The sequence below is a fragment of the Lactuca serriola genome, chromosome 2 (genome assembly GCF_051521515.1).
Source record: "Lactuca serriola cultivar US96UC23 chromosome 2, Lser_US96UC23_V15, whole genome shotgun sequence".
Taxonomy (NCBI): domain Eukaryota; kingdom Viridiplantae; phylum Streptophyta; class Magnoliopsida; order Asterales; family Asteraceae; genus Lactuca; species Lactuca serriola.
In genome coordinates this window covers 65814345-65886433 of record NC_136409.1, presented here as the reverse complement: position 1 = coordinate 65886433, position 72089 = coordinate 65814345, and the positions used below count along the sequence as shown (strand labels likewise).

General features: G+C 35.1%; 1 protein-coding gene across 1 annotated transcript; it reads left to right on the top strand.

Moving 5' to 3' along the window:
* Window positions 1-42907: 42907 nt before the first annotated feature.
* LOC145090318 (palmitoyl-monogalactosyldiacylglycerol delta-7 desaturase, chloroplastic-like) lies at window positions 42908-45875 on the top strand. Its single transcript, XM_079028599.1, has 5 exons — window positions 42908-43282; window positions 44744-44884; window positions 44962-45102; window positions 45238-45344; window positions 45424-45875. Exons 1-5 carry the CDS (start codon window positions 42935-42937, stop codon window positions 45635-45637), a joined length of 951 nt encoding a protein of 316 aa, XP_078884725.1. The 5' UTR covers window positions 42908-42934; the 3' UTR covers window positions 45638-45875.
* Window positions 45876-72089: the final 26214 nt, after the last annotated feature.

Here is a 72089-nt window from a genome sequence, read left to right as displayed (position 1 = left end):
AGAATCAATTTTTGGGTTTTGTGTGTGTGTGTGTGGTGGATGGTGGTCAAAAAAAGAAGAGGACAGGAGGGTAATTGGTAGGCGGTTCTTCTTCACCATTGAACAATGCCGATAGCGACTGTTTGTGATATGGGATTGCTTCAGCTGGCAACGGTAGTGATCAGGAGGTGGTTGGGATGTCTTGCCATCGAAATAAAGGGGATAAAGGGGGTGGAATCGAGGGAGGCAGCAACTATGGTTGACGTTGTGTTTTTCTGGTGATCGAGAGAGAGAGAGAGAGGTAGGCTCCTTTATATTTTTTTAGTTGTTAAAATAAATAAATAAATATTAAATTTTAAGAGGAATAAAAGAAAATTGAAAAATAAATACCCCAGGGGTATTATAGTCATTTTAATTTTCGGAGGGACCATTTTCACATATAAACCACTCCAAAAGGACTATAAATTCACAAAACTCAGGGTTTGGACTAAAACCCCAAAATTTGTATACTACAGGGACCATTTTTGCAATTTTGTCTATTTTGAAATATGTAGCTTTCATATGTGACATTTCTCTCTCTCTCTCTCTCTATATATATATATATATATATATATATATATATATATATATATATATATATATATATAATATGAGGCCATCATATTTTTTGAGACATGGGGATAGAATCGTAGCCATTCATTTTAGAGATAAAAAAAAATATATTTTTAAAATGTAATATAAATGAAATTTTTCGAAAAAAAAATTAAATATTATTTTCATCATTTTTTTATCCAAAGAAAATAAAACAAAATACTGTTTTTTTAAATATGTGAAATATTCTAATAGAATATTATACTGTAAATATTCAAATATAATTTTTAGAATATTACAGTATTCTACTAGAATATTAAACTATAAATATTCAAAAAATTCGAATAAAATATTACAATATTCTAGAAAAATCTAAAAATTCAAGTACAATATTAGAATATTTTAACATATCCACCAATTTTTGTAGAATACTAGAATATTCTAACATTCTATAAATTCGATATAATTATTCACAGTATAACATTCTATTAGAATATTTCATTCATTTTTCGAAGAAAAAGGTGATTTTTTTAGTTTTTTTTATTTTTTGTTTTTTTCAATAAATTAAATAACAAAAATAATATTTAAGAAAAAGAATTTTTGGATTTTTCATATTATTTTGCATTTTATAATTTTTTTATTTTTTTATCTCCAAGATGAGTGGCTAGGATCACATCCCCTTGTCTCACAAAATTAGCATGGTATCAAATAAATAAATATATATATATATATATATATATATATATATATATATATATATATATATATATATATATATATATATATATATATATATATATATATATAAGATACTTTCTACAAAATGATATTATGATTATTTGGCATCTTGTTCACAACATCGATGAAAAAGTAATATTTTTTTTTTTGAACTGTAGAAAATTTTATTAAAAACTAATAAGAGGATAGAAAAAACACATTACAAGAAAATTGAAGCTAAAACAAGATTTTGAAGCCAAATGGTCCAAACAAACTTAGCGTTACTATACCTATTGAAAATAAAAAAATTAAAAATTAAAAATTAAAAAAAAAAAAAAAAAACTCGATTTCAACAATATCATTGAAAATAAGAGATTTTCTTGGTAATGTCGTTCAAAAGACAATGGAGTTTCAAAAGTTCCAAGGACACCAAAAATCCAATAACACTACTACATCGAAAGATTTACGTCGACCGTCTCTCAAATGAACATAATCAGACCAAGAGATTAGATCTGAAACAGAAATATGCTCATTAAATTAAACATCCCACCAAATAGCAATCCGACTCCAAATATCTTTCAGCTCCCTGAATCCTGCAAAAAGATGATCAATAGTCTCAACAACCAAGTGGCACACCAGGCACATAATTGAATGCACCTCAATCCCACGATACGATAATATCTCCCTAATAGGCATACGCTTCCATATAATCCTCCAAGTAAGAATATTGAGCTTGATAAGAACTCAATTATTCCACACGGTCTCGACACCACTAACCAGGAGTGTGACAACTGTCACCTTCTGGTCAAGTCAAAGTCAAAGAAAGTCAATGAAAGTTAAGTTGGTCAACTCAACTAGTGCTAATATGTAGGGATTTCTTTATGTTTATCAATGTATGACTCGAAGTCTTAATGCAAAGTAACACTTGAAAGTTTCAAATGTTCAAAAATTCTAAACCCTAATCAGTCTGAGGGAAATAACAACTTTATAAAACACTATTATGTACCCTTCAGGGGTGTATAACACTCAAAATAGGATGTAACTAAGCCAACAACCTTCGATCTACGAAGAAAAACATTTATAAGGGCCTAGGACAAGGTCTATTTCAATCTCTCCAAGTATGTGAAATCTCTCCCAGGCCTTTCTCGAAAACCTCTCTTAACTTTTCATAATCAACCAGGGCATCTCGACCCTTAATTCAATCAAAAACCATTCAAAACGGGAAGTTGCTTAAGGAACAGCCTTATTAGGATCGGAACCATCTTTCGGTCCGGAACCATCTTTTGGTCCGGAACCATCTTTCGGCCCATAACCATCTTTCGCTCTGGAACCCTCTTTCGGTCTGGAATCATTCTTTCAGTCCGGATCCACTTTCAAATCGAGATTCCTTGCCCAATTTTCCTCAACCACACGACTCTAAACTAGGAGAAAAACCCCGTAAAACAAAAGAGCCTTCATGATCCGAAGCCATCTGAGTCCGAAATATGATGAATCTGAAATCAAGTGACTCCACGCACCCCGGAATCTTCGCAACGACTCCGAAACTGGCTATTCGACTCCAAATGTAGCAATTTGACTCCGGATTGGGCATATCGACTCCGGACTCACCTCTGTAGTCAGCTAGAATGTAACAACGCAAATTTTCAAATAAATTTTTCATTTAAAATAAAATGATTTTACTCAACCAATAACATTTATTCCATGTTTCACATCAAATACATATATAAAAAAAATCCCCAAGATCTCAAATAGCAGCAGTGTGTATGCATCATGCCTGCGCCTTCCCACGGTCCTCGCTAGTACCTGAAACACATACATAACAACTTGTAAGCATAAATGCTTAGTGAGTTCCCCAGTATACGACTTACACATATACGCCTTTCCAGGCCCTGACCTTCCGGTCCACAATACATTGCCTTCCGGCCCGTAACATAATCGCCTTCCGGCCCATAACATATTGCCTTCCGGCCCGTAACATATTGCCTTCCGGCCCATAACATATTGCCTTCCGGCCCGTAACATATTGCCTTCCGGCCCATAACATATTGCCTTCCAGCCCATAACATTTACGACACATAATACATTTAATCTAGCACACATAGCACATATATCATACATCATACCTGACCTTTCTATCACATAACATATCGCCTTCCGGCCCGTGTAAACATACATATCATGAATAGCAACTACCTTTCTATTTATAGCATAAATAACACATATCATATTCGACCTTCCGGTCTCACAGTCAACCCTTCCGGGTGTAGTATAGTGAGAAGACTCACCTCGTGGTAATGAAAACTATCAACTCTTGAAACCACTCGCACTCGATCCGCCGATCCGCAGACTCCCTATAATACCATATACCCTTATTAATACTCTTATCATCCAAGACAACTGACCCTAAGAAATTACATGCAGGTCAACTCTGGTCAACGGTCAACTTGACAGGACTCGTCGAGTGCAAGGGCGACTCGACGAGTCTAGACGTCCTCCCCAACTTTCCCTGTTGTTCCCTTTCTACTCGTCGAGTATCCCCCTTGACTCGACGAGATCCACGTGGAAGAATCGCGGGGCCACCCCGACTCCACTCGCTGAGTCTGAAGAATAACTCGGCGAGTCCCAATAAATCTTCAAGCCACTCGCCGAGTCTGTTCATTGGACTCGGCGAGTCCATGCCATGCAGTCAATCAAACTGCTTCCTGAAATACGTATGGTCCCGAAATGCACAATCATGGGACCTTCTGGACCTCTAAACATCCTATTACTGGGTTACAAACGTTTGGATAACAATATAATAATCCATCTAATCACCAAATGGGTTTCATAAACCCTAAATTCGTGCACACATCAATATAGAAGAAATGATCCGAAATATTACCTGGATAACACCCTCTCTGTGTCCCCAAACCTCAGAACTCGATCCCCTTGATATTCCTTTGGCCAAAACTCTTGTTCTTCCTGCCTAACAAATTCTTCAAGGTCCCAATAGCCTTCACTCCTGTTCTAGAAGTCCATAGACGCTTAGGGTTCTTCTCAATCGGCCAAAAGACGGACAATGACGGCATATGGGACGTTATATACGATCCAAAACCAAACGGCTAGGGTTTCTGCTGAACAGCGTAGACTCGCCGAGTCCATATCTGGACTCGTCGAGTCCAGTCGCGAACCCGCGACCAAGTCTGGGGCCCTACTCGGCGAGTCTGGCTCCAACTCGCCGAGTCCCTTCCTAAAATGCCCCAAAATAATATTAAAGCAATACCTGAAATTCTGGGCTGTTACAACTCTCCCCCACTAGAACTAGACTTCGCCCTCGAAGTCACACTCTGCGAATAACTCCGGATGTTGCTCCCGCATCTCACGCTCCGGCTCCCAAGTCATCTCTGATCCTTTCCGGTGTTGCCACTGAACCAACACCAGAGGTACCTCCGTGTTCCGCAGAACCTTGATCTTCCGATCCCTGATAGCTACTGGTCTCTCGGCGTAATTCAGGCTCGTATCCACCTGAATATCCTCTAACGGAACCACTGCCGATTCATCGGCTATACACTTCCTCAACTGTGATACGTGAAAGGTATTGTGAATCTGTCCCAACTCTGCTGGCAACTCTAACCGATAAGCTACCCGACCTACCCTTGCAATCACACGGAATGGACCTATGAACCGGGGCCCCAACTTGCCCCTCTTTCTGAACCGGATCACTCCTTTCCAAGGAGAAACCTTCAGGAGAACGAAGTCGCCAACCTGGAATTCAAGCTCGGACTGGCGCCTGTCCGCATAACTCTTCTGTCGGCTCTGGGCGGTCAATAACCTCTGCATCAACACTGCACCCAGTCCCGAAATCGATGCGTCGCAATATACAACAAAATCTTCCATCCCTTCCGGGAGGGCTAATACCGGGGCTTCACACAATCTCTGGCGTAGTGTCTCGAAGGAAGTCTGTTGCTCGGGTCCCCATGAGAATGTAACACCCTTTCGGGTCAATCTGGTGAGCGGTACTGCGATCTTGGAGAAGTCCCTAATAAACCTCCGATAGTACCCCGCCAACCCAAGGAAACTCCTGATCTCGGAAGGTGACTTCGGTGCTTCCCAACTCATCACTGCTTCCACCTTGGCCGGATCGACCAATATCCCTGACTGATTAACAACATGTCCAAGAAATTGGACCTCCCGCAACCAGAAGTCACATTTGGAGAATTTTGCATATAGCTTCTCCGACCTCAGTACCTCGAGGACCTCTCTCAAATGTCCCTCATGCTGCTCTCTAGTTCGCGAATACACTAGGATGTCGTCGATAAATATAATCACAGACCGATCCAGCATCGGCCTGCATACCCTGTTCATGAGGTCCATGAACACTGCCGGGGCATTGGTGAGCCCGAAAGGCATCACCACGAACTCATAATGCCCATACCGCGTCCTGAATGTTGTCTTCTGAACGTCCTCATCCCGTACTCTTACCTGATGGTACCCTGATCTCAAATCGATCTTGGAAAACCAAGATGCCCCTTGCAACTGATCAAATAGATCGTTGACCCTCGGTAACGGATAGCGGTTCTTGACCGTCACCTTGTTCAACTCCCGGTAATCAATACACATCCGGTGTGAACCGTCCTTCTTCTTGACGAACATAATCGGTGCTCCCCACGGCGAGCTACTCGGCCGAATAAATCCCTTCCCCAGCAACTCCTGGAGTTGCGAGGACAACTCTTGCATCTCTGGAGGTGCAAGACGATAAGGCACCTTCGCAATAGGCGCAGCCCCCGGAATCAGATCGATACCAAACTCCACTTGCCTCGCAGGAGGTACTCCCAGCAACTCCTCGGGAAAAACATCTGGAAACTCACGCACCACTGGAACCTCCTTCACTGTCCTCGGTCTCTCGGAAGCCTCCCGCGTATCCATCACATACGCCACAAAACCTTTACATCCCTGCTGTAGGCATTGCCTCGCCCTAGCGGCCGAACAAAAAGCTGATCCTGAACGGGTACCCTCGCCGTATACCGTAAGAACTCCCCCACTAGGGTCTCGTATAGTCACCAGCTGGCGCTCACAGTCGATGACAGCGCTGAATCGGCTCAACCAGTCCATGCCCACGATGACACAGACATCCCCCATCGCAATAGGAATTAGGTCAATCGGAAACGCAACCCCGAAAATCTCTAGTACGCATCCCCGAAGAACCTCCGTGGCACAAACCACCCTCTCGGCCGCTATAGAAATGCTCAGAGGCCGACTTAACGGCTCACGACTAATGCTGATATGCTGACTAAAAGCTAAAGATACAAAGGATCTACTCGCACCCGAATCAAATAACACTAGGGCAGGCATAGAGTTCACAAGAAAAGTACCTACACATACATTAACATAAGCATAACATTTCGACTTTAAAGTAAATACGTGAATTACAGCATACCTACCACAACATCGGGCACAGCGCGGACCTCCTCTGCAGTCAGCTGAGAGGCTCTCCCACGAGCCCTCGGGGCCTCGACCTTCGTCGGTCGGGTCTCAGTAGTCCTGGTAGTCGGTGTAGATCCCTGACGAAGCTGCGGGCACTCGGCCTTCCGATGGCCTGTCTGGTTGCAGTGAAAGCAAACCATAAACCCCTTAGGGCAATCTCTGGCAATGTGTCCCTCCTTACCACACTTGTAACAACCACCAGCTCGACACGCCCCCTCATGACTCTTGCCGCACTTTCCGCAAGTGCGGCCCTTCGGACCTCCCATCCTCGAATCAGCGGACTTGATCCGCTTGGCTGCCGGCTGAGACTGAGTCGGCCGCCGATCCACCTGCCGAGACTCGGCCTCCTCCCTGGCCTGGGTCTCCAACTCGATCTCGCGCTTCCTGGCGTTCGCCTGAAGCTCAGTGAAAGTACGATAGGTGGAGTTTGACACAAACTCCCGGATATCCCTCCTCAGAACGCCTAAATACCGGCTCATCCGTGACTGCTCCGAAGACACCAGCTCTGGGCAGAACATCGCCCTCTCGTGAAACTTCCGTGTGACCACTGCAACGGAATCAGTACCCTGCTTAAGGGTCAAGAACTCCTTAATCAACCGTTCCCTCTCCACTGGGGGAACATACTCGTCCCTGAACATCTCAGTAAACCTCTCCCATGTCACCGCTGTAATCTCCGCCAGAGTGAAGTTCGCCGTCACGAACTTCCACCAATCCTTCGCTCCCAGACGGAGCTGGTTCAAGGCGAACCGTACCCTCAGATGCTCCGGGCATGAGCAAGTGTAGAAGCATCCCTCAATGTCGGCGATCCACCTCATCGCAGCAATCGGGTCCTGCGTCCCATCGAACTCAGGGGGTTTCGTGTTGCTGAATTCCCGGAACAACAACGAATCGCCCCCCTTGCGGCCTGGCAGCGGCCACAGCTGCGGTAGCGACAGCGGCTACAGCATCAGTCAGTGCGGCGTACCGCTCCTCGAACGTCTCCATCAATGTGGTCTTAATAGACCCAAACATCTCCGGGATCTCGGCCCGGATCGCTGCAGCTACCTCCTCCTGGATCATCTGACGAATATCCTCGTCACTCACGGTGCTCGAACTCGCCCCATGACGTGTGATAACCATGATGTCTCTGAAATACAGCATAAAATTATCAGAGACTCCATCAAGTACTATTGTACTCGATAACGCAACCCTACTCAGTCTCCGATATCCAGGGATTCTTACTTGGGTCTTCCACCGACCCGGTGCCTTCGGTAGTACGGGCCCAATACTACCGACCACAACGTATCAGTATTTGTCCCCAAATCTTCCTCCCCAAACCCCGAATAATGAGTACTCTACTTCTAGTATGCACTATCTACTTGCACGCTACCGAATATCTCATATAAGTAACCTCCCTAGACTAAGGCATCACAAAACAGGCCATTCTAGTCCTATCATGTATACCTAGTCTTCTAGCATGCATAACAATTCATAATTCAGTGCATAACAAAACATTGTAAGGTATTCTGGGGATCTTTACCGTTCGGGCGCTGGCTGATCGTACACACTGCTCCGTTCTTGTTTACCACTTTACCATTTATAAAAAATTTATGTCTTTATTATTTATTTATTTTTTTAAAAGATTTTTCCTCAAATCCTCGGTTTGAGTTCAGTTACACCCGAAGGTACACCCGAATCCCTCAAACGAAGGCTCTGATACCAATTGTAACAACGCAAATTTTCAAATAAATTTTTCATTTAAAATAAAATGATTTTACTCAACCAATAACATTTATTCCATGTTTCACATCAAATACATATATAAAAAAAATCCCCAAGATCTCAAATAGCAGCAGTGTGTATGCATCATGTCGACGCCTTCCCACGGTCCTCGCTAGTACCTGAAACACATACATAACAACTTGTAAGCATAAATGCTTAGTGAGTTCCCCAGTATACGACTTACACATATACGCCTTTCCAGGCCCTGACCTTCCGGTCCACAATACATTGCCTTCCGACCCGTAACATAATCGCCTTCCGGCCCATAACATATTACCTTCCGGCCCGTAACATATTGCCTTCCGGCCCATAACATATTGCCTTCCGGCCCGTAACATATTGCCTTCCGGCCCATAACATATTGCCTTCCGGCCCATAACATTTACGACACATAATACATTTAATCTAGCACACATAGCACATATATCATACATCATACCTGACCTTTCTATCACATAACATATCGCCTTCCGGCCCGTGTAAACATACATATCATGAATAGCAACTACCTTTCTATTTATAGCATAAACAACACATATCATATTCGACCTTCCGGTCTCACAGTCAACCCTTCCGGGTGTAGTATAGTGAGAAGACTCACCTCGTGGTAATGAAAACTATCAACTCTTGAAACCACTCGCACTCGATCCGCCGATCCGCAGACTCCCTATAATACCATATACCCTTATTAATACTCTTATCATCCAAGACAACTGACCCTAAGAAATTACATGCAGGTCAACTCTGGTCAACGGTCAACTTGACAGGACTCGTCGAGTGCAAGGGCGACTCGACGAGTCTAGACGTCCTCCCCAACTTTCCCCGTTGTTCCCTTTCTACTCGTCGAGTATCCCCCTTGACTCGACGAGATCCACGTGGAAGAATTGCGGGGCCACCCTGACTCCACTCGCCGAGTCTGAAGAACAACTCGGCGAGTCCCAATAAATCTTCAAGCCACTCGCCGAGTCTGTTCATTGGACTCGGCGAGTCCATGCCATGCAGTCGATCAAACTGCTTCCTGAAATACGTATGGTCCCGAAATGCACAATCATGGGACCTTCTGGACCTCTAAACATCCTATTACTGGGTTACAAACGTTTGAATAACAATATAATAATCCATCTAATCACCAAATGGGTTTCATAAACCCTAAATTCGTGCACACATCAATATAGAAGAAATGATCCGAAATATTACCTGGATAACACCCTCTCTATGTCCCCAAACCTCAGAACTCGATCCCCTTGATATTCCTTTGGCCAAAACTCTTCTTCTTCTTGCCTAACAAATTCTTCAAGGTCCCAATAGCCTTCACTCCTGTTCTAGAAGTCCACAGACGCTTAGGGTTCTTCTCAATCGGCCAAAAGACGGACAATGACGGCATATGGGACGTTATATACGATCCAAAACCAAACGGCTAGGGTTTCTGCTGAACAGCGTAGACTCGCCGAGTCCATATCTGGACTCGTCGAGTCCAGTCGCGAACCCGCGACCAAGTCTGGGGCCCTACTCGGCGAGTCTGGCTCCAACTCGCCGAGTCCCTTCCTAAAATGCCCCAAAATAATATTAAAGCAATACCTGAAATTATGGGCTGTTACATAGAGTCAAGTCACGCCACAATAAGCGAGGGCTTACCCTCTTAAATCATGACCAGAGAAAAATATCACTTCACATCGTATCTTTTGTACAAAACTTTATCCAAAGGACGGTTGACTTACTAAAAAGCTATGACACACCCTATTTCCCATAACCACTCTATGACAACTTATTGGCATTAGTTCTCCAATTACCTAGGCAAATTAACACTCCATCAGATTATATTTCTCAAATCTAATCATTTGGATTTCCAACCTTCACTATAAAACCCAAGTGCAGACCCCAACATACATTTTTCCGTTTTCTCTTATCTCTCTAGAACTCGGCCAAGCCCCAGGAAGAAATTTCATGCACATTCACCTTGGTAAGTCTTTCATCAATCATCTTGAATATTAATCACTCAATGAGTTCTCAACCAGGATTCTTACTCGAAAATCATCATGTTGTCCAAAGATTCCTTAAACTCCTAAGCTTTCCCCAAGTATTCTGGACTTGGAGCTTCACCTTCTTCATCGTCCACTACAAATAAATCACACAAGGTTAGTTCATACCCCTACATTTTCATGTTTTCTTCAAGTTTTAGGGGGGGGGGGAATACAAGTTAACACTCCTTAATATCACTCAAACTCATACATCATCTTTTCACAGAAAAGTTGAGTCCTATTCACGGACTGTTTTGACTATCATAAACCTAATATCTTTAAAAAATGTTTCATATGCAAGTATTTTAGGTTTTTACCTTTAAAATGACTACTTGAACATCTCCATACGAATTTTCCACGATTTATTGTGATTTTTACAAAACTGCCTATCATTTCAGAAATGAATCCAGACCAGTCTGTGAATATGAACGTTTTTACACAAGTTAGGAACTTCTGAAAATCATAATAAAATTTGTGAACAAACTAGACACATTTCCTAAACTCTTAGAGTTTACGAATTTGGTTTTCGATTTCGAATGATTTTTCTAAAATAGTGCAGAAGGGTTAAAAACTAGTTCGCAGCTTACAACTTTTATAACACTTTGTAACATGTTGAGCAAAGTGTTCGTCTTTGATGACTTCATATTTTACATACGTTTTCTGTTAAGTTACAATTTAATAACAAAATGTACTATGTCTATGGTAAGAATCCTTTAGCATTACAAACATACAAGATGGAACATAAGGAGCATAGTTATACATTAGTAAACATACTACACGTAAACTCGTTAACGTAAATTGTGAGACACGTCTTCATTGTACTCTTAGAGTACGGGTTAAAATTCCTGCAAGTTATAACCAAAGTCTCTTGTAGGGAGAGCATCATAATTGTGTATAGATCTATATTGGGATTGACACCCCACACCTTGCTGCTCGCTACAGTAGGACCTGCAGGTCTACGGGTGACAAATGCATAACAAATTCTAAACGTCTGACAAACATTGTAGCAGGTCATCTAGTCATAGTATGGTTATAGCGACTCACATATGGAGTTAACAACACTATATGTTTACGGGAAATTTATCTTAAAAAGGGTTTTATTGTTGGATTAGGTGTCTAAGCCCATAACTATAATTGGTATGTACTTGAATTGATAGCAGCACAGTCCTTTTGGGTTGCCCTCAAACCTAGCAACCGGACAAGGAAATTATGAAAGGAGAGATATTAATTTATTATAAGATTAATAAATTAATATAAATGAATTTATTAATATGTTAAAAGATTAATATATTAATTAGAAATCATTATGTTTAATTAATAGTTAGCCAGAAATTAATCAGAATTAATTTTGGGGTTAAAAGTATTAATTATATGGTGCAGGGACTAGTTTGCAGTTATCTAATAGTTGAGTGGAAGGCTCTAGAACCCCCTTGGAAGAGGTGGACGAAATCTATAGGGGAAACCCTAATGATTTCGTCCATGGGGGCTTGGATAAGGCCCTTGAATTGCTATAATAGTTGAATTGCAAATTAGGGTTTGTAGCTATTAAACCCTAAAGGCCAAAATTTTCGATTTTAGGGTTTTGGTTCAAAGGGTTTCTCAAAAAACCCTAGCCTCCTTGAACCCTACTCGAAATTAGGGTTATGGTTTTGGATAACCCTAGCCTCCTCCCCTTAATTTCGAAATTTGTTAGTTATTTTAGGGTTTTATCTTGGATAATTATTACTTGATTGGATAATTATTGCCTAATTGGATAATTGAGAAGAATAAGGAAATTATTCTTTACCCTAATTTTCGAAATTTAGAAGGATAAGGATTATGATTAAATTAATTGTTTAATTTAATTAGATAATCCTTACAAAATTTAATTAATTAATTAATAGTTAATAGATAAATATTAAATCTAGTTATTTGATTAAGAAAAATAAGGAAGTTATCCTATCCCCATATTTTTGAAATTTAGAGGGATAAGGATTAGGATTAAATTAATTGTTTAATTTGATTAGATAATCCTTACAAGATTTAATAAATTAATTAAAAGTTAATTAATAGATAAATATTAAATCTAGTTATTTGGTTTATTTTAAATTTAAAATTAATGGCTTAATTTTTGAAATTTACATATAAACCCTATAGTTTTAAAAGTTTAAAACACACCTTATATATATTATAATTAAAAGTTAAATATTATATATGTATAAGACTATGGTCGGTCAAATCGCTAGTATGCCTTATTCACGAAGCTAATCTATAAGGGGGTATAAAGAAACTGCCTATAAAATGGTAGTTGAATGGGTGTCCACTCTCACCCACCACTTCCTTGATTAGTGGAGGGTCGTTAGCATAATGGATTTGATAGGACAAGTACATCTCATTAAAAGTATAATGTTATTAAAGAAAGTAATAGAACATTATTTTACAAAATCCCAACTCTAGTTACTTTAGAAAAAAAAATGTGAAAAAGTATACTAATCCATGAAATTGCACATTATGCTTTATTGGTCGTTAGTGGAGCGTGTGTGGTTAACCGGCACACTAAAAGGCACTAATAAAGAGTAGTAATGGGTATCTCATGATTGTCATTTTGATGGAACGTGTGTGGTTTACCGGCACATCAATAGTTAATGATAAAGACAATGAGGTTACCAAGCACATTTGCATGGTTATTCACATCTTGTTTGTGATCCTCGGCATCCCAGTCACAAATAGAAGAGCATAATCCGAGATTAAAACATGCCATTGAATAGTTTCAATGTATCTCTAAATATCTAGGAGTTTCCAATACATTTAAAACTTAACCTTCCTTACCGTTTTTCATGGTGGAAATTGGTAAATCGTCATTTACCTACCTTCAAATATTCTGCAAATTGGATTACGGCATCCCTCTTCCAATTTGTGGAATGTTGTGTTGGATCCTAGCCTTAATATCTCTTTTGGATTTTTTATTAAGGATTCAATCAACTAACTTGATTTCTCTCATTGTGTAGATGTCTGAATCTAACCATGGTATTCCTGAATCCAAAGGAAAAGATATTCCTGCTCAAAGTGAAAGTCTGTTCCACAATGAAGGTTAAAGATCAATCCATGTCATGTGGACTAGCTTGATTCACTTCCTCCACCCCCTCCCATTGTTCTCTCAAACCCACAAGACCGGAGGATTGAAAAGTTCAATATCACTCAAGCCCTTTTGGCAAGTAAACATGAAGATGGGAAACCTGTGTGTGCACACGTCTTAGAGATGAAGTCACACATTGATAGGTTAAGCATGTTTGGTGTCGAGATTTCAAGTGAGTTGGCTGTTGACTGGGTTCTTCAGTCACTTCCTAAATCATATAGTGAGTTCGTTAGAGAGTACTATATGATGGATCACGACATAACCCTCATTGATCTCACCTATTTGCTTATATCTGCCGAATCAGCAATGATTTGGCGTGCTGGTCAAGCAAATTTGTCTGGTGAATCAAACTCCCAAACTTCAATGGACATTGAAAATGATGACATTGGAGATTAGAAAAGTTAAACTCTGAGATAGTTCCTTGTGTCATTCCAAAATATTCCATTTGTTTTTATTTCCAAGAGAAGAGGCATTGGAGACGAAGCTAGCCTATCTACCTGAGAGATCTAAGAGATGGGAGAGTCTAGTGTTATGACTACTCTTCAGGTATGAAATCCATTATCTAACTCTTTTAAGTTCCTATTTCGGTTTCTTAATTCATGATGTGATAAGATTACATTTTGATGTTTTGTAGGATCGAAGAAAATAGAGGAAGCTTAAGGGAAGAAGTACGCTGAATCTAATCTTGAAGAAATGGATTTCGATCGCATTACTTGAAGATTGGGTTCTTGAGCTACTACTTGGAGTTAGAATAGATTGCTAATAACATAGTTTTTCAATTGATTTTGCATTGTAAGGACATGTTTTCTGTTGCTTTTATGAATAAAATAAAATTTTTGGTTTGAATAATTTTATATATCCTTGCAATAAAATCGTTATGAAAAATTGATGTTTGTGTATTGTTATCAATAATGGATTTGATTCTTAATTATGTCATTTGTGGAAATGTCGAGAGTTTTCCAAATAAAGGAAGATTCTCATCGCCCAAGTTTCAGTTGGATAGAAACTTGGAGTCATGCAACTTGGTTGCGTGATGAATGAGAAACTTCATATTTGGAAATTAGACTAATTCTTTGACAAAGTGTCAAGAGAAGGACTAGGAGATCGAGTACACTAGGTTGTACATTGATCAAGTCCACCACGAGAGTGATAAAGATATTCATCATGATTTACTAAAGTTTAGTTAATATGGTTATGCTTATAAGATTAAATATAATTCTGAGTTGATTGAAAGAGTTTCAATCAATAGCAGAACGAATAAGAAGAATCAAGAAGGCAGAAAGATAAAAGTTTCTCTATTCTAAGAAGACGGGAGAGTACCTTTTATTGTATTTTATGATTAGTCTTAATGATTAAAAACCACATCTCAATTGATCCTCCAATTGAGTCTTAGTGCATTTGTATGACCAAGTAGAGGAATCGAGAATTGTAGAAATGGTTAAAATCAAGAAGTCAATCATACTTATATTCCAAGATTGTGAAATGAGTGACAAGTGTTAATTAGGTTTATAACACTCATCAAATGTGGAGTTTGGAAAAGGCTTTCTTATTCTTGCACATTTGAAATTGGTAAGTTGTACTGTCTTGGATAAGACAAAGACCAACTAGGACCAATTATGTGAAGTGTTTTGTCTTGATAAGAACTACACTAACTCTTGAATATTTGTTTTGTCTAGGAAAGCTTCCTGACGAGAGAATCATATATGTCAAGAGGTCAGTGGGAGTCTCAATTGTCTTGAAAAGTTTTAAGAACAAATCAAGAATAAACCAATAGTTAATCACTAGCACACGACTTGAGGTTTCTAACCTATCGTGTTCACATATTGTTGTTTCTGTGCCATTCCAGGTTTGTCAACTATGCATGTGAGTTCTATGAGATCTCAATGGGTTGCATAGGTGCAAGGCACCTTGATCAATGGAAAGTACATTGAAAGGTAGGGTTGAGTTGCTAAATAACTTGGAAGCAAAGGTGGGACCCTTGATGGCAAGAAATTAAGAATGGACATGTTCGATCCATAAGAGTTTGGATTTGTCACAATTGTTGTCTTATGATTATAGTCATGACAAATTCACATGGATAGGAACACATACACCACAAAATCTGAGTGTTATAAGGTTTCTCTCCTTCATGAAAATGATTGTGAGGAAACGCTTTCGCTAAGAAAGATTTTGAAGATAGCATTATGTAATTTGTATTTCTCAAATTCGATTATGATTACGGCATCCCTCTTCATAGTTCAAATTGTGGGAAATGGAAAATGGGTCTGAACATTTTAGACTTATTCTAGAAATGTTTAAACACACATATGGGCCATCTAAGGAAAGGTGTATGAGTTCGAGAAGCTTAAATAAAGGCTTATCAAAGCGTCTCGGTTTCAGAAATCAGAACTTTGGAAAAGAAAGTCAATAAGTAATTGGTTTCTAGAAGTCCAACTAATTTCTGGATACGTGTCAAAGCTAGTGGGAGCATAAATGTTATTCTAGGATAGATATAATCATCATGTTAGTGGGAGCATGATTATTATTATTTTAAGTATTGAAAGTTGGCAATATTAATTATAGAAAAACAAAAGTTTCAATTTGCAAAGTTGCATGAGTTAATAAGTTATTTTTTCTATAATTAAGGGAGAGAATATTATACTTTGTTTCAAAATCTAAAGCTTAGATTGAGAAATTTTAATAAATTTCGTCAAAGGATACATAGTGTGTTCTCAAATTTCAATTATGATTACGACATCCCTCTTCATAGTTCGAATTGTGAGAACGTGACACATAAAATATTATGGCAGAAAATTGATAAAGTATCATATCTTTATGTAAGACATTATGCATCGCGTCCCATACGCTTCGGGTATAGGATCGATTGCAAATGCTATAATATTTGACCATTCTAAATTTTTCCAAATGTCTAGCGCATTAAGACGGAAAAAGGGACTAGAATCGGTTTTGACTAAAATAATTAAACTATCAAAGGACAATCCAAAGTTCGCTGAGGATTGGTCGCTTTTGAGTAGTTGGAAGTATGGTATTGGATGGACCATATCGACATTATTATGAATAGATAAGATTCTATTAAGAATAAGTTGTCATATGGCAAATATGGAAATGTCTCCATATTGGGTGTTGGATGTTGAGAGTCTGTGTCTAGATTAGAAACTTTTATGCAAGAAGGATGTTCAAAGGAATGTACTTTGAATGTGAGACTTCACGTCTATGGAATTATCTTGTAACAATTCCGATAGAGTACTTTGTAATTTCATTGGCAAAGTCTTGGTGACTTTTGTGCTGTGACTTTTTGAAAGGATCGTTGCATAAAATGTTAGAATCTAGCATATTCTAGTAGTAGCAAGAACCTTGTGTTCTAACACTAATAATAGGGATTGGGAATTGTGAAATGAGCATCATTGGAAAAGTTTTTCAATTGATCTATTTCACAAAGTAAGGACCATAGGAAACAAAGTGTGCATACTTGGAGCATGAGACAATTGTTATAATTCAAGTGATAGGTTGATTACTCGAAACATTATACAATGAATAATGTGTAATTAATATGGTGACTAAATAAAAGGAGTTTTAATTTATACTCAAAAGTTTGGGGCCATATTGGATTCAATTATTATTGTGTTTCATATTTTACATGTTTTACTTCCCGAATAATATGATTGTTCAAACTCCACAGTCGCTCGTACTTTTGGAAGTAAGTAGTGAATTAAGACTGTCATGAATTGGATTACAGATTGTCTAAGGATAGACATAGCAATAGAATTGTTGCAATGTTCATGAGTACTCAGAGAGTGAGATTTGAGTATTGGATAAACCCACACTCAGAGTATTACTTCATGGAATTCATCACGAGTAATGCTGAGACGATAATATCTATGATCTTGAAACAGAGATATATGAGTTGTAATTTGCAAGTCGGCTATACATTGGTGATACGAAAACGCATTAGTAACTTGGTGTTATAAAACGTATTGTCATGTATCGTTTGATGAGTAAAAGATACAAACATATGAGTCAATGTTTATTCGTTCCTTTTTCCCTAACGGGAAAAAACGATGTCTATGGGCCCCTCGATGATTTGGTGTTGACTTTTGTGTTGGGCCCAGCCAGGACTAAATTGATGTATTCGATTAAAAGTCCTGTATCATCACAAATCAGAAATCGGGAAACATAGATTCTGGACAAAGAGATTGATTTTATTCCATGTCTTATGTCTAGAGATATCTAGTAGAACGAAGGGTCATGTGATCACTCATCTTAGGACACGTAACTGACTGGGTCAGAGTTCGGCAGCAGCTTTTGGAAGCTACAATTTGCTGGTCAAATTTAGAAGTCATACTAGCAATTATAGTTCCAGACTTATCCAAGTGGGAGACTGTTGGATTAGGTGTCTAAGCCCATAACTATAAGTAGTATGTACTTGAATTGATAGCAGCACAACCCTTTTGGGTTGCCCTCAAACCTAGCAACCGGACAAGGAAATTATGAAAGGAGAGATATTAATTTATTATAAGATTAATAAATTAATATAAATGGATTTATTAATATGTTAAAAGATTAATATATTAATTACAAATCATTATGTTTAATTAATAGTTAGCCAGAAATTAATCAGAATTAATTTTGGGGTTAAAAGTATTAATTATAAGCTGCAGGGACTAGTTTGCAATTATCTAATAGTTGAGTGGAAGACTCTTGAACCCCCTTGGAAGAGGGTGGATGAAATCTATAGGGGAAACCCTAATGATTTCGTCCATGGGGGCTTGGATAAGGCCCTTGGGTTTGCTTAGGCCCTAAGCAAGGAGCATTAGGGTTTTTCCTAAACCCTAGATCCCTCAGCTATATAAGGAGCCTCCTAGCTCACATTTTGGGCACTCCTTCTTTTGAAGAAACCCTAGGCCGAGAATTGCATATTCCCTCCCTCTCTCTCCTTCTAGTTTCCTTATTGCTAGTTCTTGGGTGTGATTCCATTAGAGGCATTACATTTGTGGTGCTAAGCTTCCAAGAAGATCAAGATCAAGTTCAAGAGGAGGCTCCTTGTTGCTAGTTCTTGGGTGTGATTCCTAAACCCTAGTTTGTTAATTTCGAAATTAGCCTCTCTCTCCTCTAGGGTTCTTGTTTGCAATTCAAAGTTATATGTTCAATAGTTAAAACATAGATCCAAAGTAGGTTGCATGTGAACTTAGGAATTGTTTTTCTAGTTTATTTGTTTTACCTAAAATCCATCATTTATCTATTTAAAATTGCACACTCTGTTAAAATTTCGAAACACACATACACTCGGTCTTGGGATTTAAGACTACATAACATTTATAAAGGAAAATAAGGGATTTTTCTTTGGTATGCAATACATTCACAAACAAAGGAATTTTCAAACTCTTCATCCAAAAGCTTATGAACTCACTAACTTAATTTTTGACATTTTTAAAATTACTTGTATTTTCAGGAAATCAGTGGAACAGGAAATCTACAGCTTTTGAGGATGGGACGTTAAATCGTCAAACATTTTCGTTTTTGATCATCATTTTGTAATTGAATTAGAAACAATTAAACCCATACTATGGTGTAAATTTTCTATTATATGATGGTTGTTTTACTTTGAGCACTATTATACACTCGTTGTGATACTATACATGAAGTCCTCCACCCCCAGATGTTTCCGCCATCCTTGGTCCGGGGGTGTGACAGATTGGTATCAGAGCATTGTTTATACTGAACTAAGTATATCAGACCACATAAGATATACAACTATAAATGCATTGGGACTAAAAGTCTCTGATTTAACATTTACAAATGATTATACCTTTGGAAATAAGAATGTTTCCTCACTAAAGGTATTAGTATAGTCATACTTGTCATGTAGTGTTGTGACTTGGAGAATATGAAAATGAAAGAAGGCGGGTTATATGCTACGGGTGTGCCTTAGGATATGTACTCAAGTCCCAGATGGGCATAGTCTGATCAACTATGTCTGTCTGAAAGGCGAGTCTCATATGATGGGGGACATCGGTAGAGGATGACTAGTCTGACAACCTAATACCACCAATACAAGAAATAATCAAGGAACCGAACCGAACCTAACAAAAAAAGGTCTATAGGGATGATTTATGTTGCTATAGCGCAATATCTTGGAATCATATCATACTTCTTACCCTCCCACAAATTCTGGTACATATATCATGGCCTGATTTCACCTACCTGGAGACCCTTACTATCCGAACCAAGGAAATGGAGGGTGGATAGAGGAAAACCCTGAGGAAGAATTTGAAAAAGAACCGGAGGAAGATCTAGAGGAAGATCCGGAGGAGGACCCAGAGGGATTGGAAGGGGAGGAAGACATGGACAAGGATTCTAAAGGAGAACCTGATGTCTACAACCCGCCTCATATCCTGGCACCCGAACCGCAATTTTAGGGCTCGACGCCCCAATGGGCCGAAACCATAGGACGCTGGAGCCAAGAACAAGGTCAGCAACCTCAATTCGGACCAAATGGGGAGTTCCTCAACCTTCAAGGGGGAGTTCCTCAACCTTCAAGGGGGAGGTCCGGCTGATAGGAGTCTCCCTGTCGTAATACGCCGCATCGGACGCCAAGATGCCCAAGTCTGAACTGCATACAATCAACTCCTAGCGACTAACACAATCGCCCAAGTCAACACATCAAGACTTTGACGACTAGATCATGACCATGATCAGACCTGGAACCACACTGAGACTCTCCCGAGGGAGTTGGACGCAACTCTGGCTACGATTGGAACGCTCCGAGAAATCAGGTCGCCCTTGAGAGGTGCTTGAACGAAGTTGAATGCCAGATTGCGGAACCCAAGGTTTGGAACATCAAACACTCCCCATGAAGAGCGATGCATTCCTTAACTCCCGCCGTAGGTTAGGTCCATGAGTGTACATTAGCGCTACTCTTTTCTTCATTTAAATGTTCAACCTTGCGACTAAGTATTCGGAGGATAGTAGCCCTGCGACTTGGTCCGGGGGTGTGACAAGGAGCCTACTAGAATCTATAAAAGAACGAACCACAAAAACTGAAAAAACATTTGAGGTGTCTCCAAGCCAACCCAATCTATCTGACCTGTCCTCCAATCGATGGTTCTACAAAACCTCCAAAAATTCATTCCACTGGCATTGCTTTATCCCTCCCTTAGGAATCCAACGAAGGTTACCCGAGTCCCAACCTATACCAACTTGATCTTTGATAGTAACAAATTTTTGATTATCAAAGGCATAAATCCTATGAAAAGAAACTGGAAAGGGAGCCTCATTTAACCATTTGTCATGCCAAAAACTCGTAGAAGCACCATCTCCTACCCTAATTGGGCATAAAGAAAGAAGGTCAATTTTGCGATCTCTAAGATTTGTATTCATGCGAATAAGATTATTCCAATGCCCCAAAATAGAACCGCGTGGAGATATAGAGGAAAGACTAACATCTGCCTATAAATGGTTTTGATAACCCTCACCCACAACAAATTAGAATGGTAAAAAAATCTCTATGGCCATTTGAACATCATAGCTCCGTTAAAAGCAAAAAGGCTTCCAACTCTAAGACCACCAACTCTTTTAGAAACCATAATTTTATTCCAATTCACCCACTACATCCTCCTGTCATCTGTATCAGCCTCCAAAAATTTTTTGGCCCTCAAAGATTCCCAAACACGAAGAACTGTAACCGGAGTTCAAAACGTAGATAAAAAATAACTACCCAACGACCCTAGCACCGATTTAATTAGAGTAAGCCGAGCACCAAAAGAAAGACATTTGGCCTTCCAAGTCACTAACCTGTTGCGAAATCTTTCAATATCAAGAGAGCAAGAATTCACTTAGTTCATATTTTGACCCATAGGCACCCCAAGATGAATAAAAGGAAGGTACTCATAAAAGTAACCCATATAATTAATACATCTACTTTTATGTAGGTTGATTTTAAGACCCGAAACAAGAAAGAAACATCTAAGGATACGGAGAATATGAGTAACATCATGCAAACTCCAAGGCGAGAGAATAACAACATCCTCTACATAAAGGAGATGTGATATTTCTATATCACCAATAGAAATACCCCTGAAGACACCAACTATTAGAGCTTTATCAAGTGCCACATGAAGCCCCTCCCATAACTAAAATAAAATGAAAAGGATATAGAGGATCTTGTTGCATCAATCCTCTTTGAATCTAATCTATTGAGTAAGAGAACCATTAAATAGAACTGAGGCTCCAGCAGAACTAAGCATCTCTATGGTCCACCCACACCACTTGGACCCGAATCCCATTATGCTCATGATTTTAAGAAGATAGTCCCAGGGATAAGAATCATAGGTTTTCTCAAAATCCACTTTGAAAATCAGGAGAGGAATTTTAGAAGCTTTACACCATGCTACGACCTCATTAAGTGAGAAAAGGACCATCTAATATTTGTCTACTCTTTATAAAGGCAGACTACTCGGGACTAACCGCAAAACCAATAACCATCGCCAATCTGTTAGCTAAAAGTTTACTAATAATCTTGTATTGGCAACCAATTAAACTAATGAGTCTAAAATCACGAACAAACTTCGGGTCCTTGACTTTAGGGATGACAGTAAAGAAAGAAGTGTTGCAACCTTTAGGAATATTCGAATGAGTATGAAAATGCATAACAAAAGCCACCATATCGTCTTCCAAAAGATCCCAATATCTCTTTATGAACCCCAAAGTCAAAACCATTCATACCCGAAGCATTGGAAGACCCACCATCCCAAACCCCTATTTTGATTACATACTGAGTAAAAGGATCCTAAATAAAATGCATTCGAGATTTCGAAAGAGAAGAAAAGGGCGAACCATTAGCTTTACGTCTAATCCCTTTCTAACGTGAGAACAAAGACTGACATAAAGGTTGAAATCCATCCTTCACCCGCCCTGGTAGTCATCCCAAATACCATCACTATACACCCCCAAATTGTGATTTGACGCCTCTTTCGATTAACAACACCATGGAAAAAACTTGAATTCTCATCCCCTTCTATACCCCAATGAATCATCACCTTATGAGCTAGATCAATGTAAGAAACATGATCTAACTCGTTTAAATCCTTCTGAATTTAAACCCGTTGTTCAAGCAAATAAGCTGGACCATCGTTAATCATTAACCGAGCATCAATAGATTCAACGGTCTCATGCAATTTCTTTCTTTTGGACCCCATTCGATCTTGAGAAGAGGCATTTCACACTTTAATGTTATATTTAAGATTCTGTAATTTTTTCTTAAATATAACCCAAGGATTATTTGCCTCACAACCAAGCCTAAGAATGTCTCACCATACCATCGAAACCATCCATATCAAGCCAAAATGAAACAACGTAAAAGTATATGAAAAAGAAATTTTGATATCTTATAAAAATAAAGTTCTAAAATCAATATAATAATATTTTTTGTTAATTAAATAATCAAACTAATTTTTATTTATTATTTTTTTTATATTGATTTCAAGAAATGAAATACTTATATATATTAATTAATTTTATGTTTATTAATTGTTTTTATAATTAATTTTATTGATGTGTTAAATTATAGTATTGTATTTTATCAAGAAAAAAGGTGATGAATGTGAAGTGTAACCATTTTTTCTATTTTGAAATGAGGGGATAATAAAATGGCATTAAGATAGTAAAGAAAAATTGAAACATGTTATTCGATTTAAACCAAGTCTTTTCATCTCGAATGTATGGCCATTGTGTAAAAATTAGACCACATGGTATGCATGGGAAACATTATTCACTTTTTGGCGGTCATGTCAGTTTTCACTCACCAAAAAGACAGGAAATTGTTCCCTTTTACTATATTTCACTTTTATTTTTATTTTAAAGAAAAATAATTGATTTTTAAGATTTATAATTAAATAAAATGATTAATAAACACAAAACTAGTTAAAATAAAAGTACTTCATTACTTCAAATAAAAATTACATAAAAACAAACTAAGAATAAAAAACCCTAGTAAACAACCATGATTTAAGAAAACATAACCTAGATTAAAAAATAAACGAAACAATCTACAGGATATATTTTTTCTTGATCTTCCTTTTCTTCTTCAAAACTAGCGGGAGGGTCGTACCTGAAAGATGATCGGTGTTCTCCATCAAAAACTCCATATCCTCCATTTCATGTCTTTTCGTTGTTCTTTTTTTTAGCTTCTTTTTCTTTGTCAAATATCAAATGTTAAATGAAGTTAATATTGTTTTGATCAAATTTCGCCTTCATTTTCCGCATTTCATCCGCGTCCATGCGGAAATCTGATGCAGCGGAAGAAGTCCCCTTCCGTTTTGCTTTCTCCCTATCCACCGATCGGACAACTTTAACTACCTACGGTTCGTCATCGTCATTTAAATCTAGTCTGACACGAACACCAAAAGAAGTTTTGTATCCTGTGGAGCCCGTTTTTGTTTTTTTTTTATTGGCCTTCTTCTTGTAGTATAAAATCTAGTTCGTATTTTTTCCACCTTGGGCGAAGAATTAACAATTTCCAACAATCGTGCGAGTTGAATCCTTTTCCCGTTTCTTCGCGAAAAAATGCAACACCTCTTGCATAATTTCTTCATCTCCTAGATTGCTACTCGTTTTAGGTTTTAGGTTGCTGTATAATGTTTTAGACGACTTTCGTTTTTTCTCAAAACTTTTAATTCAAAAGGTATTTGGTACGGTACTATTCATCTTGTTTACCCAAGCCTTGTGAAATCTCTTAAGAACGCGAATCCAAAAATGATATGCCGGTTGTGCATTTCACTCGCTAAATCCTCTGAAATGTCAACCCAAGCTTTTGTCAACACTATGTTGTCGGCCTCTGCCTTGTAGCCTCTGCCTTGTAGTCTCTTGCACCGTTTTTCTCTGCGGCGTGGCGGGGGTGTTGTGGGTGGAGTTTTCAGTACACTTTCTTCCTCCGACTCATCGAGGATTTGAAATTGTGGTTGAGAATGAAAGGGTGGTGTTTGGCTTTGGATTTGAAATTAATGGAGTGGTTTAGCATTTGGTGATGGTTGATTAGGAAAAAACAAAGTTGAAACTTATGTACTATCAAACCTTTTATTTTCAAAAATAAATGATAGTTTATTGAAAAAAATGAACGTTTTGAATAAATTTGTTGCTTTTCAAATTTTGTCATCCTAAGGTAGAAGTCAAGGTCAATTACTTTTTTGTGATAATTTTGGTTATTACACTATTATTATTTTATTTATTATATACTAGGTGTAAAACCCATGTACTATACCGGTTGATTAAAAAAAATTATATTTGAAGATATAAACTTTAAATATTTTTTTAAAGAAAAAATTAAATATTAAATATTTTTTAAAATAAAATTTCAAAATATATATACAAACAAAATGATGAATAAATAAATAATTAAATTTATATTAATAAAACAAACTATAGAAAAATAATTATATTTTGACCGGATAACATTTTTTTTAGTTTGCCAATAAAAAACAACAAAATTTTATTATTTTTTTTATATAGACCATTTTGTCTAAAATGACAATGAACTTTAAAAGAAACATGTCAATTTTAAATTATATATATTGAAGAAAACATATTAATATTTGAAAATATAAGGAAACAAATTAACGACACATTAATTACTTTCTATAACCTAAAAATTAGATAGTTAATTAAGAAAATCAAAAATTACCATAAAATGACAAGTGGAAATTAATTTTTAAGAATTAACCACAAAATTACATGTGTCCAAATGCATAAGAAATTGACAAGTGGCAAAAAATTCTTTATTTATTAGGGAGGATTTCATAATTCTATAATATTAAAATAAAACTTGTGTTGGATAATCCAACTTGGATTGCACGAATTAACGCTATTCTATTAGTGATCACAGAACCATTTGATAAATAATGTATAAGCCCATGTTTTTTAGTTTAAAACTATAAATTAAGAATGACGTTTTTTACAAAGATATATTTAATTAAATTATAATAGTTATTAATAATAGACCACGAGTAAACTTTTCAAAAATATTGTTATAATAAAGATTTAATCCAATTTCCGTTTGCTGATTTTTCCCTTGAAATATCATTTTCTAAAAAAAATAAAACTAAATAATTGACACTCGTAAGGATAAAGTTGGAGGTCGGAGGATATACCGCATGGTGCTCTGGGGATTAGTTGGACATTTCACCATATCTTGAACAGGACACCATTGGGTGCGGTGAAAGTAATATGAGTCCCTCTGCATGCCTACTCGTTGTATTTAGGCTATAAACGAACTAGACGTTCTTCGAACTAATTGTGAGGTAGGAAGTTCGTTTATTTTCGTTTATTTATTAAAAGAACAAACATGAACACAAAATTTTGTTCATTTAGTTAAACGAACAAATATGAACAATGTTATCGTTCGTTCGTGAATGTTCGTTTATGTTATTCGTTTACGTTCATTTATCTTCGTTTATATAAATTCGTTTTATGTTCATATATGCTTAATTGTGTTTTATTACATTATTATATAATATGTTCATTTATGTTCATATAGTTTCAATTATGTTTATTTATCTTTGTTCATTTATGTTCGTTTAGCATGTTTACGAACATAAACGAATGAAAATAAATAATGTAATTTGTTAAACGAACGAACATGAACAAAAAAACTCATTCATTTATTTTTTTCGTGTTCCTTTATTTACCCGGCTAACTTAAACGAACCAACATGAACAAGCTGTGGTTCGTATTCGTTCGGTTCATTTACAGCCCTAGTTGTACTCTTTATTCTTTTTTCTATTATTTTTTTCTCTTCTACGATACAAACCTCTCTCTTTCTCTCTCTCTCTCTCTCTCTCTCTCTATATATATATATATATATATATATATATATATATATATATATATATATATAGGTTCAAATGTTTTTAGTAACTATTGTGTGCATGAATGCACCAATAGGAATTTTGGAATAATTAAATAATTAAAAATTGTAATAAGGGTAATTATGTAACTTTAGTATGCTAACTAAAATAAAATCCCTTAATTAATGGAAATTACCATAAAAATCTGTTTGACCAACTATTTAACCCTAGCCTTCTATATCATACGTAATATGCCTCCTCCAATTTTCTTATTGACGAATGAACATCGTCTGATCAAAAGAGGTAGTCAAACATCTTACTGCAAATCTGTTTCCCCATTCCATTGATTAAGATGATGTTATTCTCGGTGGCTCAATCTCCAATCAAAGCTAGCTTCAACATTGAGGCAATTTTGGAGTCACAAGAAGCCGATGTATGAAGTATGTTTCTGCATCATTGCTACAGTTCCTTCGATGATCGGTTCTCTAGAGCTTTTCCAGATCGAGCAAACTTCGTATGCCCTTATTTATCCAGTAACAACTCTTCAATTCTCATGAATTATGGTTCGTTAACTTGTGATTCAAATTATCTATTTCTATTGTTCGCTGAATTGGATGGTTAAGTAAGGGAAAACCTAACGTGTTCAATAAGAACGAGCTATGCACATAAGGTGCTCGACTAAATTCCTGAAAGAAGGACCAACTTGCTGTCTCAGTGAACTGTTAGTGGAATTGAAAATATTCCGATTTGCATACCAACTGTTTGTTAAAATGTCTCAGTGAACTTCAGTTACTTATTCCAAAATTTGTTTTTTCTTGCTTAATGAGTCACTTTCAGTTAGAAGGAAGCATATAAAAAGATGTTAGTTCGTATGGTTCCAGCTCTTGTATCAGGGCATTATAATGTAAGTAACATTCTTTATTCATGTGTTCAAGTTGATGAGTTTCAATTTCTTTTATTTGGATGCTCTTCTTTCTTACAAAATAATGTTTTCAAATCTTATATGAAAACCACGTTTCTATGCTTTAATGGGTCTGCCATATATATATTTTTTTCTTTCGGTTATGGAATACAATTCTAGGTTGTTTGTGCATTTTTATTTTTCATCAACACAAATTAATTTACTCTTTGAACCTTGTGGTATGCATTCTAAATCATGTTGCTGGAAATTATGTTTGTAGGTAAACGATTGCAAGTAAATCAAATATGGTTTTTGGCTTGTTTGATTATAATGTCTAACAAGTGTTTGTTGAAATGCCTGAAAGAGAATTTAAAGAATTTAACCTTGTGGTATGCATTCTGTCAGAATTACTAGCAGTAAATACAATACCTTTGAATGTATTCTATATATTCTATCAAAATGTATTTTACCAGAATAAAATCGATGTATTCTGCCAGAATATGTTATATGTATTATGTCATATTCTATGTATTCTACCAGAATATATTAAGTCATAGTTAATTGCAAGTAACATGTTTTTAACAATTATTAGTTTTTGTTGTATTTGTGATAGGAATGGCTGGAAGAAGGCGTTGAAGACCTTGATATTCTTTTAGAATATGTATAATTATATTAAATTGTATAAAGATTTTAGTCTCTAAGAATATGTATGAATTTGTATTTAAGTTCAGATGTATAAGAATATATTAGAATGTTTGTTATTTTTCAACATCTGATTCAAAAATTTTGTTTTTCTTCAATAATATTCTATTAGAATAAAATTCTGAAAGAGCATCATTCTAACAAAAAATATTCTAACAGAATAAAATCGGTAAAAAATTGAAATTGAATTAATTAAAAAATTCAGATTTTTTTAATTTAGGAGAATTAATCATCCCTAAAAATCCGAAAATTTCCTTTTATAAATGTAGTTAATTGTCCAAAATACCCTTTTGCTTAAAATTGTGTGATTATATGCTACATGTTACCCCATTGTAATATCATACACCCTCAAATCATGTTCATTGATTAATTTCATTTATTGGTCCAGATCTATGCATTCTGACACACAATACTTAGTAAAAACAAAATAACTTAAGCCTATATATATATATATATATATATATATATATATATATATATATATATATATATATATATATATAGGAAAATTGAATATACCCTTAAGTAGGGGTGGGAATCGGTTCGGTTTTCCGGTTTTTCGGTTTCCTCAAATCGGTTTTCTCGATTTGAAATATTTTTTAGTCCAATTCAAAAACCGAACCAAATCGAATTCAAATTGTCGAGACCAAACCGAAAACCGAATTCGAATTCGGTTTGGTTCGGTTTGAAACCGAGGAAACCAAATATTAAACTAAAAAAAATCCAAACATAAATTAAAATGTTTTTAACATAGAAAACTAAAGTTGAAAACAAAAATATCTAAAGTTTCATATAAAATGTTCCAAAGAGTAAACGAGTTAAAACGATTTTTACTTTATAATTGATATTTTTATTTAATATAAAATATAAAATATATTTTTAAACAATTGACTTATGAAATTCGGTTTTTCGGTTCGGTTTGGTTTAAACTTCATGAGACCAAAACTCGAACCAAAAAACCAAATTTACAGTTCGGTTTGGTCTCAAACCAAACCAAAAACCGAATTTGAATGTGGTTCGGTCTGAAATCGATTTCAGTTCGATTTGGTTTTCGGGTTTTTTGGTTCCGGACCAAATAATTCTCACCCCTACCCTTAAGGGTATATAAGCTTAGCTACCCAAATTCACCATCCCACGTCGTTTTGTAACATATAATACATTCTAATTGTCCAATGTTCTTATAATTTAACTTCTAACTTGATTTACATTCATGATTTTTATAAATTACACATTTATCTTCCTCTTACATAATTTTGATTTTCAACTATAATATATATAGCCTAGTAGTTGGTCGGCAAAAATATATGATATATAAGAGGAAAATAATAGTGAAATTTCGAAAATCTTGAAAGTAAATCAACTTAGGGGTTGAAGTTTAAGAACATTATAATATATATATATATATATATATATATATATATATATATATATATATATATATATATATATACGACGTATTACGGTGTCTTTGGGTACCTAAGCTTATATACCCTTAAGGGTATATTCACTTTCCTTTATATGGGAAAAGTGAATATATCCTTAAGGGTATATAAGCTTAGCTACTCAAATTCATCATACTACGTCGTTTTGTAAAATATAAGACATTTTAATTGTCCAATGTTCGTATAATTTAACTTCTAACTTGATTTAAGTTCATGATTTTTATAAATTACACATTTATCTTCCTCTTACATAATTTTCATTTTCAACTATAATAATATATATAGCCTAGGCAAAAAGATATACCCTTAAGGGGTTGAAGTTTAAGAACATTATAATAAATATATATAAAACAAAACGACGTATTACGGTGTGTTTGGATACCTAAACTTATATACCTTAAGGGTATATTCACTTTACCTATATATATATATATATATATATATATATATATATATATATTATAATTCAAAAATATTTTGAAATATTTAGCTTTCATATATGACATCGACTCTCTCTCTCTCTCTCTCCCTCTCTCTCTCTCTATATATATATATATATATATATATAGTTAGTTAGTTAGTTAGTTAGGTTTATATGAGACCATCATATTTTTTGAGACATGAGACCAAATCCTAGCCATTCATTTTGGATATAAAAAAATATATTTTTAAAATGAAAAATAAATTAAAATTTTCAATTTTTTTAAATATTATTTTCTTCATTTTTTATCACAAAAAATTACCTTTTTTTAAAAAAGTAAGTGAAATATTTTAATAGAATCTTATACTGTAAATATTCAAATCAAAATTTTATAATTTTAGAATATTCTACTAGAATATTAAACTATAAATATTCAAAAAATCTAATAGAATATTAGAATATTTTAAAAAATTTAAAAATTGAAGTAGAATATTAGAATATTTTAACATATCCACTAATTTTAGTAGAATATTAGAATATTCTAACATTTTAAAAATTCGATTTGATTATCTATAGTGTAATATTCTATTAGAACATTTCACTCATATTTTGAAAAAAATTATGATTTTTTTTAACAAATTAAATAATGAAAATAATATTTAAAAAAAAAAGAATTTTTAGATTTTTCCTATTATTTTGCATTTTATGATTTTTATTTTTATATTTTTGATCTCAAAGATAAGTGGCTAGGATCACGTCCCCATGTCTCACAAAATTAACATGGTCTCAAATGAACCTATATATATATATATATATATATATATATATATATATATATATATATATACACACACACACACATATATATATATATATATATATATATTATACTTTCTACAAAATCGTATTATGATTATTTGTCATCTTGATCACAACATCGATGAAAAAGGAATTTTTGTTTTTCGGAACTGTAAGAAATTTTATTAAAAACTAGTAAGAGGCTAGAAAAAACACATTAGAAGAAAATAGAAGCTAAAGTAGGATTATAAAGCCAATCAATCCAAACAATCTTTGTTTTGTTATACCTATTGGAAATAAAAAAAAAAAAAAAAAAAAAAAAAAAAAAAACTCCATTTCAACAATATCATCGAAAATAAGAGAGTTCTTTGGTAATGTTGTTCAAAAGACAATGGAGTATCGAAAGTTCCAAAGACACCAAAATGATGTTTACACCACTACATCGAAAGCCTTATATTGACCGTCTCTCAAATGAACAAAATGAGACCAAGAGATGAGATCTGAAACAGAAAGATGCTCACGTAATTAAACATCCCACCAAATAGCAATCTGACTCCAAATATCTTTCAACTCCCTACTTCCTGTAAAAAGATGATCAACAGTGTCAATAGCCAAGTGGCACACCAGATACATAATCGAATGCACCTTAATCCCACGTTACGATAATCTTTCCATAATAAGGATACTTTTCACTCTAATCCTCCAAGTAAGAATAATGAGCTGTATATGAACTCAATTATTCCACCTGGTCTTCGCATCACTAACGAGGAGCATACTAGAATCTACAATAGAACGAGCCACTAAAACTGAAAAAACATTTGAGGTCTCTCCAAGCCAACCCAATCTTTCCGACCTATCCTCCAACCGATGGTTCTGCAAAACCTCAAAAAATTCATTCAACTGGCATTGCTCTATCCCTCCTCTAGGAATCCGACGAAGGTTACACGGGTCCCAACCTATACCACTTCAATCTCTAACAGTAGCAAATTTATGATTATCTAAGGCATAAATCCTATGAAAAGAAACTGGAAGGGGAGCCTTATTTAACCATTTGTCATGCCAAAAACTCGTAGAAGCACCATCTCTTACCCTAATTAGGCATAAAGAAAGAAGATCAATTTCGTGATCTCTAAGATTCGTTATCATGCGAACAAGATTTTTTCAATGCCCCGAAATACAACCGCGTGGAGATAAAGAGGAAAGTCCACCATCTGCCTCGTAAATGGTTTTGACGAACCTCGCCCACAACTAATCATAATGGTAAAAATTCTCCACCGCCACTTGAACATCAAAGCTCTGTTAAAAGCAAAAATTCTTCCAACTCTAAGACCACAAACTCCTTTAGAAGCCATATTTTTATTCCAATTCACCCACTACATCCTCCTATCATCTATATCAGCCCCCCCAATATATATATATATATATATATATATATATATATATATATATATATATATGGTCGTCAAAGATTCCAAAACAAGAAGAAATGTAACCGAAGTACGAAACATAGACATAAAATAACTACCCAACGACCCTAGCACCGATTTAATGAGAGTAAGCCAACCACCAAAAGAAAGACATTTGGCCTTCCAATTCACTAACCTATTACAAAATCTTTCAATAACAGGAGACCAAGAATTCACTCAGTTCATATTTCAACTACAGACACCCCAAGATGAATAAAATGAAAAGGATATAGAGGACCTCCTTGCCTCAATCCTCATTGAATATGAAACTCCTGAGTAGGAGAACCGTTAACTAGAACCGAGGCTCTAGCATATTTAAGCATCTCCATGATCCACCCACACCACTTGGACCTGAATCCGATAATGCTCATGATTTCAAGAAGATAGTCCTGGAATGAGAATCATAGTGTTTCATAAAATGCACTTTGAAAATCAGGAAAGGATTTTTAGAAGCTTTACACCACGTTACGACCTCATTGAGGAGAAAAGGACCATCTAAAATCTGTCTACCCTTTATAAAGGCAGACTACTCCAGACTAACTACAGAACTAATAACCATCGCCAATTTGTTAGCTAAAAGTTTACCAATAATCTTGTATTGGCAACCGACTAAACTAATGTGTCTAAAATCACAAACAAACTTCGGGTCCTTGAATTTAGGGATGACATTAAAGAAAGAAGCATTGCAACCTTTAGGAATATTCGAATGAGTATGAAAATGCGTAACAAAAGCCACCAAATCCTCCTCTAAAAGATCTCAATATCTCTTTATGAACCCAAAAGTAAAATCGTTCATACTCGAGGCTTTGGAAGATCCACATTCCCAAACCGCTCTTTTGATTTCATCCCGAGTAAATGAAGCCTGAATAAAATGCATCTGAGACTCTGAAAGAGAAGAAAAGGAGGAACCATTAGTTTTAGGTATAATCCCTTTTCTGATGTGAGAACAAAGACTGACAGAAATGCTGAAATTCATCATGCACCCGGCCTGGGTCATCCACCCAAATACCATCATTATACATCCCCGGAATTGTCATTTGACGCCCCTTTTGATTAACAACACCATGGAAAAAACTTGAGTTCTCATCCCCTTCTATACCCTAATGAATCTTCCCTTTATGAGCTAGATCAATGTAAGAAACGTGATCTAACTCGTTTAAATCCTTCTGAATTAAAACCCGATGTTCATGTAAAACAGCTGAACCATTGTTGATCATTAACCAAGCATCAATAGATTCAAGGGTCTCCTGCAGTTTCTTTCTTTTTGACCACATTCGATCCCGAGAAGAGGCATTCCACACTTTAATGTTATATTTAAGGTTATGTAATTTTTTCTTAAATATAACCCAAGGATTATTTGCCTCCACAACCGAGCCGAAGTATGTCTCACCGTACCATCGAAACCATCCATATCAAGCCAAAATGAAACAGCCTAAAAGGATATGAAAAATAAATTTTGATATCTTATAAAAATAAAGTTCTAAAATCAATATAATAATCTTTTTTGTTAATAAAATAATCAAACTAATTTTTATTTATTCATCTTTTTCATATTGATTTCAAGATATGAAATATTTATATATATTTATTAATTTTTGTGTTTATTACCTTTTTTTATTATTAATTTTATTTATGTATTAAATTATAGTATTTTATTTTATCCAAAAAAAGTGATGGAAGTGAAGTGTAACTATTTTTTCTATTTTGAAATGAGGGGATAATAAAATGGAATCTGGGTGGTAAACAAAAAGTGAAACATCCTATTCGGTTTAAACCAATTCTTTTCATCTGGAAGGTACAATCATTGTGTAGAAATTAGACTACATGTTATGTATGCGAAACATCATTCACTTTTTGAGGGTCACATCACTTTTTGAGGGCCACATCAGCTTTCCCTCACCAAAAAGGCAGGAAATGACCACGTTTTATTATCTTTCACTTTTATTTTTTTAAAATAAAAATAATTGATTTTTAAGATTTATAATTAAAAAAATGAATATATATATATATATATATATATATATATATATATTAAAATGATTAATAAACACACAAACTAATTAAAACAAAAGTACTTCATTACATAAAATAAATATTACATAAAAACAAATTAAGAATAAAAAACCCTAGAAAACAACCAAGATTTAAGAAAATATAACCTAGATTAAATAAACGAAACAATCTACGAGATATATTTTTTCATGATCTTCTCTTTCTTCTTCAAAACTAGCTTGAAGGCCGGTCCCGAAGGGTGATCGGTGTTTTCCATAAAAAAAAAACTCCATATCCTCTATTTCATGCTTTTCTCCCTGTTCCTTTTTATTTTCAGCTTCTTTTTCTTTGTCGAATATCAAACGTTAAATGAAGTTCAGATTGTATCGATCAAATGTCGCCTTTATTTTCCGCATTTTGTCCACGTCCATGTGGAAATCTGATGCAACGGAAGAAGTCCCTTCCCTTTCCGTTTTGCTTTGTTCCTACCCATCGGGGGGACAATTTCTTCTACCTCGAATTCGTTCTCATCATTTAAATCTAGCCCGACATGAGCATCAAAAGAAGTTTTGTATCCTGTATAGCCCTTTTTTGTTCTTTTTTATTGGCTTTCTTCTTGTAGTATAATATCAAGCTCATATTTTTTCCACCTTGGGCTAAGAATTAACAATTTCCAACAGTCGTGCGACTTGAATGCTTTTCCCGTTTCTTTGCGAAAAAATGTAACACCTCTTGCATAATTTCTTCATCTCCTTGATCTCTTCTCCTTTTGGGTTTTTAGGTTGATGTACAACCCGTTCATTTTTTAGACAGCTTTCGCTATTTCTCAAAACATTGAATTCAACAGGTATTTGGTACGGTATTATTCATCTTCTTTACCCAAGCCTTGCGAAATCTCTTAAGAATGTGAATCCACTAATGATCTACGGGTTGTACATTTCCCTTTGATAAATCCTCTGAAATGTCATCCCAAGCTTTTGTGAACACTATGGAGTCGGCTTCTGCCTTGTAGTCTCTTGCACCGGTTGTTCCTCTTCGGCATGGCGAGGGTGTTGTGGGTGGATTTTCCAGTACAATTTCTTCCTCCGACTCATCGAGCATTTGAAATTGTGGTTGAGAATGAAAGGATGGTGTTTGGCTTTAGATTTGAAATTGATGGAGTGGGATTAGCTTTAGGGTTGATTTAGTGACAGTTGATCGAGAAAAACGACAAAGTTTATCAATATATCTTGAGTAACATTTGACACTTCGATGAGGTACTATTGCCTAACATTTTGGTATTGGAATTGTGGAGAGAGTTGAATGGGGCCATCAAGTTGGGGACAATAAACCCCTTGAGATGGATCAATGGTGAAAATGTTTCAAAGTTGGGGTGCCTTGAAGTCGAAACATTGGTTTTTTTTATCTTCTATAGGAGCTTAGGGTTGGATTGTTGTGATTCATTTTTTCAAGAAACTAAAGAGAAATTGATACAAGAAGGTTTGAATTTGAAGTTGATAATAGTGATGTGTATATATATATATATTCGAATTGTAGCCGTTGTTGAATAAAAAAAATAATTATTTTAAAACTAACTGTTAGAATGTATAAGAAAAAAAAGGAAAATTGACGAATGAGAGAAGGAGATAGAATGTGGGGAGAATTCCCCTCACTTGAATCCCGCGTTTCCTTTCCTGCAGCCTCGGTATTGTGTTCCGAGGTATGTGAATGTTCCCGCTCCTTTTTCCCGTTTCACTCTGTTTGGCCTTAAAAATGAGATACAATTGCTTACAAATTAAAGTTAGAAGATCAAGCCCATTGCAATGTGGAAAGGAGAATTTTGTACGTGGATGGGATTGCTAGTTTAAATAATATATGGCAACATAGAAACGACTTGATTATTCTAAAGAATAAGCGGAGCTCGGATGATGTCTTTATTAAATACAAAGGGAGGCTCTTTATGGATTGAGAGTAGAGCCTCAAAATTAGAGATAAATAGGTGTTCACTACAAGAATATCACCTTTTAGCGGCGACCCTATTATCATCGACATGGACTTTTAGCGGCGACAAATGCTAGTGTCGCCGCTAAAAGTCCACGTCGCCGGTAATAGCTTCGCTGCTTGTGACACCCCAAAACCAGAACGGCGGAAACGTTTTGGGGTGGAGGACGTCATGTTTAGTATCACAAGACATGTATCATAGTAAGCAAGTAATGAGCAACCATTTCATTAGAAAGAAAGTGTTTACAATGTGTGTGTTCACAAGACATAGAATACATATGCAAATAACAAAACAAGACTTGAAGCTATACTGCTCCATCTTCTGATTTCCTAGAGCGAGTACCTGTCTACTAGTTTCCTGAGAATACAAGTTATTTGAAAGAGTTGATCAGCAATTAATCTGGTGAGTTCATAAGATTTTAGTGATGTAAGTAAGTTGTAGAAAGTTATTGAAAAATGTAGTTGAAATGTAGTAAGTTATAAGTTCTGTTTTTGAAAAGTTCGCCAGTTCCTCTAGAAAATCCTATATTTCCTAATTTGATGAAAGATACGTAAAAATGATCCTACAATCCATTCTATGAGTACTAAGTAGATACAAGTTATATAAAACTCAGAGTAAACAAATAATCGATTGTGCACATCTGCCCTAAGTCCACAACCAAGCAAGGAACAGGAGGTAAGGCGGATAGCACACATCCCATTGTTTGTTAGGTCCTCGTTGTATATAACCCTGGTGTATTCACTTGTTACTCATGGACTTAATTGTAATAGTTCCTTTATATTTAATGAAAAGATCCCTTAAGAAAACCCTTATTTCTTATAATAAAATTGTGACCACAGTGATTACTTCTATAATCACTTAGTTTATACTGGCTATATATTATCTAATATCGAATAGATAGTTGATTGGATGAATCTGCCCTAAGCCCACAACCAAACAAGGAACAGGAAATACGGCGAAAAGCACATATCCAACTACCTGTTGGGTATTAATGATATATAACCATGATGTATGAACTAAGGTATTATAGAGTCAATCACCTAAAGCCCTTTAAGTTTACACTGGTTTAATAAAATGGATTAAATCCTTTACTGGTAAGTTTCTAGCTTTGAGTACCAAAAGTTCTGTTTGAAAAGTATGCTTTGTACTAGAAAACTGTGCATTGAATTAGTGTCCTATGACTTGATCCATACCTGGTACCCCTTATGACGACTTAATGTATACAGAACATATATATAACACAGATCGAATAGATAATCGGCTGGGTGAATCTGCTCTAAGCCCACAACCAAACAAGGAACACGAAATGAAGCGGAAAGAATACATCCTATTACCTGTCGGATCCTATTTATATATATCCCTTGATGTATACATTAAGGAATCATAAAGTTAGCATTATGGCCCCTTTCTACTGAATGTACTAGACCCGACTGTTCTGTTTGTCGCTTGTAAAATGTAAGTATTGTAGTATTTTATATAGTAACTACCATTATACTAATTGTCTTAACTTGATTATTAAGGTATAATGTGATGGCTAGATCCCATACTAAACGCTCTCCCTATCAAAAGATTTTGGGACCCAAACGCGACCTCTACAATCAATTGCAAGCCGTGAACATCCACATTAAAATTATATGATCATGTATACCCAATATAACTATCACCTTTTGTTTAGAACAATGCGTTAGTGATTAATTGGTATAGTTAGATTCTGTAAGTGTTCCATGCTATAGCAAATTCGTGTGCTCGTTTTGCTTTAGTATCTTAGTATCTTCTCTTGTTATAGTATCTTAGTATGTTCTTTCTGTTATCGTGTATTGTACCTAGTATGAACTGAACCCCTAAACTATACCCATTATAGTTTACTAGTATTCTACTTGAACTATTATTGAAAAGACTCATTTTACTACCAAGCTATGCTTGTATTTTAAAAAAAGAGTTTTATTAAACTATAAAGCAACATAACTGTAAAATAGTTTTTGAAATGTTTTGACCACTTACAGAAGACATAAGCCACATTTTGAAAGATGTTTATAACAAACAATTACACAATTATCATTGTGTCCAACTTGTAGTCCTCCCCTTAAAAGCAATTAAAACAATTAAAAGATTCATTATGGGGTATGAACTCACCTGCTGTGGGTGATTCCACGAATACGTGTGTAAGGATGAGAAGTTCCACGAATGAAGTCCTGAGACACAATAAGCCCTAAATGACATATACTGGCATGAATATAGTGTTTATAAGCAACTATATGAAAGGAAACACCTTCCGGGACTAGGAAACACTTTGACCAAGTGTTGGAATCACATGTGATTGGACTAAGGGGTGTAGAATGACACTAACATGAGTTTACTACCATGGGTTTATGGCCCAAAGGAGTTTACGGCCGTAAAATCATGGTCAAACATGCATAAGTGTTAGTTTAAAGGCTAGGGAAGCTTGAGGGACTTTTTCTCTACCCAAGGACGAGAAATGCCAACTCTATGGAGAGTGTTGAGGTGTTTACGGCCAAGGGAGCTTACTCCTGGCCGTAAACTCTCTAAATGGTCACATTTAGAGTTTTAAAGGTAGGAAGTCTCAAGGGTTTAAGTGTTCTATGGTTTAGCAAGAGTCTAGATGTGTTTAAGGTCCAAGACTTGACCTTAATTGGAGTTTACGACCAAGGGTGTTTACTCATGGGATGTAAACTCTCTAAATCATGAGTTTGGTGATGGTTCAAAGTTTTACAACTCACATGAGAGTGTTCTAGCCTCAAATCCAAGCCTTAGGAAGAGTTTAGGGCTCAAATGGCACCTTTATAGGGGTTTACGACCATGGGAGATGGCTTGGCCGTAAACTCCTTTTGGTCTTGCATTATTGATGTTTTCAAGGTTCTAAGCATGATTCTTAACTAGATTTTAAGTATAGGGAGGAGGAAATACGATATAGAAGCTTCAAATGGCCGATTTTCTCCAAGAACACTAGTGTGTGTTCTTGGTGTTCTTGGTGAAACTTGAAGATCTATGAAGACATGATTTTCATCGATGAAATCTAAGAGTGTAACTAGGAGATGAAGTGTAACAACAAATCAAGGAAAGAACACTTACGATTTTGATGATCTAAGGTAATGAACTCGATGATACTTGAGAGGATTTGGAAGTGTTCTTGAGGTGGAAATGAACGAATGAAGAAAGTTGAAGAATATGAGCATATAAAGGGGAGTTTACGGCCTTCCTTGAGTTTACGGCCGTAAACTCAAGTGCTTAAGGCTGTGAACTCTTCTTGATGAGGTTAAGGCTGGATTAGTTCAACAGTGTCTCTAGCAAGTACTTCCTAACACTTATTCCTTAAGTGTAGTAGGCTTAATCTCCTTAGAATGACCTTCAACAATGCTAGAACTCATTACCAATGAGTCTAACACTCAGTTGAGTTGACTGACTGAGTCTTCAAAGCAAAAAATTTTCGGTTTGTCACACTGCTAAAGGGTTATCACCCGAATCCGCGTTTTCCCCCTCCGTTACATCTAAGCCGTTCGATCAAATATCCAATCCAACGGTTGGGGTCCCTTATCTGCACTAACCTAATACCGGCGACATATGTGTCACCGCTAAAAGTTAAAAATGCCGCCGCTAATAGTTAGGTAAAAAATGACACGGTACCCTTCCCTCTAGATTGTCGCCGCTATTGACCTTTGTCGCTGGTAAAGCCCTAATTGTCGCCGCTAAAGGCTCTCGCAGATAAAAAAAACGCACACAATTTCTTCTTTTTTCCCATTTTGCTTTCTGTTTGTTGCATCCCACACAGTCGCCTCTTGCAGCTTCTACCGAGTTTGTCTTCAATTAGGTTGTTCCAACTACATATCTCCCCACATTGTGTGAGATTAAGGATCAAGGGGTGGTTAGGGCTTTTGGGATCAATTTCTAGCTTCATTTCTTGAAGAAAGGTTAGTTGATTTTGTTGTTTCCTTTTTAATTTGTATGTTAATTTTAATTTGTAGCTGCATTTGATGATTAAATGGCAATAAATTGTTCAATTTCTTGTTTTTGGTGGTGTTGTTATTGGATTAGAAAAAAATGAATTTGATTGTTTTAGGGACATTTGGTGATTATTAAGAGCTGAATTTGATGATTAAATTGCAATAAATTGTTCAATTTTAGTGTTTTTGGTGGTATTGTCTTTGGGTTTACCGATGAGGGTATTTTTGGGTGAAGACCAATTTTTCCGGCAACATATCCGTTGATTTCCGCCACTACAGGTTCTATTATTTCATTTTTTTTTGTGAATTTGGTATTTGTATGTGAAAATTATGTGAAAATTGCCATATGTGAAAATTAGATTGTATATTTGGTATTTGTATGAATATATGTGAATTTGGTGTATATATCTCAATGTATGTGTGTTTGATGTATATGAGTATTTGGTAGAAGTATATATATATGATGTTATTATCTATATATATGTGAAATTATATGTATTTGTTATAAGTAGGATGTCATTGTGTGTATGTGAATGTATGTATGTTTGTTGTAAATGTGGTATATGATTGTGAAAATTTTGTATGATAGTTGATAACTGGACGAAGGCAGTTGAGTATTTCCAAACGGACGAACACAAAATTGCTTCAGAAAGGAACAAAAAAGTCCGTGAAATGCAAACAAATGTGAATCGTGGGGGTTTGAGCTCGTATAACAGTACTTCCTATAAGAAGGTAACGTACGATACATGTAATTATTTATTTAAAATATAATCTAATTTTTAAAGTTAAACAAAACCTTAAGAGAGTGGAACGTTTCACAAAGTTCGTACCGATAAGAATGGTGTATTTGTTATTGCTGAGACGGAACAACAATATGTAAGTATTTAATTATAATTTTATCATATAATTAAATGTCTATTTATACTTAATTGTTACTCACTTTTGGGAGTTACAGAATCGGTTAGTTGAAGAGCTGTTAGAACAAACTCTAGGTGCAAGTGAGTTAACACCCGCTCAAGAAAGAGTTGCGTTTGAGAAAGTATTAGGAGAGCGACATGGCCATATTAGAGGCATTGGCCGTAAACCTTCCGTTCTCCCGTCAATTCCACAACCTTCGCAGCCATCACCCCAACCATCACAGGTAAAAGAATCTACTTTGGTTTTTTGTGGTGATTATTTGCTAAAGCTTTGTTAATTAGGTTTTTGTCCCAAGTGCAAAAAGTAACAACGTTCTTTGGTTTTTTGTCTTAGTTTAAAAATAGCAATCTACTTTAGCATCATAAAATGCATGTTGATTTGGTAATTTTGGTTTTGTGGTGATTATTTGCTAAAACCATTAGTAATTGGGTTTTTGTCCCAAGTGCAAGAAATAACAATATACTTTGGTTTTCTATCTTAGTTTAAAAATAACAATCTACTTTAGCATCATAAAATGCATGTTGATTTGGTAATTTTGGTTTTGTGGTGATTATTTTCTAAAAACTTTGGTAATTAGGTTTTTGTCCCAAGTGCAAAAAATAACAACGTACTTTGGTTATTTGTATTAGTTTAAAAATAACAATCTACTTTAGCATCATAAAATGCATGTTGATTTGGTAATTTTGGTTTTGTGGTGATTATTTGCTGAAAACTTCGGTAATTAGGTTTTTGTCCCAAGTGCAAAAAATAACAACGTACTTTAGTTTTTTGTCTTAGTTTAAAAATAGCAATCTACTTTAGCATCATAAAATGCATGTTGATTCGGTAATTTTGGTTTTATGGTGATTATTTGCTAAAAACTTTGGTAATTAGGTTTTTGTCCCAAGTGCAAAAAATAACAATGTACTTTGTTTTTTTTTGTCTTAGTTTAAAAATAACAATATATTTTGATAGTTTTTGTTTATGTTTGACAATTTAACTTATAAGTTTATATATTTGTTATTAATTATGTAGTTGGAAAATCTTCGTGCAATGCTCAACGACCCGACATGTAGGGATGAACTTTATTCGTTTTTTCAATACCAAAATAATCGAGGAAACGATGGGAACAAAGATGACGGTATGTAGGGATGCGTTTTATATGCATACGTTGTCACACTTTGCTACTTGGTAGATTGTAAAACTTTGGTTGTTTTTTGTAGTTACCGGGCGACATTATTACTTTTTATAATTAATCGGATATTATGACTTTTGATATTTAATTGTAATCGGATGTTTGTTTGTAATTAGCGTCGACATTATTATTTTTGATATTTAATCGAATGTTGTTATGTAATTACTGACGACATTATTACCGGCAACCAAAATCGTTAATTAAAAAAATGAAAATTGTTATTACCGACGACTGTGTTACCGGTGACTTAGTTATTAGAGGCGACATATCTAATTAACGGCGACAAATTGATCAATAACGACGAGACAATAGCGGCAACTCATTACCGGCGACGCGTCACCGCTATTAGTATTACCCGCGATATTTTGGACTCTTACCGGCGACTTTTGTTGCCGCTAATAATTGTTTTCCTCATATGGTTTGTGGATATCATCACCTAGATTAGCTTTTAAAACTATGTAATTGTCGTTTTTGAGCGCCCTAGTTTCTTGCTGGGGTTTGTTCCCGTTTTATTCAAGTTGCCTTTCAAAAAAAAAAAATGAAAAATGAAAACAATTACCACGTAAGACGTGACATACATCATTACATGCATTTCAACAATCCTGTACAAACCTCTTGACCTGATTGTTTCCTTATAAATACTTGCACATAATACGTACATCAAACTACAAATCCTACGTTAATTTTATTACCCTCTCAAATGTTGAGAAATCCGGCCACAGTTTCCACTGTTGTAAAGGAGTCAGAGCATACAAAAATAGTGCTCTCTGATGTGGTGGTTACAAGGAAAAGAAACCTCTTGTGGGCGCGAAAATGGAGGGCTATCGACATTCAAACGGGTGTTCTGATTTTAGCTATTCATTTACTTTCACTTTTCGCACCATTTAGGTTCGATTGGGATGCTTTTTTATTTGCATTTTTTCGATGGGTGTTTTGTGGGATTTTTGGAATAACTCTCTCATATCATCGGAATCTAGCTCACCGCAGTCTAAAGCTGCCTAAGTGTCTTGAGTACATGTTTGCTTATCTTGGGGTCCTCTCTTTCCAGGTTCGTACTTGTTTTCTTTCCTGTATGTTTTATTTAGAAAAATTTTCATGAAGGTCCTTTTAGTTTATAGAAGATCCCTTTAACGGTTATTATGAAACTTTTTTTTGGCACAAATGGTAACTTTAGACAAAAGTTGTCGTCGTTAAGTCACCGTAATGATCATTTGTTATCATTTGTAATTTTATGAAACTTTGTATAAAGGCCATTTATGAAATTTTAATAGAATCTTTTTAATGTTGTATTAATTATCATAAATCCAATAAAAATATAGAAAAACTAAAATATAGACAACTTAATATTTTTATCAAAAAATAGAAATTATTAATTTGAAAAGTTTATGTCTTTATAAAAAGATATATTCAAAATTTAATAAAACGAAACAACTTTATTGAATAAAATATTAATTTTTTTTTATGTAAAGTAAAAAATCTATCAAATGTTAGTAAGATTTAACCGTTAACCATGTTAGTAATTTTTAACCGTTAACCAAACCAATTAAATTAAACCAATTAAATTGATTAAATTGCATTTTATATTCTTCTATTCTAGTTAATAATTTTAGCGTCAATACAAATCATTGATTGTCCAAATTTTTTTTAATTGCACACAACATTCTTTTATTATGAAATAAAAACGAAAACATATGTTTACTTTACCTATAACTCAGAACTCCATATTTATATTTTTATAACAAAAGACCAAATACTATTATTTTTATAATAACATTTTTTTATAATAATGTATTATGTTTTTTTTATAAAAATAAATATATTTGCATGTTGATTAAAAATAATAAGTTATATTTTTTATTTATGTAAATATTAAACTATTATTATTATTATTATTATTATTATTTTTCTTTTTACCTTTTTATTTGATTTATGTGAAGTAATAAAAAAATTTGCAAGCGATGTCTAGCCTAGCTAGATTGATACATCTGGTTTGATACCCACATATGTTTGAGGTTATGAGTTCAAATCTTTGAACCTCTTAAATCTGTCTGTTACGATTATGCCCAATGTGTGAGAAGTTTTCCTTGGAAATCCCCTTGGGAGCTGAGTTTGCCTTGTAAAAGAGCTCAAACTCGGGGTCACCATTGAAATATTGTGGTGAGCTTCCGCTAAATCGTTAGCCGTTTCAAAAAAAAAAGTAATAAAAAATTAAATAGACTTTTTAAAACTTCACATGGTCCTTATGCAAAGTTTGAGAAAATTCAACAAATGATCCTTATCCGAAATTTTAGAAACCTACACAAATCGTCCTTATGGGAATTTAACATCTTTCTCTAATGGAACATATACATAAGGACTATTGGCTTGCAAATTTTTCTCGATAGCGACCATTGATGCAACAAAAGTTTCACGTTTGAGGAAAGTTTTTAAAACCAAAAAGATCATTATTGAATTTTTTTCTTTTATTTATTTAAACAGCCAAATGTAGATAACTGTTATTTGTATACAGAGGGATCCTATATTTTGGGTGAGCATTCATAGATTTCATCATCAATATGTCGATTCCGAGAAAGATTCACACTCTCCTATTTTTGGGTTTTGGTTTAGTCACATGGGTTGGCTTTTTGATAGTGGCTACTTAATTGAAAAGGTAAGTTGTGTGATATATTAAGACAAAACAAGTTTATATTAGTTAATTATGTCGTTAAGTTGATCATGTGTTTGCAGTATCAAAAAAGTAATAACGTGGAGGATTTAAAGAATCAAGTATTCTATAGGTTCATTAAAAGAACTTATATATTGCATATATCCGCATATGCTGCCCTCGTTTACGCTTATGGTGGATTTACCTATCTTGTTTGGGCTGTGGTAAGACTTTGCATGATGAATAATATAAGTTATTACGTTTGGTGCCACTGCTATAAACTTTTTTCCTTTTTCCAATTGACCGTTAAAAATGTCATATTTAATGATGAATTTATAAGATCAAGAGCATATATGTAGGGCGTTGCAACGACTTGGGGTTACCATACGACATTTCTAGTGAATTCAGCATGTCATATTTGGGGCACTCAAAGTTGGGACACTGGTGATCTCTCCAAGAATAACTGGTACACAATTAAAGTTCAAAATTTTAATTTATATGGAGATCAATTCATTAAAAGTACAAAATATTTTGTATGCACACAGGTGGGTGGCATTGGTTACTTTCGGAGAAGGATGGCATAACAATCATCATGCATTTGAATATTCAGCTCGTCATGGGTTAAAATGGTGGCAAATTGACTTTTGTTGGTATATGATAAGGTTTCTTGAAGCAGTAGGATTAGCTACCAATGTTAAGTTACCAAATGAAGCTCACAAGCTAAAGAAATCATCCACTTCTCATAACAAGTTCAAGTGACCAACACATAAATACTTCAACAATAACGATTGGATTGTATTCCATTTACGTGTCAATGTGTATGTTTATTTGCAGACTCTCACTAAATAATTGTTACAGCATGTAACATGCATGAATAATGACATATTATAGTCGTGTGTAATTTTAATTTGGTTATGGGTAAAAATTTCGAACCTTAAAGCTAAATATAAGCGGGAGACATTTAAGAATGTTTCTATTTATTGTGCATTAATTTATAAGGTGGTACTTTTTTGTGCCTTCTGTTTGAATAAATTTCGATTTGTAATGTGTAGATTAGTTTTATTCTCTATCTTAGTTGAAATTCACAAATATACCTCATATTGTTAGTTTGTTTTCGAATTCCTTTTCAATGATCCAGATATCAGATATGTAACCAATCCATTTTTCTCTTTTTTCCCCTGAATGGCTAACTTGTATTAGTGCTTGCAATGTACAAGAAAAAAGCCAGGGGATAAAAAAGAGACTAATTACATCAAAGCAGGTGCATAAAATTTTGAGTCCTATCATTTGTTGTTAATCAATAAAAATAATGGAATAGCATCATCGCATTCCTACATGTCATAAAGCACCAAATAGAAAAAGTAATTACCACAAGCCTATTGTTACTAAGTGTAACACCTGATTATTTTTATAACAAAAATAAAACATCTCCTTGATCCCAATTAAAAACTGATAATAAAACATCACTCATAAATATTATTTCTTCCAATGTTATATAAAACATTGTCATTGAGAGTACATAGCGGAAATCTTTATATTTTCAAACATAGTTTCAAAATATAATGTGGATGTGGTTGCAATCCTCAAATATATTAATAAACAACGGGTAAAAAAAACGCTTATTGAACCGACACAATACTCACATATTATATTGCTTCCAAATAAAACTTAGGTTCACATAACATATGAATCCTAACATATATTATATTATTAGTAATAACCACTATTAGAAAAAAGGCATTTAATAAAAGGTGAAATATGATACACACTGGATTTATGACATTAAAAGTGTGTGTAATGTTGATCTTCCAATCCCCTTTCCTCATTTAGACATCAAAATCTGGTTTTATTTCAATGGCATTTTTGTAAATTGAAAAAAAATTAATGAAAGTATGTTGGTATTTATTGTATTAGGTGATACATTACGAACTTTCATCCTCTTCAAAAGTATTTGTTCATCGGTTTGGCAGGGTAGGTCATGTTGAGAAGAAAGGAGGGGTAATCTTAATCTATTTGGCTCAACAGTTAAGAGATATGAAGTGATACATTATGAACTTTGTAACGTCAAGAAAATTACAAATGGATATTTCATTTAAAAAACCATATTAACCGATTCAAACCTTTAAATTAAAAACAATAAGTGACATTCATTTATTTGAAATCATAATGTTATCAGAGTTGAATTTTAAAGACAGCAGGAATCAACATCTTCGATGCGTATGTATAGTCCCGCCGAACTCTTCTCATGAACAACCCGCAAAACATTTTATCGACAACTGGATGCATACATCTTAGTGAGTTCCCAAGTATACCTCATATTCCATCATATATAGAATGCATCCACACAAAGTCCTCAGCTCTAGCGCCAACATGCCAACTCTCCTGTCAACATGTATTTATATATGAAATAATGGGTCTACTCCAACCCCAAGTGAATGCTATGAGCCAATGAATAGTCTTACGGTGACATACTACCATGGTCGAAATCATGGTCTTTCCTTGCCATTGCCAGGTGTCAAATCCTTATCTTACATAAAAGTCTCAAGGGACAGATCCTGCTGTTTCATATAATTGTTAGGGCCAGATCCTGATCTTTCATGCAGTTGTCAGGGGCTAGATCCTAGTCTTTCATGTAATTACCAGGGGCTAGATCATGGTATTTCATACAATACATAAAGTCATATGTAGTTAGAGATCAAATAGACAATCAAATAGATGGTCCACCCGAAAGTAATAAATCAACCAAGAACCATGCAATAATGCTTTAGACCAAGAGTTCTCAAGCTATCCAACTAAACCACCAACAACCATTACTATCATTACCCCAACAATTCACGAAACCTACCAACATCATACAATCCATAGGTAAGACCCTACCAGTCTAGCATACCATGACACTAAGTGTCCTACATTGCACAAACAATATAAGGCGATATCCTAATCAACTAGAATGCTCATACTCTAACAGTACCTTTAACCTATCATAAAAAGGATATATAATGTCATACGTGGCATATAGAGAATACTCACATGAAACGCAAAACTAGCACACCAAGACTCTCACTTCCTTGCACTAATCAAACCGATAAGCTGACTATCACCAAATAAAGATCAACCCTTAGTCAACAACCCAAATCCTTCAAGTTTGACTCAAGATCAAATTAGTCAAAAGTCATTGGTCAACGGTCAAAAAATTTCAATGGTCAATGATCACCATGACGTGGTGACCTCTTGGCTACATTGTGGGCATGTACATGCAAAACAATCACGATGCAGAGTACCACCATGTTGTGGGCCTTCCTTGGCAACGTCGTGGTCACTTCCAAAAAGATATTTTCTTCATTAAGAGCTTAATTTTTTAAGTCTTTTGGTCAACATCTCTAAAGATTTACTTACCCTTAAATGAACCATAAAAATCCTTACTTTATGGAAATGCATGTTCAATGCATGTCTCTCCCAAAACTAGCTCAAAATGGAAAGAAATAAATTCAGAAGTCCATGTATGGTACTAATCAAAATAAAAGTCTAGATTTGAAAAATATGATGACTTAGGGACCTAAGGAGTGAGAAAATTGCCAAATTTATCAAAACCATCCATTCATATTAACATATCATAAAGAAAATGATCTCGAAACCTAGATCAATGGGTAAACCATGAAGGTTAGAACTTGGATACTTAAAAAAGAGTCTATAAGATGAACCGAGAGATGGATATGAGTTTGTTAGATGATCCTTTGCTTAATAAAGACTTCCTTCAACCTTTAAATGACCAAAACACCAACATAGAGCTCAAATGACAAGAGGATAGGCTAGGGTTTGAGAGAGCGACTTCTAAGGGTGATAAAGGTTGAGAATGGACAACCCCTATCCATCACATCCTTTAAATACGACCCTAGCCCCAAAAATTAGGGTTTTACATGTTGGATTAAGTGTCTACGCCCATAACTATAATTGGTATATACTTGAACCGAGAGTAGCATGGTCCATTTTGGGTTGCCTTCATCAGGACAATTTGATAGGATGAATATTTGGGTAAAAGGTTATTTCTGATTTATTAATATATTATAAGTATAATATATTAATTGAGAAATCATATTATTTAATTAGTATTGATCAAAAGTTGATTTGAAATTAATTTAGTGATCAAAAGAGACTAATTAAATTAACAGAGACTGATTATGTAAATCAATGACACATATGGTATGGGCTAATGATCGATGATTAATTTGTAATGGGCTAAGATTATGTGGAAGTCCATAAATTAATAGTCTATATAAGTTTATGGATCATAAGCCTAAGTGTAAGAATTAGGGTTACATATAACTCTTGTAATTCTACATTATATATGTGTAACCCATTTAGCCAAAATCGGACTTAAGAGTGACATTACAAGAGTATGGATGACTTCTTGGTGCCGAACCTCTCTCTCAATATGCTCCAATTTTTCATGATGTTTTGACTTGTTTGAGGCACAACACTTGGGGTGCTAAGCTCTGGAAAGGCCAAATTCAACAAGCTTCAACAAGAGGTAATCTTCTAACTTACTTTTGTGATTCAGATATCAAATTATAGGCTTTATTCTTTGGAAATTTTTGTTGCATGTATAACTAGAGAAAACTTAGATCAAAGTTATTAGGGTTGTATGTGCACCATAGGAGTGTTATAGTACCTAAAACCCAACAATGGTATGAGAGCCATGAGTAGTTTTCTGTAATATAGATGCATAGTTAATGGTTCAAAGCTGGAAAAACTGAAAAAACTGAAAAAATGTTGTTTGACAGGGGGACTCGTCGAGTCCATTCATGAACTCGACAAGTTCATGATGAACTTGACGAGTGCATAAGCTGACTCGACGAGTTCAGCAACCTGTTTGCAGTTTTTCGGGTTTTTTGGCCTGAATTGGACTAGAATCATTATCACAAACTGTTTTGCATCATAAAATCTGTTTTTCTGATATGGTAGTGATTATTCTCATCCAATTACAAGATAAATTCTCAAATTTTAAGATACTTACTAGTTTATATGATAAAGCTAATTATTTGTAATTTTTTATTATAAATTATCTTACTACAGGAATTGTATTATGATCAAATTGGTAAAAGATAAAAATGGTTATTTTGTAAGTTTGTAATTTGATCTAAATGTTTTTAAGGAGTTACAAATTTTGTCATCAAATTTGGAACTCAAAAGTTTTTTAAGGAGTTAAAAATAAAAATTAGTTAAATTGATCTGAATGTTTTGAAGAGTTACATATGTTATCGAACTTGAAAAGTCTCATCTTCATAAAACAAATTAACTCCTTAAGTTATGGAGTTCAAAAGTTTTTTCAAGAATTACAAAACTTGCCCTCAAGTTTTAAGAGTTGAAAAGTCTCAATTAAAAAATATTGAATTCATAGAAACCCTAGGAATTTGAAAAATTTTCAAAAATGTAACACATGGGTTCGTAACTTCAAATTAATTAAATAGTTTTAATTTGATTTAGCATATTGATGTTTTTTGAATAGTTCATTTAACTCTTATGGACTTTACTAGTAGTTAATTAAATGTTTAATTAAAAGAGAATTATTAAATCCATAATCATATGGTTTAAGTTTAATTAAATTAAGAGTGTAATTTATTAATAGAGTAAACCATCAAGTATTTTAAAAGTTTAAAATACACCCTTATACTATATAAAATGAAAAGTCTAATTATATATGTATAAGTTAAAGGTCAGTCTTACCGTTAGTAGGCCTTATTCACGAAGCCAGTCTATAATGGGAGTAAAAAGTTATTGCCTATAAAATAGTGGTTTAATAGGTGTCCACTCTCACCCACGACTTCCTTGATTGGTGGAGGGTCGTTAGCCGAATGGGTTGGATAGGACACAAACTTCCATTAAAAGTATAATGAAAAATACTAAGTAACTAAACACTTATAAATTCCCAATCATAGTTACTTAGGAAAATGTGAATTGATGCTAACCCATGAAATTGCACTTTGCGCCTTGTTAAGTCGTTAGTGGAGTGTGTGTGGTTAACCGACACACTAATTTGGGACTAATAATGTGTGGCAAATGGTACCTTGGTGTTAATCATGGATCAATTGAGCATGTGTGGTTAACCGACACATTGATTAGGTGATATGTAACATCGAGAGTACCAAGCTAATTTGCATGGTTATTCACACCTTGTTTGTGATCCTCGGCATCCCAGTCACAAACTTGAGAGGGCATAATCGAGATTAAACATGCCATTGAAAAGTTTAATGAATCTCAACAGATCTAGGAATTTCAATTCATTTAAAACCTAAAATTCATTTTCATTTTTCATGATGGAAATTGGTAAATCGTCATTTACCTACCTTCAAATATTTTGTAACTGAATTACGGAATCCTTCTTCCAAATTGTAAAATATTATGTTGGGTCCTAGCCTTAATATTTCATTTGGGTGTTATATTAAGGACTTAAATCAACTAACTTGAATTTCTCCCCTCATAGATGTCTAGTGTTGACAACTATGGTCCTCCCGAACCTTTTGGAAAAAGCTTTCCTCATGAAGATGTTGCTCCCAGAAATTATACTTCACTTCTTCCACCTCCTCCAATAGTTCTCCCTAACCCACATGTTCATCGACTTGAAAAGTTCAAGGTCACTCAAACCCTATTGGCAAGCAAACATGAAGATGGAAGGTTTGTGTGTGCACATGTCTTAGAGATGAAGTCACACATTGACATGTTGGGAATGTTAGGTGTCATTGTCTCAAGGAAGTTGGCTGTTGACTTGGTTCTTCAATCACTTCCTAAGTCATATAGTGAGTTCGTTAAATATTACTATATGACAGACATGACGTGACCCTTATCGATCTTACCTATTTGCTAATTGATGTTGAATCAGCAATGATTTGGAGCACTGGTAAAGAAAATTTGATTGGAAGATCTACTTCCCAAACTTCCATGGATATTGACAATGGAAACATTGGAAGTCCAGAAAATATTTTTCTTTCCATGGGAAAAGGAAAGGCTAAGTCTGAGATTGTCCCATGTACCATTCCGAAAGAGTCTGTTTGCTTCTATTGCCAAGAGAAGGGGCATTGGTTGCAAAGCTGCCATATCTACCTAAAGGACCATAAGGATGGTAAAATCCAAATGTATGACTCTGGTTCAGGTAAATCCACTATCTAACTCTATTAAGTTCCTATCTCGAGATTCTTAATACATGATGCGACAAGATTGCATTTTGATGTGTTGTAGGATTGAAGAAAAGAAAGGAAGCTTAAAGGAAGAGTAAGCTGAGTCTGGTCGCGAAGAGATGGATTTCGATTGCATGGTTCAATGATCAGATTTGTGAGTTGCTACTAGGAGTTATGATAGGTTGCTTAGGAATATGTAATAACATAGTTTTCATTTGTAATTGCATTGTAAGGACATGTTTTCCGCGTTTTTTAAATAAAGAAAAATTTTAATTTTTATCTTATTTTATATTTTTCCTTGCAATGTAATTTGTGAAAATTGATGTTCGTATATTTCTATTGTTAGCAATATTGGAAAATGGATTTGATTCATTCGTTTGTGGTAGTGTCAAAATTTACCAAATAAGGAAAGATTCTCATCACCCAAAGTTCAATTGGATAGAAACTTAGAGTCATGCGATTTGCATTGTATGATGAATGAGAAACTTCATCTTTGGGAAATTAGGACTAATTCCTTGTTCACATGTATATGTGAGTCAAGTGAAGGATTATGGGATCTAGTACACATCGTTATGCACTAGTCAGATCCACCACAAAGAACAATAAGACTATTCATCATGATTTACTAAAAGTTTAGTAAACATGTTTATACTTACAAGATTAAGTGTAATTTTGAATCATTGGAAAAGTTTTAATGTGTAGCAGAATGAATAAAAAGAATTAATTAGGCAGAAAGATAAAAGTTTCTCCAAACTGAAAGGTAGGGAGAGTACTTTAGCATCATGTTTTATGATCATCTTAATGATTATGAAAAACCATATTACAATTGATCCTATAAGGACATCTTAGAGGATTTGTATGACTAAGAACATGAATCATGAATTGTTGAAATGGTTAAATCAAAAGGTGAGTCATACTTCGTTCCAATATCAAGTCTTAGAGTCATACTCCAAGATTGTACATTGAGTGACATGATATTAAGAAGATTTATAACACACTCATCAAATGTGGAATAAAAACGATGTTTTCTTACTCCTGCACATTTGAAATTGGTAAGTCGTGATGTCTTGGATAAGACAGAGAGTAACTAAGACCAATTGTGTGAAATGTTTTTCTTGATAAGAACCGACACTAACTCTTGAATATTTGTTTGTTAATTAATGTCTCTTAACAGAGAGAATCTTATATGTCAAGAGGTCGGTGGGAGTCTTGAAGATATTGAAATGTTTTAAAAACTAATCAAGAATAAACCTGTTATTAATCACTAGCACACGACTTGAGGTTTGTAACCTATCGTGTTGACATATTTTTTTTGTGCCCATTCCAGTTAAGTTGACTGTGCATGTGAGTTCTATGAGCTCTCAATTGTTTGCATAACAACTTGGAAGCAATGGTAGGCGCTTGAGCTGTAGGTGGCAAGAAATTAAGATTGAACAAGTTCATTCCATATGTGTTTGGATTTGTCACTAACCTTGTCCTATGATTATGGTTATGACAAATTCAGATGGATAGGAACACATACACCATTAATCTAAGTGACAAAGGTTTCTCTCCGCTTCATGAAAATGATTGTAAGGAAACATTTTCACTAAGTAGATTTTAAGGAGATAACATTTGAGATATTTGCATTCTCAAATTCGATTATGATTACGGCATCCCTCTTCATAGTTCGAATTGTGAAAAATGGAAAAAGGTCTAAACATTTGAGACTTATAGTTATAAGTTCTAAAAATGTTTAGACACACATGTGAGCTATCTAAGGAAAGGTTTATAAGCTTGAGAAGCCTAGATAAAGTCTTATCGAAGCATTTGTTGGATTAGTGTCTAAGTCCATAGCTATTTTGGTATGTACTTGACCCGATTGTGCATGGTCCTTTTGGGTTGCCTTCACCAAAGCAACTTGATTGGAGAAATGAATAGAGAGAGAGAGAAGTTATTATGATTTATTAATATGTTATAAGAATAATATATTAAGGGAGAAATCATATTTGTTTAATTAATATTGGTCAATAATTAATTAAGAATTAATTTTGTGATCAAATGTAATTAATTAAACTAGAGGGGCTGAATTGTAATTATGTGATAGTTACAAAATAAGGTAAGGATTATCCTAAGTATAGGATGGACGAATTTAAGGTGATAATGCCTTAGAATTCGACTATGATAAGGATTCAAGGATTATCTTATGGGTTGCTTGGTAAGCAAGCAACTAGATAAGGATAATGACTGAAACCCTATCTGTACACCTATATAAACACCCCATTGATCATGAATTCGTGTAAGACCTTCCGAAGGCTTCTAGGGACGAATTTGATACCTTCTCTCTCTCCTCATATCTTCTCCACTTCCTCTTGGTGTTTGTAAGCCATTAGAGGAGTGACACTTGTGACTCTAAGCCTTCCAAAGTCAATTCAAGGAGGAATTAGGATTGTTATTGCTATATAACAATCAAGGTATGTTCTTAAACCCACTTATATGTTAATATTGATTTCCATATACTAGAATTAGGGTTTATAGTCTTGGATTCAAAGCATGTACAATAGAGAAACCTAGATCCAAACTTTAGGGTTTGCATGAGCACATAGGATGTTGTTATGACCAAAACCCATCAGTGGTATCAGAGACATGATTGGTTTCTATTGTATTGATGCCTTGTATGTTTGAAAAATTCGAATTTTGTGATTCTGCTTGATGGACTCGACGAGTCCCACTGTGGACTCGGCGAGTTGCCCCTACTCGGCGAGTCCATGGGGGTACTCGGCGAGTTCGAGCGTCAGATAGAGCTGTATCCGGGATTTCTTGCTGTTTTTGCTTAAGGATAGTTACCTTTTCACATTAGATCAATATTAATCTGATTTTATGATATATTTGACTATATTATTGATCTAATTAAAGATATTTATCAATTAATAAAATATTTATTTCCTTATATGATAATTGATTAATTATTTTGATTAAATTGGTAAATTATTTTTCAAGAAATCATTAGATAAATCAGATATGGATAATTATGTGATTAAATATTAATTTAGATTATTTGTTATTTGATTCTTGTTGTTATGAAAAGTTTCATATTTTCCCCTTTAGGTTTTATGGTTTAAATTTGAACCCAAAAGTTTTGTTGTTTTGAAATTTAAATAGTTGAAACCCTAATGTTTTGAAAAAGGTTTCAAAACTTGCCCTCAAGTTTTGGAATTTAAAAGTTGATTAAAAGTTTAATTTAGGAATGTTAAATTCTAAAACCCTAGTATTGTTTTGAAAAAGTTCAAATCACACCCTTGTGGTTTTATTAATTAATTAAGGAGTATAATTAAAAGAGGTTTAATAAATCCACAATAGTTTTGGTTTACAATTTAATTGAATTAAAGGTATAATTATTAAATTTAACCACCTAGTATTTTCAAAGTGTAAAATACACCCTATACTATATATATATATATATATATATATATATATATATATATATATATATATATATATATAACATTAAAAGTCTAACATTATATATATGTATGAGTAAAAGTCAGTCTTACCGTTAGTAGGCCTCATTCACGAAGCTAGTCTATAAGGGGTGTTTAAGGAAATTGCCTATAAAATGGCGATTGAATGGGTATCCACTCTTACCCACTGCACTCTTGCCTAGTGGAGGGTCGTTAGCCGAACGGGTAGGATAGGACAAAACCTTCCATTATAAGTATAATGAAATATAAAAGTAACTAAATGTTTTCATAAAATTCCCAATCTTAGTTACTTAGGCAAAAATGAATTGATGCAATTCCATGAAATTACACTTTGTGCCCTTGCGAAGACGTTAGTGGAGCATGTGTGGTTTACCGGCACACTAAATGGTTCTAAGAAAAGGTAGCAAAGGGTGACTCAATGTTTGTCATAGTTCGGTGGAGCGTGTGTGGTTTACCGGCACATCGAATAGGTGACTATAACATGTGAGGGCACCATGTAAGTTTAAATGGTAATTCACACCCGCTTTGTGATCCTCGGCATCCCAGTCAAAAACAAGAGGGGCATATTGAGATTTAAACATGCCATTGAAATGTTCAATGAATCTCAAAGGATCTAGGAGTTTTCATAGATTTAAAACTTAAATTTCTTTTTCGTTTTTCGTGGTGGAAATTAGTGAATCGTCATTCACTTACCTTCAAATGTTCTACAATTAGGGTTACGGCATCCCTCTCCCGAGTTGTAGAATATTGTGTTGGCTCCTAGCCTTAGTATTTCATTTGGGTGATTTACTAAGGACTCAATCTATCAACTAACTTGAATTTGTTTTCTCCCATTTTGTAGATGTCAAATTTCGACAACTATGGTCTTCCCAAATCCCGTGGAACAAGCATTCCACATGAAGATGGTATTCCACGATTCGATCGAGGAACGAGAAATCATGCTTCACTTCCTCCTCCTCCTCCTATTGTTCTCCCCAACCCACAAGATCGAAGAATTGAAAGGTTCAATATCACTAAAGCCCTATTGGAAATGAAACATGAAGATGGTAAACCCGTGTGTGCCTACGTTCTAGGAATGAAATCACACATTGATAGGTTGATAATGTTGGGAGTGTCATTCCCGGATGAGTTGGTTGTGAATTGGGTTTTGTAGTCACTTCCAGAATCATATAATGAGTTCAAAAGAAAGTATTATATGATGGAACATGACGACAACCTAATTGACCTAACTTACATGCTCATTGCTGCTGAATCAGAAATGATTTGGCGAAGCAATGGAGCGTATTTGTTGGGAGAGTCAACCGACCATGCTTCCGAGGACGTTCTAGGAAAACCGACCTGCATTTGCTGCCAAAAGAAAGGCCGTTGGATACAAGTCTGCCCAAAGAGCCTCAAAGGTCCAGAAGATGGGAGAGTCAAAGAGTATGGCTGCGCTTCAGGTAAAATCCACTATCTAACTCCGTTAAGTTCCTATTCATTGATTCTGAATACATGATGTGATAAGATTGCATTTGAATGTTCTGCAGGATCGGTGAAAAGAAAGGAAGCTTGGTGAAAGAGCAAGATGAATCTAATCACAAGGAATGGATCTTGATTGCATGGACTTGAAGATTAAATTTTAAGCTTAGATAGTTATGATAGAGTTGTTAGAAATTTTCCTTTTAAAATACATAGTTTTCAATGGATTTTGCATTGTAAGGAAAAATGTTTTCCGCTGCTTTTATAAATAAAATAAATTTTCGTTTGACTTATTTATTTATTTGTTTCCTTGCAATGAAATCGTTATAAAAATTGGTGTTTGCATATTTCTACAACAAATGGATAAGATTCTTAATTATGTTAATAGTGGAAATGTCAAGAATTTGCCAAATAGGGAAAGGTTCTCATCACCCAAGTTTCAATTGGACAGAAACTTGGAATCATGCAACGTGGCTGCACGATGAATGAGAATTTCACATTTGGAAATTAGACTAATTCGTTGACAAAGTGTCAAGTGAAGGACTAGGAGATCGAGTACACAAAGTTGTGTGTTGATCAAGTCCACCACAAGGGTAACAAATATATTCGTCATGATTTACTAAAGGATTAGTAAATATGATTATACTTATAAGATTAAGTGTAATTCTTAGTTGACTAAAAAAGGTTTAAGTCAATAGCAGAACGAATAAGAAGAATCAAGCAGGCAGAAAGATAAAAGTTTCTCCATTCTAAGAAGAAGGGAGAGTACCTTTTATGCTTTATGATAGGTCTTAATGATTAAGAACCATATCTCAATTGATCCTCTAAGTGAGTCTTAGTACAATTGTATGTATAAGAAGAGGAATCAAGAATTGAAGAAATGGTTAAATCAAAAAGTCAATCATACTTCGTTCCAATAACAAGTCTTAAAGTTAAGATTATGACATTGAGTGATAAGTATTAAGAAGGTTTTTAACATTCATCAAATGTGGAAAGTTGTGATGTCTTGGATAAGACAAAGACCAACCAGGACCATTTTGTGAAGTGTTATGATAAAAACTACACTAACTCTTGAATATTTGATTGTCAAGAAATGTTTAGTGACAAGAGAATCTTATATGTCAAGGAGTCAGTGGGAGTCTTAATGGTCTTGAAAGGTTTTGAAGAACAAATCAAATAAACCTTATCGATCATCACTAGCACATGAGTTGAGGTTTACGACCTATCGTGTTGACACTATTTTGTTTTCTATGCCATTCCAATTGAGTTAATTGTGCATATGAGTCCTATGAGTTCTCATTTGAATGCATAAGAGGCAAGGACCTTGATCAATGGAAAGTACATTGATAGGAGAAGGTGAGTTGCTTAACTACTTGGAAGACATGGTGGGCAGCTGTGCTACCATAAGGCAAGAAATCAAGATTAAGAATGTTCGGTCCATATGAGTTTGAATTTGTCGTAAACTTTGGTTTTGACAAATTCACATGGATAGGAACACATACACCGTTTAAATCTAAGTGTCATAAGATTTCCTCCTTCATGAAAATGATTATGAGGAAATGCTTTCACTAAGAGAGATTTTAAGATAGCAATTACGGTATCCCTCTCCATGATTCGAATTATGAGATTTGGCAATTAGTCTTAATTGTTTAAGACACATATGAGCTATTTTGAATAAAGGTGTATGAGACTAAGAAGCCTTGATAAAGGATTATAAAAGCACTAAGTATTAGAAACATGGACTTATGAAATTCAATAGGTATTGTTTTTCTGAAAGTTAAGATGTTTATGAATACATGTCGAAGCTAGTGGGAGCATAAGTGTTATGTTTTATAATAATCATCATGATAGTGGGATCATAAATGTTATGATTGTATGATTATTAAGGAAAGTATTGCAAGTTGGCAATATTAATTATAGAAAACAAGAGTAATTCTTTGCAAAGTTGTAAGGAAGGAATAGTTGTTTTGCTATAATTAAGGGAGAGAATATTATGCTTCATTTCTGATCTAAAGGCTTAGGTTGTGGAATGTTAATAAATTTAGTCAAAAGTACATAGTGTGTTCTTAAAATTTTGATTATGATTACGACATTCCTCTTCACAATTCGAATTTTGAGAACATAGCAAATAAAACATTATGGCAAAAGATTGATAAAGTATCAAATCTTTATGTAAGACATTTTGCATCGTGTCCATACGCTTCGGGTATAGGATCGATTGCAAATGCTTTAATGTTTGACCATTCTAAAATTTTCCAAATGTCTAGCGCATTTAGAGGGAAAAGGGAATAGAATTGGTTTTGACAAAAAAATAATTAAACAACTATCAAAGGACAATCCAAAGTTCGACGATGACTGGTTGCTTGTGAGTAGTTGGAAGCATGGTATTGGATGGACCATATCGACACTATAGAAAAAGATTCTATTAAGAATAAGTTGTCATATGGAAAATATGGAAATGTATCCATATTGGAAATTGAATATTGAAAAATCTATGTCTAGATTAGAAACCTTTATGCAAAAGGATGTTCAAAGAAATGTACTTTGAGTGAAAGACATCATATCTAAGGAATTGTCTTGTAACAATCTCCGATAGAGGACTTTGTAATAGCATTGGGAATAGTCTTTGTGACTTTGGTGCAGTGACATTACGAAAGGATCATTGCATAAAATGTTAGAATCTAACATATTCTATAAGTGGCAAGAATTTGATATTCTTACACTTATGAAAAAGGATTTGGAGTTGTGAAATGAGAATGATTGGGAATGTGCTCAATTTGGTCTATTTCACAAAGTAAGAACCATAGGTATACATTGTGTGCATGCTAGGAGCATGGGACAAGTGTAATAATTCAAGTAAGAAGTTGATTACCCGAAATGGCAAATAATGAGTAATCGATATGGTGATAAATAAAAGGTGTTTTATTTATACTCAAAGGTTTGAGGCCATATGGGATCAGTATTATTCTTGTGTTTCACATTTGCATGTTTTGACTTCCAGAATAATTGAATTTATTAAGAATAATCGAATTATTCGAACGGGCCACAGTCGTTCATATGTTAGAAGTAGATATGAATGAAGACTGTCGTGAATTGGTGTGTGGATTGTCTAAAGAGCATTAGACATAAGCAAATGTTTGCTGCAACGTTCATGAGTGCTTATGAATATGATTTGAGCATTGGGTCAAACCTACGCTCACTTGGATCATTCCATGAATTGTATCACGAGTGATTGGTGAGACGATAACATCTTATATTCTTAAAACCGAGATGTGTGAGTTGTATCTTGCAAATCGGTTGCACATTGATAATATGTAAACGCACTAGTAACTTGGTGTTATAAAACATATTGTTGTGTGTGATTTGGTGAGTGAGTGCAAGCAAGCATTGTATCAAAGTTTATACGTTCCTTTTATTCAAAGTAGGATAAAAGCGATATCTTTGGGCCCCTCGATGATTTAGTGATGACAAACGTAAATGCTCGGCCGGGCGAGGGCTAATTTGATTTGTTCAATTAGTCAGTCATCATAAATCGGAAATAGAGATATAGTACAAAGAGAATGATTTGAAATCATATCTCATATGATATCTAGAATGGAGGAATATATGATCCCTTATCTAAGGACACGCGTATCTGATAGGATCAGAGTTGATAGCGGCTTTGGAAAGCTACAATTGCAGATCAGGATCTGAAGTTATACGCATAATAGTTATTAGACTTATCCAAGTGGGAGACTGTTGGATTAGTGTCTAAGTCCATAACTATTTTGATATGTACTTGACCCGATTGTGCATGGTCCTTTTGGGTTGCCTTCACCAAAGCAACTTGATTGGAGAAATGAATAGAGAGAGAGGTTATTATGATTTATTAATATGTTATAAGAATAATATATTAAGGGAGAAATCATATTTGTTTAATTAATATTGGTCAATAATTAATTAAGAATTAATTTTGTGATCAAATGTAATTAATTAAACTAAAGGGGCTGAATTGTAATTATGTGATAGTTACAAAATAAGGTAAGGATTATCCTAAGTATAGGATGGACGAATTTAAGGTGATAATGCCTTAGAATTCGACTATGATAAGGATTCAAGGATTATCTTATGGGTTGCTTGGTAAGCAAGCAACTAGATAAGGATAATGACTGAAACCCTATCTGTACACCTATATAAACACCCCATTGATCATGAAATCGTGTAAGACCTTCCCAAGGCTTCTAGGGACGAATTTGATACCTTCTCTCTCTCCTCATATCTTCTGCACTTGCTCTTGGTGTTTGTAAGCCATTAGAGGAGTGACACTTGTGACTCTAAGCCTTCCAAAGTCAATTCAAGGAGGAATTAGGATTGTTATTGCTATATAACAATCAAGGTATGTTCTTAAACCCATTTATATGTTAATATTGATTTCCATATACTAGAATTAGGGTTTATAGTCTTGGATTCAAAGCATGTACAATAGAGAAACCTAGATCCAAGCTTTAGGGTTTGCATGAGCACATAGGATGTTGTTATGACCAAAACCCATCAGCATTTTGTATCAGAAATCTGAACTTTGGTAAGAAAGTCAACAAGTATTGATTTCTAGAAGTCCAATTGATTTCTGAGTACATGTTAAAGCTAGTGGGAGCATAAGTATTATGCTATTAAAGAAATGACTTTATGATAATGGGAGAATAATCATAATGATAAGTGTTGCAGGTTGGCAATACAAGTTATAGGAAACAAAGGATACAAATTTGCAATGTTGCAAAGTTTGAAACGTTGTTTCGCTATAGTAACGGAGAGGATACTTGTACTTTATTTCGAATCTAAATGCTTAGATTGAGATATTAATCAAACTTAGTCATGGATACATATATATATATATATATATATATATATATATATATATATATATGAATACCATGTTGAAATATTTAAATATTGGAAATTCTATATATTGAAATATTATAGCAAGAGACTGGTCAGGTATCATGTCTTTATGTAAGACATTATGAATCGTGTCCCATATGCTTCAGATATAGGATCAATTGCATGTGCTATAATATTCTCTAGTTCTAATTTTCCAAATGCCTAGGGTATTAAGAGGGAAAAAGGACTACAACCGGATATGACTAAAGTTATTAAACAACTTTCACGGATGATCTAATGTTCGGTAAGGATTGGTTGCTTGTGGATAGTTGAGGTATAGTGATGGATGGACCATATTGACATGATTTTGAATAGATAGGATTCTATTAAGAATGGATAGTCATATGGAAATGATGGGAAATTTTGCATAATGGGAGTTGGATATAAAGAATCTATGTGTAGCTAAGAAACTGTTATGCTAGAAGGATGTTCAAAGGAATGTACTTTCAATATGGTACTTCGTATCTATGGAATTGTCTTGTAACATTCTCCAATGGAAAGTTTTGTAATTGTCATATTCTCTGTGACTTGTGCACATAGTCATTACAAAAGGATCACTGTATAAAGGCTAGAATCTAACAAATTCTAATAGTGGCAAGAATTTGGTATTCTTACATTGGGGATAAAGATTTGGAGTTGTGAAATGAGTTTCATTGAATATGTATTCAATCGATCTGTTTCACAAAGAAAGGACCATAGGTAAACTTAGTGTGCATGCTTGGAGCATGGGATAACTATTGTTTTAATTCAAGTATTAAGTTGATTAATCGAAACATTATACAATTAATAATGTGTAATCAATATGGTGTTTAAATAAAAGGTGTTTTATTTATATTCAAAAGTTTTGAGACCATATTGGATTCGATTATTCTTCTGTTTCACTTTGCATGTTTTGACTTCCCGAATCAAAAGACTATTCAAACTATCCATAGTAGATCATACTTTGGAAGTATGTATTGAAGCGAGGCTGTCATGAATGGGTATGTAGATTATCTAAAGGTGTTTAGACATAACACATGTTTGCTATAGTATTCATGAGTACTCTTGTAATAAGATTTCAGTATTGGACTAAACCCACACTCATTTGAATCACTTCATAGATTTTATCACGAGTGATCATGAGACGATAATATCTTATATTCTTGAAACGGAGAGATATGAGTTGCAGTTTACAAGTCGGTTGCACATTGATAATGTGAAAACGCACCAGTAACTTGGTTTTATAAAACATATTCTTGTGTGTGATTTGATGAGTAAATAGAGCAAACACATGAGTCAAAGTTTATTCATATTCCTTTTACCCTAAGAGGGATAAAAGCGATATCTTAGGGCCCCTCAATGATTTGATGATGACAACCCTAAGCGCTTGGCCTAGCCTGGACTGATTTGATTTGTTCAATTAGTCGGTCGTCATAAATCGGAAATCGTGAAACAACACACGAACAAATATAATGATTATAATCCATGTCTTAGTGCATACGATATCTAGAATGGAGGAATATATGATCCCTTTTCTAATGGAAGCGTTATTGATCAGAGTTCGACAATGACTTTTGAGAGCTACAATTGCTAGTCGGGTTTTGAAGTCGTACATACAATTATAGTTACTAGACTTACCCAAGTGGGAGACTGTTGGATTAGGTGTATAAGCCCATAACTATAATTGTTATGTACTTGACCTGGGAGTAGCATGGTCCATTTCAGGTTGCCTTCATCAAGACAATTTGATAGGATGGATATTTGAGTAAGAGGTTATTTATGATTTATTAATATATTATATGTATAATATATTAATTGAGAAATCATATTATTTAATTAGTATTGATCAAGAGTTGATTTGGAATTAATTTAGTGATCAAAAGAGACTAATTAAATTAACGGAGACAAATTATGTAAATCAGTGAGACATATGGTTTGGGCTAATGATTCATGATTAATTTGTAATGGGCTAAGCTTATGTGAAAATCCATAAATTATTACTCCATATAAGTTTATGGATCATAAGCCTAGGTGTAAGAATTAGGGTTACATAGAACTCTTGGAATTCTACATTATATATGTGTAACTCTTTTAGCCAAAATCGGACTTAAGAGTGAGATTACAAGAGTATGGACGATTTCTTGGTGCCTAACCTCTCTCTCAAGATTCTCCACTTGTTCATGATGTTTGTGACTTGTTTGAGGCACAACACTTGGGGTTCTGAGCTCTGGAAAGGCCAAATTCAACAAGCTAGAACAAGAGGTAATATTCTAACTTACTTTTGTGATTCATATGTCAAATTGTATGCTAGTTGTAGGCTTTATGATTTGGAAAATTTTGTTGCATGTATAACTAGAGAAAACTTAGATCCAAAGCAGTTAGGGTTGTATGTGAACCATAGGAGTGTTATAGTACCAAAAACCCAACATTACATTCCAGCAGCTACCACATCGTGGTATAAAGTCTACCCCGTCGTGAGTTTTGAATGGACACCACATCATGGTGCCCACTCGACTATACCATAGTGTAGGGAAAATTCCCAAATGAAAAAGGAGTTTAGATCAAACTTATATCAGAAATTCCAGGTGTTACAAACTTCCATCCTTGGTTGCTGTTTTGGATGACTTTACCCTTCTTGGGTTGTTGTCTCATAGAGACAAAAGTTAAGTGTTACTTTTCTACCATACATTCTTCTTTCTTGTATACCTTTTCTCCATTTTCTTTCTATGTTCTTCAGGGGCTGATTGTTATGCTTTCCATGTGTTTTTGGATTGTCTTGTAGGCAACATTTGAGCTTATAAAGGGTACTTTGGATCCCACTCTTGAACAATATAGGCCAATGGTGTTGTCCTCTTTGTCATTTTCCAAGTTTACCCTTGGCACAGTGGCCCCAAAATTTACAGGTGAGACTAATTGATAGTTTTACCATTTTCGTTTTTCCTTTCTTTTGTTTTCAGGCTTCTTAATTCTTCAATTACGTTCTCTACTAGCTTAAGAAAATTCAACATATTCTACAATTTTAATTATCAATTGTTTATATTGTTCCGAAGCTTCTATTGTTGAAGATGTGTAATAGTGGATATGGAAATGAATTGGGATGGAAACCGTAGTATAATACTTGGTATCATGAACAAACTATGATTTCATGTGCATGTAGTTCAATTTTTCCTAGTTGTCAAGTGTTGCATGTGCATGAAATTTAATTTTTCCTAGTTGACAAGTTCTATTACTGGAATTTGGAAAATAATTAGCTTTAACATTGTTTACTATTAACAAATCATATTCTTAAAGTTTAATCTCTTTTGTTGTTTAACTGAAGAATATGACGTTTATATGGGTTTTTATTCCAACATCAAGAAATGAATTTTTGAAGACAAATAAATAAAGTTTATTTAACATATATGAATCCTATACATTGTGAATTCTATGACGTATGGGTTCCTTTCTAATGAATGTATAGATTGATTAGATGATTTGTGACAACCCGAAATTTTCATTTGTACAAACTCTACAGTCAAGCACTACAATTAGAAGTCAAATTCATTTATGCTAATTTTTAGCTCGGTTTAAAGTCCGTTTGGGTGTTTTTAATATGAATTCGTCAAACGAACAAATAAAAGGAAGTATCTTCTAGGAGTAATGTGTAGCAAATAAACATTTCACACCATAACAAGGTGTTTATGGCCAAACTTTGGGAGTTTGGGCCGTAAACTCCTCTTGGCCGTGAACTCATGCTTAAGGCATGAGTTTACTCCTCATTTCCTCACTTCTCACTTCCAAGCTCAAGAACACCCACATTTCTCTCTCAAGTATCATATCATATTTCTTCCAATCTTCCAAAAATGTAAGTGTTTCTTCTCTTGATTTGTTGTCATAACACTTCATCTAGTAGCTATACATGATTTCATCCATGAAATCTTCTCTTTTCTTACATCTTCAAATGTTCTTCAAGAACATCAAGAACACACACTAGTGTTTTTGGACCTTAAAAACTCTTACAAGCTTCCTATAAGTAAATACACCCCTCTCTACTAGTTATGTGCTTATATTACTTGTTAAACTATGGAAAAACACCAAGAAGTCCCAAGAACACATGGGTTTACGACCAAGGCAATCTCCTTGGACTATAAACACCATAAGGTGGTGCATATGTGCCACCATTACCTTCTAGGACTTGGATATTGGACTAGAACCTTGCATGCATGAGCTAAGGACCTTAAACCACGAAATGGTAGGAGCTACCATGGGTTTACGACCGTAAACCCACTAGGACCGTAACCCTAATAAGGGAGCCATTATGAGCCCTAGTCCCTTCTAAAGCCTTGGAACCAAGTTTAGATCATTTCTTTGAAGAGTATAGCACCTTAAACAAACAAAAGAATCAAGCACACATGAGTTTATGGCCGTAAACTCATGGGGTTATGACCATGGGCCGTAAACTCTAAAAGTTGGTGCAAATTGTGCCACTAATACTTCCTAAGGCTTGGACTTGATCGTATGATGCTTAACCTTGACTTGTAAGACCCTAAGGCACACAATGGTACTAATTACCATGAGTTTACGGCCGTAAACTCTTGGGAAAAAGACCATAAACCACAAACTCATGTGGTGTTACCATATGGGAAGTAAACTCCAATGTGAGGCCATACTCTTTTTAGATGCAACCCTTTGGTACTCCTAGCACTTAAATCAAAGTGTTATCCATGTATTAGGGTATCTTTACTTGATTAATTAGTTGTTAAATGACTAATTGGATACACATATGTGTCATTACATGTTAAATAGGATCCGTGTGTGCGTTCAAGTCCTCACTTGACACTTAGCATCCTATCCGACACTTCCATCCAAATCACTCACTACAGGTGAGTTCATACCCCTTAATCAACCTTTGAAATGATTTTAAATGCTTTTATGGGGGGAATACAAGTTGAAACATTCTAGTTATTGCATTAATCACATGTGATTAATGACTAGAACAAACAGAAAGATTTACTACTACTTTTAAGTTGCTATCAAACTTATGTTTTCCAGTGTTTCAAAACCTTTTATCAAACTTTTAGATACTAAAACTATTTGCAAACTACTTTTAAACTTACATTGTTTTCAAACTCATATCTACACTAATATATTTATATAAGTAAGGCTTGAAGGACTTAGGACTGATAGCTCACCTTATTTCATGTTCCTTGTTTGGTTGTGGACTTAGGGTATCCTGTTACTTGTCCGAATGTCGTTGAACTCTTAGTTATATATCATATATATATATATATATATATATATATATATATATATATATATATATATGTTGGATATAAAAGCTTTCAATTCAGTTCAATGCCTTGTGTAACAAATGAATACAAACAACATTACTATTTAACTATAATAGGTATAGTTATGGGATTACTACTCACTACTACTATTACAAAGATACATACAGGAGTCAGTACATTTAGGAGTCGGTATATAAGTACTACAGTGAGAAACAACACATTCTACACACTATACAAGAGAACATACTATACACTATACAGGAGCATACTATATACTACTAAAGAGAAAACATCACTACTCTATAATACACTATACAACCTTTTGAATACTATAAACCGAATGTGACATACTACTTCTCGATACGATACTTCATCGTGGTATCACTTTGTAACCAGAGTCTCCTGCAGGGAGAGCGGGCATTGTGTGTATAGATCTATACAGGACAGACACTCCCACATCCCGACTGCTAACTACAGTCCCAGCCGATAAGTCCAAGGGGTGACAGAATGTTACCTCACTACATATGACTCGGAGGGTCATCAGTTATTGAACCATCGATCAGCATGGTTACATACGAGTTCACATTCAAACCTTTAATTAACTAATTAAGAATTAAAGGCAAAACGGACTCCCCGGAGTGTATTGTACATCTAAATACTACCTGGAGTCTGCATTTTCATCACTATTAGTCAGCAGTGATATTGCTGGGGTAAAACATTATTTGCCCCTAGTATATTTATTTTGTAATCACCATAAAGGTGTGAGGTCTAAATCTATATTTTCATACTGATAGTTTCACTGGGGAAAACTTTTACTGTTACAAAAGAACAAACATACAAACAATCGGGTCTTGGTAGAAGACTACATTTTACTGGAAGATATAAGATTTTCTAGGGAGTATACTATTTACAAACATTTAAAATCAGTTACCACATTTACCTTACGTTGTTACAAACATTTTCATACAAGCAATGACACTAAATACTTATGAACTCACTAGCTTTATACACATCTGTTCATACCAGGGTCAGTATCATACTAGATCAGAACAAAAGTGTTACAATTGTTGAACAACACGATTAGGCTTAGAGACATATACCTAGGGGGATATAGCCTGATCAACTATATTTTCCGAGGAGTGACTATCATGTGCCTAAGAATGGTCGTGGTATTGCAACAATTCTAAAAACTTACCAACACTACTACAATGAAAACAATAGAACAGAACATAAACCTAAAATACTATAGGAGTATTTTGTTTTAATATAATTACTTATGTGCAAACTAAAAAGGACTATCATTAGTATGTCTGTTAACCATTCTTTTCCCCATTCTCGCGTAGATAACATGGCTGGCTTCCATCTCCCCGGCGATCCGTATTATCCCAACCAAGGCATTGGTGGATGACTTGATGACGAGCCAGAAGATGATCACCCAATCCCTTTGGATGATCACCTCACAGAAGGCTTTTCGGATGGCTCCGACTCCGAACCGGAGGTCAACAACCTGCCCCAAGAAGTTCCAAATCCAAACCTCAACCCCCATCCAACATTTCAAGGTCCCACTCCCTTGTGAGAAACAACCTTGAATCGTTGGAGTGATGAGCAGGGTCAGCCTTTACCTTTCAACGGAGACCGAAGCTTCTATAATATAAGCGAGGGAGGTTCAGCTGACTGGGTCTTACCCATCATGGTTTGTAGGATTGCTCGGAACGTCGAGCAAGGTCATGTAGCCATCGACAAAGTAGTGGAAATTGACGCCAACTCTGGCCTTAACACGGTCCGCATTCGCCAACTCGAAGAGGATATGGATAGGACTAGGAGGGCCAATGAGACTCTGCAACAACAATTAACTGCATCCCGAGCCGAATTCATGGATCTCTAAGTGCGTCAGAGAGCGCATGAGCGACATCTTCAGGAAGTTGTACGTCAACTGGCAGACCTGAGGGTTCGTCCGAGGGATACCTGTCGCCGGTAGAAGATGTCGACTCATCTTTACTTTTGAATTAAGTAATAGCCTTTCTTTTCTGTGTTCTATGGAGCACTTGTCTATAAAATATTCCTAAGTTTTAAAAGTACTCTAACTAGACTTTTAAGCTGCCAACATTTTCCCTTGCGGTTTGATGTAAGACCTACGGTTAGGTCATTTTTCCTGAACTCATTTTACATCATTAATACCAGTAATATTGGCAGTTATCTAATCTATTTAAAAGTCCTTACTCTTGTGTTTCCATACTCTATTGTTATGTCTCTACCAAATAGTGGGACTACGGCGATTTAGTCCATGAATCACTCTCATCATACTTACAATTGATTCTTACTATTATCATCATCTCTATCAACTTTCAGTAAAAGATGTTGCCTTGTCCTTGTCCGACCAGGGGCAGACATGCAAATCAAACTCCACCACCACCACCCCCTCTACAGTTCAATGAAGTGATGTTTCAAGCAGCAGTGACCGCAGCCATGGCCCAAGTAAACTTTAGTGGTGCAAGTGGAGCTGGAACAGGCACAAACTCTAGCCATGGTGAAATCCACCTGCGTACACAAAAGTGTACCTATAAAGATTTCACCAGCTGCAAACCAACATACTTCAACAGAACAAGAGGGATCATTGCACTGTCCCAATGGATCGAGAGAACATAAGCAATCTTCGAGATGTGCTCATGCCCTGAAGGAAGCAAGATAAAGTTCTCTGCTTGCACCTTCACAGAAAGGGCCCTAACGTTGTGGAATGGACATGTCAAACCGCTCTCACTGGTAGTAGCTAATGCCTTGGGCTGGGATACACTGAAGGACCTGATGATCAGGGAGTACTGCCCGAGGGGCGAAATTCAGAAGCTCGAGGAGGAACTGTGCAACCTCAAAATGAAGGGTTCTGACCTAGTGGCTTCTATAGCTAGGTTCTGCGACCTGGTAACTCTATATCCCAACCTGGTCCCCACTGAAGGCAAGAAAGTCGAGAGATACTTCTGGGGTTTGGTACCCCCGTATCGAGGGAACGTTCTAGCATCAAAACCTACGACCTTTGATAGTGCCAAGGAATTGGCCCAAAGGCTCATCGATCACGAGACTCCTTCTACTCCAACAACAACTACAACGACTGCCCCCGCGCCAACCAAAACGACTGACAACAAGAGGAAACGTTGGGACCGAAAGAAGGGCAGATCGGCTCAACCCTCTTCCAAGAACCAACAGACTGTGGCTATTCATGTTGCCACTACTCCTGCTACCCCTGTACCAGCCAAACCTTACGTAGGGAACCTACCCAAGTGCACCAAGTGCTCCTTCCATCATAACGACCCCTGCCGGGAAATGCAATTCACTAATTGCGACTGGAAGGGCCATACCGCCCGGTTTTGCAGAACACCACCCAAACCCATCACCCAGGCCCCCGGTGCAGGAATGAGTCAGGCCTGCTACGGGTGTAGCGAGACAGGGCACTTCAAAAGAAACTGCCCTAAAGCTGGGAATGCGGGAGGAGCAGGGAGACTATTTGCTATTGGCCACAATGAATCAATAGCAAACCCCAAAGTCGTCACGGGTACATTCCTTCTCGATAACTCTTATGCTTGTATCCTATTTAAGGGTAAGTTGTTCATGATAGGAAAAATATAACACTAGGATCTGTATGAAAGAACAAATAATAAAATTTTACCGAGGCCTGTGTTTGACATTGTTTCCTTAAAAAAAAATTCACCCTATATAGGTGTTTGTTTCCTAGGATACAACAATAGAAAGCAATTCTTCTTGATTGTCTGGATTATACCTTGGTTGCAGCAAAAGATGGAAGAAGAAGCAGAATGGTAAGAGAGGAAGAGAGTGATTTCGTTTCATTCGGTGTCTATAATCAGTCACATAGGCGTTGTATTTATACTATCCAATATAATTGATGTGATTAAAACAAAATCGTAACTGTCACAATTAAATATAACAGTTAATTAAGAAATCAAATCTGAAATCTATGATTCATAGCTCTTAATTCCTCTTCCAACTACCACACTTTGATAAGTAATTTCTCATTCATTTCTAATTTGTTTTGGACGTGTGATATATCAAAACGAAGGTATCACATAGGAGAACACGAACACATAATCATTTGTCCTTTTTAATACATTAAAAGTTTGAAATCTATGCTAAAAATGTGGAAAATCTATTTATGGAAACTAATAAAATTAATGTTCCACCAATCCCCCACATTAATGAAAATTGCTTCAACATCCGCAGTTCCAAGTTGCTTTAGGTAAAATCCAACAGTTGAACCATGCACATGATAGGTAGGTTTGACCCTTTGAAACTTTCCTGATACATATTTATTTTACTAGCGGATCAGTAGACTCGATGTCCTTGAACTATTCTACCATTCGTGTAAATAATTAATACATGTCTGAAATGCTTCTACCTAACCTAGTTAGGTTGTCATTGATGTGTCCATTATGGTTGTGGACACTTGCATGGTTCTGTAAGAGCTCTTAGGAGCTAGCCCATTCAAATACCTTTGAAGCAACCCCACTTATCTCTCACATAGGTGATTATATCATAATAATTAAAAGCTAAATCTTGATGATTTCCAACTTATCATCAACTACTAAAAGCTTAACCTGCATCACTATTATTTATATGAATGGGTAGGGTAGACCCCAAAGTGATCCATTCATGTTATAGGCAAGTAGGTTGTCCCATTGAACCTAGATCATGGGATCTCTAGTCAACTAGTTTAGGTTTTCCTTCGCAATAACTTATTCGTTCATTGGTTTTAATCCCATTCCTTTTGACGATTTTACAACTAAATCCCTTTTAACCCTTTGTTTAGGGGATCCACAATGTTATCTTTGGACCTTATGTAGTCAAGTGAGATAACTCCAGTTGAAATTAGTTGTCAAATAGTGTTGTGTCTTCGACGTATGTGTCAAGACTTACCATTATACATAGTACTGTGTGCTTGTCCAATTGC

Excerpts from the sequence above, each read along its gene's own strand:
- LOC145090318 (XM_079028599.1), top strand. The coding sequence starts at position 42,935 with ATGTTGAGAAATCCGGCCACAGTTTCCACTGTTGTAAAGGAGTCAGAG. Across the intron at positions 44,885-44,961 it reads GTGGCTACTTAATTGAAAAG|TATCAAAAAAGTAATAACGT; the intron begins GTAAGTTGTGTG and ends ATGTGTTTGCAG. Across the intron at positions 45,103-45,237 it reads CCTATCTTGTTTGGGCTGTG|GGCGTTGCAACGACTTGGGG; the intron begins GTAAGACTTTGC and ends GCATATATGTAG.